This window comes from Dama dama, chromosome 21, assembly GCF_033118175.1.
Source record: "Dama dama isolate Ldn47 chromosome 21, ASM3311817v1, whole genome shotgun sequence".
NCBI classification, from domain to species: domain Eukaryota; kingdom Metazoa; phylum Chordata; class Mammalia; order Artiodactyla; family Cervidae; genus Dama; species Dama dama.
Genome location: NC_083701.1, coordinates 37,042,464 through 37,114,552, shown reverse-complemented (window position 1 = coordinate 37,114,552; position 72,089 = coordinate 37,042,464). Strand labels below are relative to the sequence as shown.

General features: G+C 42.9%; 1 protein-coding gene, 1 non-coding gene and 1 pseudogene across 2 annotated transcripts; 2 read left to right on the top strand and 1 right to left on the bottom strand.

Annotated features, from left to right (window-relative positions):
- Positions 1 to 15,071: 15,071 nt before the first annotated feature.
- LOC133042869 (chromobox protein homolog 1-like) lies at positions 15,072 to 15,576 on the top strand (annotated as a pseudogene).
- A 16,559-nt stretch (positions 15,577 to 32,135) lies between these two features.
- LOC133042868 (acyl-CoA 6-desaturase-like) lies at positions 32,136 to 65,818 on the bottom strand. The gene is given in 3 exon segments (XM_061123890.1): positions 32,136 to 32,802; positions 32,804 to 33,496; positions 65,760 to 65,818. Coding segments are annotated over 3 exon segments (1,419 nt in total).
- On the top strand, positions 43,029 to 43,132 carry LOC133042963 (U6 spliceosomal RNA). Its single transcript, XR_009689656.1, has one exon. It is a non-coding gene; the product is annotated as a U6 spliceosomal RNA (small nuclear RNA).
- Positions 65,819 to 72,089: the final 6,271 nt, after the last annotated feature.

Here is a 72,089-nt window from a genome sequence, read left to right as displayed (position 1 = left end):
CAGGGAAGCCTGGAGTGCTGCAGTCCATGGGGTCACAAATAGTTGGACAGGACTGAGCAACTAAATAGCAACCAACTAGGAAGACTTGTCCTGGTCTATGTCTTTGTGTTTTTTTTTTTCAACATGACCAACAGAAAAAAATAATATTTTAATAAGAATCTATATAAATATACCTACTAATAAGAAAAACATACTTTGCCAGACCATCTGTCCTGATTGTGTATTTTGAAAATCCTATCATATTATTTTGATTTATACAAACAGCATAAATTGAGCACCTATTACATGCAAAGAACTAAGCTAGATACAAGGGATGCAAGATTAAGAGAGCCACTACCCCAGACCTCATAACTTTACTAGCTAGACATATAACAAATAACTCATTATAACAGCTGCATTGAACAGATTGCTCGGCATTTGATGGGAACTCAGTGAGTATTTACTGAAAAAATAAATTTTAAATAGATGAATGATAGAGAATTATTTAAAAAAAGACAATGCCTGAACTTGATCAGGAGAGACACATCAGAGACAAGGAGATAAACGAACTTAGAATTTACAGATAATTTAAAATTCTCCAGGAGGGTGGGCAAGGGTGGAGGCAGCCTTCTTGAGAAAGCCACATTCGTGAAACTGCAGACATGCCAGCCTTGCCGCAAGGACTCAGGTTATGGAATTGGTTGCATATTGGTTGGAGGTGGTTAAAGACAAGGTTTGGAGTGTAGGTCAAATCCAGATCACAAAAAGCCGTCTGAGAAGTTTAGCACTTCTGCTGGAACAAATGAGAAGGTTACTGTGGTTGTGTATGGAAATAATCTCCTTAGCAGCCACCTGGAAAATGAAATTGAGTTCATCAGAGGTGGATAGAAGGGTGAAAGCCAAAATCAGTCATGGAAAAGAGGAGGTTTCCAGAAACACTTCAGAAGATGGAATGGGGAAGGAGGCCTGGGTGGAATCTGGGGAAAAAAGGAGAGAAGGGAAGACAATATTGGGTGACTGTGAAATACACAGAAAATGTGACTTCCCTGGTGGTCCAATGGGTGAGACTCCACGCTCCCAATGCAGGGGGGTCCAGGTTCAATCCCTGGTTGGCAAACTAGATCCCACATGCTAAAGCTAAAATTCCTGAGTGCCAAAACTAAGGCCCAGCACAGCCAAACAAACAAACACTTCAAAAGAAAGAAAGAAATACATGGAAGAGATTGGAGAGATGGTGAATGCAGAAAGCCAGGGGTTAGGGAGGTGATACAGGTCATAAGTTCTATTTGAGAACATTGACTTTCAGGTGAATTGGAATCAGATAGGAAAATCCAGTAGGCGAAGAGAATAGATTTTGAGGCCAGGAGACATGGCTGAGATTAAGACTTGAGGGTCACAGAGTCATCAACACCAGGAACTTTTAGGTAACCTGAAGGTAATAACTAGTATCATCAATACCATAAAAGCAAATAACATTGTTATTAATAACAATATGCCCTGCTTAGTGTTTTATTACAGATTACATGTAATTCTTATAACAAACTCTTTGAAGTAGATGTAATTATTATTCCCTTTTTTTTTTTTAGGATGAGTCAGCTGAAGCACAGAGAGATTGTCCTGTCCTAGGTCTCACAGCCAGCAAGTGCTGGAGCTGAGACATTTCCTTCTTTCTGGAGCAGAGAGGCTCTAGACAAGAGGACAAGTCCAGAATCTACCCCAAAATGTGTTTTGCTTGGCCAGCCCAGCACTTCCATGAATTAAATTTGACTTTGGCCATCACCTGCAGCCTGCTCCACAAGTTCACCACCCTCCCCAACATACCGCTTTGTCTTAATCTCACCTACATAATTGACGGACACTAAGATGAACTGTCCAGCTCCCCTCTCATGGAAGGACTTGTCTGTCACAAGCAACTGTCAGCTCCTTCAGGGTTAGCCTCAGTGGCAGGGAGCTACCTGTCCCTAGATCACACCTCTTCCTCTTCCAGGGCAGTTCCCATCCAAAGACTGATGGAGACAAGAAAGGGAGAAAGGTCAGGCCATCTTGGCCCAATACAGGATGGGTCTGATGGGTCATTCTCACCTCAGAACTGCCCTGAGTTTGGATGAGGCTCTCAGCATGCATCGTAACGCACCACCTTCTTTCCAGTTCTGCTTCCTTTCCTTCCCTCCCTCCCATGGGTGTTATTCTCCAGGTCACTTACCAATTAATGTTTTGCTCACTAAATTCCATCCTAGAATCTGCATCCAGAAGTACTCAGCCTGTGACATGTAACCTGCCCATTCCTTGAACACAGTGAGTTTTTACAGCTACAAAAGGCACAAGAATTGTCTTAAGAGTTTCTGAATCTTTAAGATTTAGTGTAGTGTATGAACAAAAGCAAGTACAACAGGGCCTCTGTCACCAGTTAAACAAAAGTTGACTCAGATTCCTTTCCAGGCCAGAAAATCTACTGTGAGCTCAGTTTGGGGGTTGCTCCAACTTTGGCTCCCATCTGCCTCCGCTACATCTTTATATTTAAACGCCTACTCTCCAAAGTCTCCAAGCCTATAATCTGACCTGTCTAACGCCCAGGCCTAAGCCAGTTCAACAGGGGATAAAGTCTCAGGCTGTTGACCAGACTCACTCCTGCCCCATGCATCAACTGAGTCAATGTCCAGAGAGGGGTTAACACATATCCCTGGCACTAACTTATTCCTTTGGCTGAGAACTTCAACTGCCTCCCTCAAGTTTTTCTGTTGAAATGCAAATAAGTCTTCAGTATTTATGAATTGATAAAAAGACGAGAAGGAATCACACCAAAACATAAACAATGGTTTTCTCTGGGTTGTAGAACTGTTGGTATTTCTTTTTTTTTATTTTTCTACAGGACTGATGCTGAAGCACCAATATTTTGGCCAACTGATGTGAAGAACCAACTCATTGGAAAATACCCTGATGCTAGGAAAGACTGAGGGCAGGAGAAGAAGGGGGCAATAGAGGATGAGATGGTTAGTCAGCATCACTGACTCAATGGACATTGAGTTTGAGCAAACTCCAGGAGATAGTGAAGGACAGGGAGGCCTGGAGTGCTGCAGTCCATGGGGTTGCAAAGTGTCAGACATGACTTAAGCAACTGAACAACAACAAATTTTCTAAAATGAATCTGGGCTATCTTTACAATAATGTTTAAAATGAGTTTTCAAAGACAAAAGGACTGTACCCTTCTCCTCTGCAGATAACCTTGGGAAAGGAAGCCCATTAAGCTATGTGTGCGAGAGGAAGCTATTAATACCTTGCTGTCAATGATTTGGAAAGTCAGCCAGTTGATATCAGAGCATCGAGGAAAATGAGATGTTGGAACAGTTTTATGTTAGATGAAGCTGGCCGCGGTGAAGGGCCATAGTTTTCTGAGTAAGGCATCTAAGGTCAACCAGAGGAGGAAGGCTTTGCAAAAATGGACACAGGAGACATTACACTAACCTTATTCCTCACCCTCCAGTCATCCATTCCTTTGCCCCTACCCCCACATCACTCAGGAGAAGGAGCCTAAGCCTAGATGCACTTTTCCCCCTTATGGCAGGGGTGCGCTTCTGCCTTCCCCCTTCCTCCTCTGATGATTTCTGAAGTCCCTTTTATCTCTCACCTGTGAATTTCAAGTCTAGGTCTTCCCTGGTGGCTCAGATCGTAAAGAATCTGCCTGCAATGCAGGAGACCTGGGTTCAATTCCTGGGCCAGGAAGATCCCCTGGAGAAGGAAATGGCAACCCACTCCAGTATTCTTGCCTGAAGAATTCCATGGACAGAGGAGACTGGCAGGCGAGAGTCCATGGGGTAGCAAAGAGTCAGACGTGACTGAACGACTAACACAGAACTAGGCCAAAGCACTTGATCCTTTTCTCACCTCCTCCAGGCTCGGCCCTGATGCATCTTACTGTCCAAGATGGGGAGAAGCCTACCAAACAGGAGCCCAAACTAGAACACCAAGAAGAAAGGGCACCAAGCCCTTCAGCTTGGCCTTGTCTATGCTCGGGGATGCCTTCCAGCAAAGCTCAATTTCACCTGCATTGCCGTGTGCTGGCCTTGTGACCTCGCAGCCCTCCCTGCTGCCTTGCTCCTGTGTTCACTGCAGTTCTCACTGGGACCCTGCTGTCCCCTAGGGTCTGCCGCCTCCCCACTGCCCCCGACACGGTGCTGTCCGCCTGTGTGTGGGAACATGCAGACATCTTCCGTGCTCTGTGGAAGACAGAGGAGACGCGGCTCTGTCCTGCATGGTTCCCTCATATCCAGTTACTAGAGGCACCCGCATTAAAGCTTGGCCCAGGGAGTGGGGAGTCAGGGAGAAAGTCAAGGCGCCCCAGCTCCTTTCCTTTTCTTCTCTGTGGTGGATGAGGTCAGCACTTTGTGCAGGTCCACTGGGGTCACCTTTATGCTTTAAGTCAGCTCCTTGGCTTTCACCTTCAACAGCCAGCACTGAAGGGGCTTCTCTGAAAGAGTTCCCAGAGTCTACTTCACCTACAAGCCTAGAAAGTAGACTTGTCTGTGAATGTGTGTCCCTAGTTCCTAACCCCCTTCCCCTTACTGGAGGGTTAGGAATAAGATTAATGTAACTCTCTCCCTGGGGTCGCAAAGACCCCAGGGACTGCAGCACACCAGGTTTACCTGTCCTTCACTATCTCCTGGCATTTGCTCAAACTCGTTTCCACTGAGTCAATGATGCCATTCAACCATCTCATCATTGGTTTCCCTCTTCTCCTTCTGCCTTCAATCTTTCCCAGCATCAGGGTCTTTTCAATGAGTTGGCTCTTCTAATCAGGTGGCCAGAGTACTGGAGCTTCAGCATCAGTCCCTCCAATGAGTATTCAGAGTTGATTTCCTTTAGGATTGACTGGATTGCTCTCCTTGCTGTCCAAGGAACTCTCAAGAGTCTTCTCCAGCACCACAGTTCGAAGGCATCAAGACTGTGGAGAAGACTCTTGAGACTTCCTTGGACAGTAAGCTTTCTTTATGGTCCAACTTTCACGTCCAAACATGACTATGGAAAAGCCATAAATTTGGTTATGCGGACCTTTGTCAGTAAAGTGATATCTCTGCTTTTAATAGGTCTGTCATAGCTTTTCTTCCAAGGAGCAAGTGCCTTTTAATTTCACGGCTGCAGTCATGGTCCTTAACGAATAACAAATTGGTCAGGAATATGAGAGCCTCAGCAGCCTTGCTGTGGGTTGAGACAAACCCTCAAGTTCCTCTGGAGGGTTGGGGGTGGAAAGGTATTCACCTTCCTCCTGAGGCCCCCCGCTTCCTTCCCCATCTCCCTGGCTACTGCCTTGAATGCATCACTTACTCACACATGAACCTTCTCTCTGGGTCTGCTTCCGGGGAACATGACTTAAGACTCTCTCCATCTCCCTCTCTTTTTTCTTCTTCCTAGAAGCAGTAAGCTCAAACCACCTCTATAGTCCACTTTCCTTCTACCACACTTTAGCAAACCTCACTTCTTAGAGTGGCAAGACCTCTATTATTTTTTTGAAAATGTCTTTCTAAAGAAATACCAAGACAAGTGATTCAACACAATCTTCTTTTAACAAGACAGATACACTCTGGAAAATGGAAACCCAGGAACCCTCTTGGACTTGGCAATAATGACAGCTGACAAGAGCCTTGGGCCATTTATCTCAGAATTTTAAACTTAGAATACCCTGATCCCATTACTGAATTTTATGTTAAACTTGTTCAATTATTTTCAACAAAATTGCAAGTTATCCTCCAGATGCTGAATTTGACCTGTTTTTTGAAAATAGGTTAGACATTCTGTGTGCTCCCTCTGAAATCTGACATTGTTCCATAACTAACATTAACATAAAAATCGGAGTGAGCCCTCTTTGCAATAAACTGTCAATAAAATGTGTTCTGCAGAGATTTGACTAAGTTTCTTCCAATTGGTTTTCAAAGTTTAATATGAAACAAGAAGCTCCTGATATTGGGCTAATTTCTTCTTCAAATCAATCCTGCTTATGTGGTGCACTACGAAGCACAATTAGGCTTGTGCATGGTATCACAAGGCCAAGCCTGAATTTCACTGACCATAAAATAAAAGATCAGCCATGATGTCAACCTGGAGACCTAGAGCCCCGGTTTCAGGGGGAGAAGATTTGATGCTTCTCTTCCCACCAGTCTTCTAGACTAACTTTAGATATATGATTTTAGAATCTCTAAGTGAAGATATTCCAAAGAATGCTCATGCTTGATGATATGAGTCGGTTTTATCAAGCTAATTTTTGTCCTTCTGTGAATTTCATCAAACTTTTTGCCAAACAGAACTACTAAGTGAAAAAAAAAAAAAGAACTACTAAGCGAAGAATTATTACCAAAGTTGTGGGTAATTTAGACATTCAGGACCACAATTAAATCTGAAATGAACATTGCTACTAAATTAACTAGCACACATCTACCATTACTCTCCTCCTTGTGGCCAAATTAACAATACCAGAAATAGCAAGCAACTCTTGAAAGCAGAAAATTACATTACATGTAGAAGAGAGGTTGTTGTTTAGTCACTCAGTCATGTCTGATTGTTTGCAACCCCATGGACTGCAGCACACCAGGCTTCCCTGTCCTTCACTATCTCCTGGAGTTTGCTCAAACTCATGTCCCCTGAGTCAGTGATGCTATCCAAACATCTCATCCTCTGTCGCCCTCTTCTCCTCCTGCTCTCAATCTTATGGTATGGAAGGGCTGAGCAAATAATATTCTCTGAGGGTTTTGAGTACTTTCCATGTGACAGATACTATCTTAAAAACTTTATCATATTAAACTACTTAATCCTCACAGCAACGAGGATTATCAGTGAGATAAGTACTATTATTATCCCCATTTTCCAGAAGAGAAAATGTAGTTACCAACAGCAAGGCATTTGTCCCTCATGTACAGTTTTAGGTGGTAAGGAATTAAACTCAGTTTTCCTCCAAAGCCTATACTCTCACCAACTATGGAATCAAGCTGCCTCTGACAGAAGACTGACTCAGTCAAAAAACAAACAAACAAACCCTCCTCCATAATCAACCAAGAAACCTAAACTTCTTTCTGTGGGACCAATTCCATGAAAAAGGGCAGGGCCTCAGAAGGCCTGTGTGAACTTGTAAACAAAAGAAGGCAACATCTAGTGCCCCCAGCACCACTGAGCGGTGTGGATGGGCACCATTCTCCAAGACCACAGTGTGAGTGGCTCCCCCTGGAGCTGGGCAATCCTGAAGCAGGAGGACAGTGATCAGGTCCGTGAAGCACTGGAGATGTTTTGGATTGGAGTGAGGTCCAAAAGAGAGGAGGAGGGAAGCCTGGGGGAAGGACTAGGCCAGCCAAGCAGACATGTGAGGCTGTGGGAATTTGATACAAAGCAAAAACATCACCAAAATGGGAGCTGGGAGGTGACTGAAGAAATCCCTGGCCTGCTCAGAATTTTGACAGATTGGATCTTCAATTAAATTTGCTCTGAATTCTTAATTGCCCATTGGCCTCCTCTCAAATCAGTCCCAACAGAATGTACTTTGGGCATCAATCACAGCATTGTCATGGGGAAGGCGCTTGTATAACTCAATGAAGCTTTGAGCCATGCTGCACAGGGCCACGCACTGATAGACGGGTCATAATGAAGAGTTCAGACAAACCATGGTCCATGGAGGAGGAAATGACAAAGCATCCCAGTATTCTTGCCCTGAAAACTCCATGAACAACATGAAAGGCAAAAATATATGACACCAGAAGATGAGCTCCCTCAGTTTGAAGGTGTCCAATATGCCCCTGGGGAGAGTGAAGGGCAATTAATAATAGCTCTAGGAAGAATGAAGCTGCTGGGTCAAAGGGAAACAATGCTTAGTTGTGGATATGTCTGGTAGTGAAAGGAAAGACTGATGATGCTGTAAAGAACAATATTGCATAGGAACCTGGAATGTTAGGTCCATGAATCAAGGCAAATTGGACATGGTCAAGCAGGAGATGGAAGACTGAACACTGGTATCTTAGGAATCAGTAGACTAAAATGGACAGGAATGGGTGAATTTAATTCAGATGACCATTATATCTACTACTTTGGGAAAGAATCCTTAAAAAAAAAAAAAAAAAGGAGTAGCCCTCATAGTCAACAGAAGAGTCCAAAATGTAGTACTGGGGTGCAACCTCAAAAATGACACAATGATCTCAGTTCATTGCCAAGGGAAGCCATTTAACCTCACAGTAATCCAAGTCTATGATCTAACCACTGATGCTGAAGAAGCTGAAGTTGAATGATTCTATGAAGACCTATAAGATCTTCTAGAACTAACACCAAAAAAAAGATATCCTTTTCATCATAGGGGATTGAAAATGCAAAAGGAGGAAGTCAAGAGATACCTGGAGTAACAGGCAAGTTTGGCCTTCAAGTACAAAATGAAGCAGGGTAAATGGTAAAAAGAGAACATGCTGGTCATGGCAAACACCCTTGCCAACAATCCAAGAGACAGCTCTATACATGAACATCAGCAGATGGTCAATACCAAAATCAGAATTATTTCTTCTTTGTAGCCAAAGATGGAGAAGCTCTATATAGTCAGCAAAAACAAGACTAGGAGCCGACAGTGGCTCAGATCATCGGCTCCTTATTGCAAAATTTAGGCTTAAGTTGAAGAAAGCAGGGAAAATTACTAGACCATTTAGGTATGACCTAAATCAAATCCCTTATTACTATATAATGGAAGTGAAGAATAGATTCAAGGGATTAGATCTGGTAGACGGAGTGCCTGAAGAACCATGGATGGAAGTTCATAATATTGTACAGGAGGCAGTGACCAAAACCATCCCCAAGAAAAAGAAATGCAGGAAGGTAAAGCGGTTGTCTGAGGAGGCTTTACAAATAGCTTAGGAAAGAAGAGAAGTGAAAGGCAAAGGAGAAAAGGAAAGATATACTCAACTGGATGCAGAGTTCTAGAGAACAGCAAGGAGAGATAAGGCTTTCATAAGTGAACAATGCAAAGAAATAGAGGAAAATAATAGAATGGGAAAGACTAGAGATCTCTTCAAGAAAATTGGAGATATCAAGGGAACATTTCATGCAAGGATGGGCACAGTAAAGGACAGAAGTGGTAAAGACCTAATAGAAGCAGAAGATATTAAGTAGAGGTGGCAATAACACATAGAAGAACTGTACAAAAAAATGTCTTAATGACCTTGATAACCATGATGGTGTGGTCACTCACCTAGAGTGAGAGATCCTGAAGTGTGAAGTCAAGTGGGCCTTAGGAAGCATTACTACAACAGAGTTAGTGGCAGAGATGGAATTTCAGTTGAGTGATTTACAATTCTAAAATCCTAAATAATCCTATTTAAAATCCTAAAAGATGTTGTTGTCAAAGTGCTGCACTCTATTTCAGCAAATTTGGAAAACTGAGCAGTGGCCACAGGACTAGAAAAGGTCAGATTTCATTCCAATCCCAAAGAAGGGCAATGCCAAAGAATGTTCAAACTATTGCACAATTGCACTCATTTCACATGCTAGCAAGTACGCTCAAAATCCTTCAAGCTAGGTTTCAGCAGTATGTGAACCAAGAACTTCAGATGTACAAGCTAGGCTTAGAAAAGGCAGAGGAAACAGAGATCAAATTGCCAAAATTTGCTGTGTCATAGAGAAAGCAAGGAAATTCCAGAAAACATCTACTTCTGCTTCATTGACTATGCAAAAGCCTTTGGCTGTGTGGATCACAACAAACTGTGGAAAATTCAAAAGATGGGAATACCAGATCATCTTACCTGCCTCCTGAGAAACCTGTATGCAGATCAAGAAGCAACAGTTAGAACCGGACATGGAAAAACGGACTGGCTCCAAATTGGGAAAGAAGTATGTCAAGGCTGTATGTTGTCACCCTGTTTATTTAGCTTGTATGCAGAGTACATCAGGCAAAATGCCAGGCAAGGTGAATCACAAGCTGGAATCAAGACTGCGTGGAGAAATATCAATAACCTCAGATATGCAGAGAATAACACTAATGACAGAAAGTGAAGGGAAACTAAAGAGCCCCTTGATGAGGGTGAAAGAGAAGAGTAAAAAAGCTGGCTTGAAACCCAACATTTAAAATAAATAAATAAATAAAAATCACAGCATCCAGTCCCATCACTTCATGGCAAATAGATGGGGAAACAATGGAAACAGTGACAGACTTTATTTTCTTGGGCTCCAAAATCACTGATGACAGTAACTACAGCCACAAAATTAAAAGACACTTGCTTCTCGGAAGAAAGCTATGACAAACCTAGACAGTATATTAAAAAGCAGAAACATCTGTAATTCCATCCTCCTACACTAGAGCTGCCCTTAACCACCATTACAGATTTATTGTAATTTCTTCTTAATTCAGAATATATCTCTGTTACAGTACTCTTTAAACAGGAATTTTCACCTACTTTTAAGTAACATATGGTGGACATATTTGAGAGTTTGTATAAAATATATGAAAGGAACATTTCTAAATACTTTTGAATAACACATTTCAAAACCAAACCAAATTTCTTTCCACAATATTGACTTGGGGAACCAATCCTCTCTTTTAGATGTTTGCTACCTATTATCATTTGTCAACATTCTCATATTTATAATTTCTTAAGGTCAGGCTACATCATTTTACTTTCCTTACTGGAGCAATCAACAGCCCTCAGCATTATCTATGTGTTTAATTAAGATCATGTTTACTCAGCCTTAAAGAAGTTGTTGCATAAGAATAGACCCTTGATACTTAATTATGAAGGTGGAATGTGGTATTATCAACTCATCTATCAAGAATCATTATTTGACCTATTAATAAATTCATAATCAAATCAGATCATGTGCTTATTTTTTAAAGAAATATTTTGTACACTGTATTTTATGTTAATTCAAATTAACATCTTTCATTTTAAAATAGGACTGTTAAATATATCAACTTGCTGAAGTTAATAAAAGAAATTGTAAATGAAAGATAAAAAAAATAAATAAAAAGCAGAGACATTAATTTGCCAACAAAGGTCTATAGAGTTAAAGCTATGGTTTTTCCAGCAGTCATGTATGTATGTGAGAGTTGGACCATGAAGAAGGCTGAGCACTGAAGAACTGATGCTTTTGAACTGTGGTGTTGGAGAAGACTCTTGAGAATCCCTTGGACAGCAAGGAGATCAAACCAGTCAATCCTAAAGGAAATCAACTCTGAATATTCATTGGCAGGACAGACGCTATAGCTGAAGCTCCAATACTCTGGCCACCTAATTAGAAGAGCCGACTCATTGGAAATGACCCTGATGCTGGGAAAGATTGAAGGCAAAAGAAGAGGGAAGCAGATGATTAGACGTTTAAATAGCATCACTGATTCAATGCACATGAATTTGAACAAACTCTAGGAGACAGTGGAGGACAGAGGAACCTGGTGTGCTGTAGTCCATGAAATTGCGAAGAGTTGGACATGATTGAATGACTGAACAATAACATAAAGAGTAAAAATGACCCTCTTCCCAGCCTCCTCCACGCACACCCCCAACTTGCTTCTCCTCCAATGACCCCCACACCCAGATGCACTTCAAGGGGCTGTACTTGTTTGCCTTTGCTTGGTTCTCTTAGACTTCTTACTCACCTGGGAAATGCCTGATTGTCTTTTAGGATAGTTACTATATCATCTGAGTAATGTGAAAGTGTTAGTCACTCAGTTATGTCTGACTCTTTCCAATGCCATAGACTATAGCCCATCAGGCTCCTCTGTCCATGGGATTCGCCAGACAAGAATACTGTAGTGGGTTTCCATTCCCTTCTCCAAGGAATCTTCCCAACCCAGGGATTGAACCTGGGTCTGCTGCTTTGCAGGCAGATTTTTTATCATCTCAGCTACCAGGGATGCCCCATATCATCTACAGTATAGACAGTATCTGGTCTGTTGTAAACAACCAGTCCTCATTAGCTGAACCAAATGGAATTCCTCAGGGCATTGGAGAGGCCACTGAAATTATAGGATGTTAGTCTCTCTCTATATACACACACACACACACACAAACACACACCATAGCTATAAATATAGATACAGATGCCTAGAGAGCAAACATGGTGTGTGTATGTATGTATGTGTGTGTGTGTGTGTATACGTAGAAAGAGAGAGAGTGTACATACATATTGTAATTTTAATGGCCTCTCCAGTGCCCTGAGGAATTCTATTTGGTTCACCTAATGAGGACTGGTTGTTTACAATAATAAAACAGATGCTGTGCTCAGAATTCAAAGGTAGTTGTAAAGGTGATCCCTTGTTAATCTCTCCCTCATATAAGCCTCCTAATACAGAACATTTTAACTCTCAGTATGTTTCAGACTCACGGGAGCACTTTATATTTCTGCCCAGGCTACATGCTATAGAAATTCTGATTTACTGTGTTTCATCCAATCTAAGATGTCACTGCCTATTTGAAGTGCATTTTATCTACAGCTAAGAAAGAAAAATGCTTCAAATTAAGTTATCTCATCAATTTTTAAGAAGCACAGGTTTCTGAAATGTAGGGGAAAATTACATCTAAGAATAGTAGTTGGCCTAGTTTGGGGACCCAGGCATTAATGTGTGGGGTTTTTTTTTAATATCTATTTATTTGGCCATGCTGGGTATTAGTTGCAGCATGCAGGATCTTAGTTGCAGCATATGAACTCTTAGATGCAGAATGTGGGATCTTAGTTCCCTGACCAAGGATCAAACCTGGGCCCCCTACATCAGGAGTGTGAACTCTTCATAACTAGACTATGTGTTTTAAATGAGACTTAGATGATTCTAATAAGAATCACTGCCCTGATACCTCTGCCATATGTCTTACTAGTCATCCATTCTTCATTCAAGAAGCATATTTTAAACACTTACTGAACTTCAGATGGTCTATAATGTGTAATATTACACACACATTATATATATATATATACACGTGATATATATATATATATATAATACATAGCAGACATTAATATGGCAAGTTTCCCACCCATAAGGAGCTTATACTCTAGTATAGAAGAGATAGGTAAATTAGTGAGTGCATTTTCTTTCTCCTTCACCAGACCATGAATGCAATAACTCTTCCCTAAGTAAAATGGCTCTATTCCTAATAGAATGGGGAGAGAATAGGCAAACCTTCTGTCCCATGGATGAAGAGCTTCACCTTTGTTATGCTCCAGTACCTTGACTCTCGGTACACCAGACCTCACACGTCAGAAAACTATGAACAGTATTGCTCTTTCCAGCTAAGAAGCAACTGGGCCTTGAACAGTAATAACAACAAAGAAGGAGAGGTACACTTGGCTAGAAATAGCTGGAAAGCTGAGCACACTGGCAACAGAGTCAGGAAGAAGAAAGATCAAAAAACTAAAGTAACAAGTGGAACAGAAGAAAAAGAATAGCAATCTGCAGGGGTGACAGATGGAAGATAGGACACTAGAGCTTGGAAGCAGCTAAGACCACAAAAATGACCAGAACCAAAAGTGCCAATGGAGAATAGATCTGGTAACAAAGCATCAGAGGAGGGAAAAAAAGACCAGAACATTAGCAGTTTGAGGGCAAATAGAAATGCATAGCCAGCATCAAGTGAGGAATTTGGAAAAGGAATGAGTCAAATCCTACCTGAAAGACACTTCATTACAAAGTAGAAGAGCAACTGACGTTAATAATCATTGAGATTAATGACTGTTTTCTATTATTAAAATTGCTGCCCAACCCCATTTAAAAGCTTTAAGAGGTTTACACAGTTAAGATTGAGTCACACAGAAGATTCCCTTTTGAGGAATTGCTGATAAAACCAGTAAAGCAGGCTCTCTATCCTTGCATTAGTGTGACAGCTTTGTTTCTAGAGGGACGTAATCTCACCTGGATGTTACTCATCCCTAGAAAAATAGAACTCCCCACTTGGACTTTACCTGGAAACTTTTTATTGACTTTGCCTTACAAGGGGGGTTCTCTGGTGGCTCAGATGGTGAAGAATCTGCCTGCAATGACGGAGACAGGGTTCAATCCCTGGGTAGAGGTCCCCTTGAGAAGGGAATCGCTACGCACTGCAGTATTCTTGCCTGGAGAGTTCCACAGACAGAGGAACCTGGCAGGCTACAGTAGTCCATGGGGTCACAGAGAGTCAGACACAACTGACTCTTTGGGCAACTAACAAGTATTTATATAATTACACTTAACATGTTTATGTCCTCAGTTCAGTTGCTTAGTCGTGTCCAACTCTGTGACCCCATGAACCGCAGCACACCAGGCCTCCCTGTCCATCACCAACTCCCAGAGTCCACCCAAACCCACGTCCATTGAGTCGGTGATGCCATCCAACCATCTCATCCTCTGTCATCCCCTTCTCCTCCTGCCCGCAATCTTTCCCAGCATCAGGGTCCTTTCCAATGAGTCAGCTCTTCACATCAGGTGGCCAAATTATTGGAGTTTCAGATTCAACATCAGTCCATCCAATGAACACCCAGGACTGATCTCCTTTAGGATGGACTGGTTGGATCTCCTTGCAGTCCAAGGGACTCTCAAGAGTCTTCTCCAATACCACAGTTTATGTCCTACCTCCACCCAAAATATGGAGCTTAAAATATGTTAATGATTAATCCAACAGAGAGTTCAGAGTAGGTTTCCATCTCTCAATTATGTTCTAATTCATGTATCTCTCATTCCTTTGAAAAAACAAATATGTATAACATATGATCTAGCATACGCTCAACCTAAGGGGATTCCCCATCATACCCAGAGCACATCAGCAAACAACTTTCTGAAATGTTCAGAATTCTATCCAAAAAGGAACCAGAGGATATGCAAGCCTGAAGGTGCCCAGGTTTTCATGTGACCAGTAGAAGTTCAATTTGCCTGGAGCAAAGGACTCATCATCAGAAAGTACAGAATACGAGGCATTTGCGGGTCGCTCTTCTGCCTGAGGAGACCGAGACAATGCTACGAGGGCTGGGTGGATGACTGGGAGATTGGGCTGGAGAGGAAACATAGTAAATTGGGAAGAGGACGGACGAGACAGCCTGGACGCTTGAACCAGCGTAGGGAGGGTTGATGACTGCAAGACCCGAGCAGCGTCATCCATTATACCAGAAAGCTGGCGGGTACTATGGGGAAAAAACAAAACAAGAAGAAAGTGGAGGAGGTGTTAGAAGAAGAGGAAGAAGAATATGTGGTGGAAAAAGTTTTAGACCATCGAGTGGTAAAGGGCAAAGTGGACTATCTCCTAAAGTGGAAGGGGTTCTCAGATGAGGATAACACATGGGAACCAGAAGAGAACCTGGATTGCCCTAACCTCAGTTTCTGAGTTTCTGCAGTCACAGAAAACAGCACACGAGACAGATAAATCAGAGGTAGGCAAGCACAAAGCTGATTCTGACTCGGAAGATAAGGGGGAGAAGAGCAAACCAAAGAGGAAGAAAGAAGAGTCAGAAAAGCCATGAGGCTTTGCCCGGGGTTTGGAACCAGAGCGGATCATTGGAGCTACAGACTCCAGTGGAGAACTCATGTTCCTGATGAAATGGAAGAACTCTGATGAGGCTGACCTGGTCCCTGACAAGGAAGCCAATGTCAAGTGCCCACAGGTTGTCATATCCTTCTATGAGGAAGGCTGATGTGGATGACGACAAAAAAGATGACAAGAATTAACTCTCTTGAATACCAGTCTCTGTCACATCTGACTGTGGGTTTCAAGTGGGGAAAGAAGGAGTTCTATTTGTTTTGACACCATAAAGGTGGCTTGAGAAGATGTCCTTTGAAGAGCCAGTATAGTTTCTGTGCCCTACAGCAGCCCAAGGGCTTTAAAGCCGTTCCATGCTGTATAGTTTGTACACCCATCCCGATGGAGGGGAAAGAGGGTCAGTGTTTCAAGGCAATCCGTTCTGAACTTTGCTAAGAAAAAAAAAGCAAAGGGCCTTCTATGAGGGACAAAACACAGAATGGGATGTGGGAGAGCAAGAGATTCTGTAGATCTTCAAAGAGCATCTCCACAACCCACACAGCCTTCTTCCCAATAGTGTTAACTCTGCATTTTTACAGCATAACATGTGTGTAGTTTTTGGCTATTACTGGTGTATTATTTGGGGTGGCTGGGATGGGGTGGGAAAGAAGAGAGATGGGTTAGGATCATTTTTGTTAAAATTTGGGGAAACAGTGAAATAAAGGAAAGAACGACTAATGATGATTGGGTTCTGTGTCCAGAATATTGTATCCTTTCAAAAAATGTCATTGGCAACTGAAAGGAGGACTGTGAGAGACTGTTTAAAAGCTGTGGGTGCCTGAAAATTAGAAGCCAAGGTATTCCCTGCCTGAACTTAATGCTGTTCCCAACAAAGGACTAAGAAGCTACCAAAGCTGCTATTTGGGGGATGGAAACTGGTTGAGGAGGAAAAGTACTCATTGGAGTACACAGGCAGATCGTTCTGTCTGAGAGGTGCTACTTATGAAACTGACAAAAAGACCCTTTCTTTTCCTATTGTGAAGTTACCAATATCAGCTTCTCCATCCAAGCCACTGGTGAGGTATTTAGGGAAGAGCAGTGTGGGATAGGAGATAGGCGAGTAGAGAAAGAAAGGGCCAGTGGAATACTCTTGGAGCCTCTGTTTCTTGAACTTTGAAATCCTTGGTGGCAGGGTTCAGTCACTGACAGCACAAGTTCAAGAGTGGAATGATTTCAAAAGTCCTGGTCTCAGGAGAAGATTTAGTTTTCATACTGGGGCAGTGGTTCACTTTATTATTTTTTTTCCATTTATTTTTATTAGCTGGAGGCTAATTACTTTACAATATTGTAGTGGTTTTTGCCATACATTGACATGAATCAGCCATGGATTTACATGTATTCCCCATCCCAATCCCCCCTCCCACCTCCCTCCCCACTCCATCCCTCTGGGTCTTCCCAGTGCACCAGCCCCGAGCACTTGTCTCATGCATCCAGCCTGGGATGGTGATCTGTTTCACCCTAGATAATATACACATTTCAATGCTATTCTCTCGAAACACCCCACCCTCGCCTTCTCCCACAGAGTCCAAAAGTCTGTTCTGTACATCTGTGTTTCTTTTTCTGTTTTCCATATAGGGTTATCATTACCATCTTTCTAAATTCTATATATATGCATTAGTATACTGTATTGGTCTTTATCTTTCTGACTTACTTTACTCTGTATAATGGGCTCCAGTTTCATCCATCTCATTAGAACTGATTCAAATGAATTCTTTTCAATGGCTGAGTAATATTCCATGGTGTATATGTACCACAGCTTCCTTATCTATTCGTCTGCTGATGATGCTTCCGTGTCCTGGCTGTTATAAACAGTGCTGTGATGAACACTGGGGTGCACATGTCTCTTTCACTTTAAAACAAAACAAATTTTTTAATCCTAAGAATTAACTAAAATACAAAATGCTATCTCAAATCATGAGATCCATCAGTTCTTGACATTGTCTAGACCCTGCATCTAGAACTCCGTTGTAATTTTTAGGCGTGTGTTAGGTTTCTGTGAAAACTTGTTTAAATGTAAACTTCATATCAACACTGTCAGTTTTTTGTCATAATAAAGCTATATAGATTTATTTTTTAAAAAGTACAGAACACGAAGCTGGAAAGCTAGGCAGGGAATGGGATTATTAATGACTTTGTGAGCTATGTCAAGAGGTCTGAATTTTTTTCTGGCAGTGGAAATGACCAAGGAGTTTTTAAGTAGGAGTGTGGCAGCTGTAAACATGATGGGCTTAAAGAGGTGAGTCTGATACAGATGGCCAACAGATGTATGAGAAGATGCTCACTATCACCAATTATTAGCAAAATGCACATCAAAAGTACAATGAGGTGTCACTTCACACCAGTCTGAATGGCCATCACCATAAAGTCTACAAATAATAAGTGCTGGAGAGAGTATGAAGAAAAGGGAGAATTCCTATACTATTGATGGGAATATAAATTGATACCGTCACTATGGAAAAACAGCATGAAGTTTCTTTAAAAAACTAAAAACAGAATTGCCATACAATCCAGCAATCCCAGCCCTCAGCATGTATCTGGAGAAAACGTTAATCCAAAAAGATACATGCATCACAATGCTCATAGCAGCATTATTCACAACAGGCAATGGAAGCAACCTAAATGTCCAACAACAGATGAATGGATAAAGATGTGGTACATATATACAATGGAATAAATACTCAGCCATAAAAATAAGGAAATATTACCATTTCCAGCAACATGGCTGAAACTAGATATTATCATACTGAATGAAGCAAGTCAGAAAGAGAAAGTCAAATATCATATGATATCACTTATATGTGAAATCTAAAAAAAAGAAAAAAAAGGATACTAATGAACTTATTCACAAAACAGAAACAGACTCACAGACATAGAAAACAAATTTATGGTTACAAAGGGGAAAAGGGAAGGGGGAAGGATAAACTAGGAGTTTGGGATAAACAGATACACACTATTACATGTAAAAAACAGAAAGTTCCTATTGTATCCTGTAATAAACTATAATGGAAAAGAATGTGAAAATATATATATACATATATAGATATGAATCACTTCACTGTATACCAGAAACTAACATAAACTTGTAATTCCACTATATTTCAATAAAAATAAATAAATAAAGCATTAAGCCTGGAGCCAGGGAGATCTGTTGGAAGAGTAATGGTCCCAGTGAATGATCACAAAGGTTTGAACCAAGCTAGTGGTGTCAGGGATGGAGAAAAGGATACCAAGACATATTTAGGAACAGAATTGAGAGAACTTGGGCTGAATGATGAGTTCCTAAAAGAAAGGGCAGAATCAAGAGTGGCTTAGGTAACTGCATAGATTTTTACAGAAATTAATTACAACAACAGGAGCGAGTTGGAGCAGGAAGGAGGGGCAGGTAACAGGTGTCGCTTCAGTCTCGTTAAAGTTAAGATGACTCTGGAGGCATCTAAGGTCAAATCTCTAGTAGCCACTAGGAGTACAGAAAAATAGTCGAGCCAGAGTTACCTGTTATATCTCCAAAAGCTGTAACTAAGGAGACAAGATAGGATGTACACATGGAGACAGTTAGTGAACAGAGAAGTGTGGAGCATTTAAGATGCTAAAATTCCTTAAGTGGGATAATCAGGGTTCGAAGAGGAGGGAGAACCATGGCAGCTAGCAGAGTAGGAGAAAGGAAGCTTGGCCATGAGGAATAGGAAGAATTTGGGAAAGCAGACGGAGGACACTTCAGTGGTCAGAACATGCACACACCAAGTCAGAAGGCGGAAGTGGAAACTTAGGCAGAAGTTAGGTTACAGAGTACAAGCATAATGACTAAAAAGCTAGGGAAGAGCAGGTTACCAGGGGTCCAAAAATCAGGAAGAATGAAGTCTCATCACAGTAGAGAACAAGAGGCTGTTACACGTTTTGAAGAGAAGAATGTCTTGATAGAAACATTTAACCACTCAATCAAATGTAGTCTAGGAGATTCATCCCATGCATATTCACATCTGTGCCCAACACAAAATTATCATCTCTCAGTAAAGCCTTTTGATCATCTACATTTATATAAGGAAATCTTAAAATGGAGAATTTCCCAAAGATATAGCAAGGTGAAGCAGCACAGTAACAGTGAAATTTCATGATGCCAAGTATTACAATAAATGACTCTGCCTAACAAACATGTCCACATTTTACAGATGGTCCATAATAACAGTGTTCTGTTGAGCAGCTTATAACATGCCTTCTGTCTGAGAGATCCTGTTTAACACATGTTTTCCTTTATCCTTGACCATGGGGGTCACTTGCTATGGTGACTGAAATATTCATGAGCTACCCCAAATCTTGGATCACAGATGAATGACAGGAACAGGAATTCCTTTTTTCTTAATTTAACAGTTGAGTCAAGAATCTAACAAGGGTTTTCCTGCTCCTCTGGGTAGGACAGTTAGCTTAGGAGTCATTTTGAATAGTAGGGACCCAACTTCTTCCACTCAGCTGCTCTGAGTTCAGCAGACTGACAAAATACCCCTACGAACCATCAAGGCCACTACCTCCATAGCATCACAGGTAGGCATGTATCTAGGGATGGTCACTGTGATTGGTTCAGGAATGGATACATAACCTGAATTAACCCAGTGAGACACAGGCAGATACTGCCAAGGACTGAAACAGCCTACCTCTTCTTCCTTGCAAATTAAATTCTGACTTTCAATTATTGGGTGACCTTAGCAATATCCAAGGGTTCATATCCAGCCCCTAGGGGATAAATGTCAATAAGCCTAAAACTACCAAGTAATTGTATTCCCTTTGAAAAGGATTGGTAAAGCACAAGTGTGCAAGGTAACTGTCCCACGAGACCTAGGAGAGGAATTCTGTAGAGTTTTTCTGCATTCTCAAAAGACACAAGCAGGGACTTACTCTTTATTACCTTTGGACATTGTCATATGAAGATGTGATATCAGGAGCTGCTCCAACCATCTGAGATTACGAGGAGGAGGCCCACAGAGAAGCTGACCAAATGCCCTCACATGACTGATCCCCTACATCAACTCATTTTGGAACTGCCTCTATCTCTGGGCTTTCTGCTGTATGAGAAAGCAAGCCCCTTTGACCCAGTTTTCTGTTACTTGTGGCCAAAGACATCCTGAGTGATTCAGGATGAAACCTGGCAGTTTTGCAGCCACTCTCAGAAAACGGAAGTTCTTCCACTGATGTGACTAATCAGGGGGGATGTGACCTTGATGCTCTCAACCTCTATCAGGGAGGCAGCAATCAGAAAAGAAAGTCAACAAGAGAAGCACTGTTTGGAGACAGACTGATGATATTATTTGAACATCTAGGTCCAGTTTTTTCCATATGAAAGTAAAAGTGAAAGTAAAGTCGCTCAGTCGTGTCCGACTCTGCGACCCCACGGACTGTAGCCTGCACCAGGCTTCTCCGTCCATGGGATTTTCCAGACAAGAGTACTGGAGTGGGTTGCCATTTCCTTCTCCAGGGGACCTTCCTGACCCAGGGATCGAACCCAGGTCTCAGGGATCGAACCCAGGTCTTCCACCTTGCAGGCAGACGCTTTACCCTCTGAGCCATTTTTTACCATGAAGTTACCTCCAAATTTTTCAGTTACGTGAATCAAAAACTTTCCTTTTCCCTTCTTCCTAGTTTATGTAGCTTCTCCTCCACTTGCAATTTGAAGACATCTACATATACACAGGTATGGAGGGAGAAAAAAACTAATTGAGATAACATGGAAAACCTCCAAAGAATGTCAGGTACGTCGTAGGCAACTGATAACAACAGTGGAACCTAAATCTATGCTTTCTGTACTTCTTTTATCCTTCAGTCAAATCACCACCACCAAGAATAACATCAAGTAAGTGCCAATACTCTCCCAACTTCCTCCACCTCCCCAATCCCAAATGTCCCACACGTTTGAAATAAGACCCAGCCAAGCATCCATACCAGCCCTGAAAACAAGGCAGGAAAAAAAGGAAGCAAGGTGGTCAATTATGTGACCTTTTCTTCCTTCCCTTCCTACTCTAAAGAAAGTTCTTTTCATGTATTAGATTCTTTCACTATAAATGATTCCCTGCTGTTTCATCCTCAACTGCTGCCAAATGGCTGAAAAAATTCTAGTATTTTATCAATCATATCATATTCACAGGTCACATCTGGTTCAGTCCTCTGTCACAGCACATTGGGTTTATATGCTAATGTTTATCTGTGCTACAAGATTTCAAGTCCCTCAAGACTAGCAAGAGTCTTCTCCACTGAACACTCAGTGCCTAATACAGTACCTTACACACTGAAGGCATCTAATAATACTTGCTGATTGAACAGGTGAATGAATTCCACCTCAAGCCTCCCTTAATTTATATGAGAAAGTAGGGGTGTTCTTTAAAGATGAGTCAGGCCAGGGAATACAGATACACCAGATTATTTACCTATCAAGAGCAGTTCTTAGCTGTAAGTAACAGAGGAAAACCCTGACTGATTAATTAGAAAAGAAATGTATTTAAGAGATATTGGGTAGCACATAAATTGTTAGGAGGTCTGGAGAACCAGTGCTAGGCTTACCTTTAAAAACAAAGCCCAATTGCACACCACAGAACTGGCCAGTTGAGGAAACCAGCACCGTCCAAGCCTTGGCAGAAATGCTCCCATGGCCACCGGTGTCACCAAAAATGGAAGCTCCATTCCCATCATGTTATCTTACATTCTTCACATGTGAATTGTAGACTCATCCAGGTGCATCTGATTGCAGTCTGGCTTCATGTCTGCATCCTCATGGCAAAAAGACTTGAAATTTACATCTATTTCTATATCGAGGAGGTAAAAATTCATTATAAAAGAGGTGTCTCTAAATATAGAAAGGCCACCCAAAAGATGATGAACAGTCATGAATGTAACACATGCTCACTACTTTGGAACTTAGAATTTTAGACACAAAGTCATCTGTATGTGTCCCACCCATATTTGGACCGAAGCCCTGAATGAGGTAATAACTGACTCCAAGTCCCTCAGAGACGGCTCTTCAGACTGTTCTCCAGCGGTCTGCTCTGCCATCAGCCACCTAGGCTGACCTTAAGGCAGCGAGGAAACCAGAAAGGAATGCAAGAAAAGTGTATGAGTTTAGTTTGAGAAATGTGTCTCAAACAACTGGTTGAAAGTAAATGATAAGGAATTTGCATCCACTAACTCACAATCTTGGGAGGGAGGATGAGAAGGCAAAAAGATATGATACCGGAAGAGAGCCCAAAAGGTTGGAAGGTGTCCAATATGCTACTGGGAAAGAGCAGAGGGCAAATACTAATAGCTCCAGTAAGAATGCTAGGCCAAAGTGGAAATGACACTCAGTTGTGGATGTGTCTGGTGGTGAAAGTAAAGTCCAATGCTATAAAGAACAACATTGCATAGGAACCTGGAATGAATGTTAGGTCCATGAGTCAAGGTAAATTGGACATGGTCAAGGAGGAGATGGCAAGAGCAAACATCTATATCTTAGGGATCAGTGAACTAAGATGGATGGGAATGGGCAAATTTAATTCAGATGGAAATCACCAAATGGTCAATACTGAAATCAGACTGATTATATTTCCTGAGGCCAAAGATGGAGAAGCTCTACACAGAGAGCAAAACAAGACCTAGAGTTGACTGTGGCTCAGATCATCAGCCTCTTATTGCAAAAATTCAGGTTTAAATTGAAGAAAGTAGGAAAAACCACTAGGCCATTCAGGTATGACCTAAATCAAATCCCTTATGATTATATGGCAAGGGTGGTGAATATTCAAGGGATTAGATCTGGTAGACAGAGTGCCTGAGAACTATGGACAGAGTTTCATAACACTTTACAGGAGGCAGTGACCTAAACCATCCCCAAGAAAAAGAAATGCAAGAAGGCAAAATGGTTGTCTGAGGAGGCTTTACAAATAGCTGAAGAAAGAAGAGAAGTGAAAAGCAAGGGAGAAAGGAAAAGATATACTCAACTGAATGCAGAGTTCCAGAGAACAGCAAGGAGAGATAAGAAGGCCTTCTTAAATGAACAAAGCAAAGAAATAGAGGAAAACAATAGAATGGGAAAGACTAACAATCTTTTCAAGAAAATTGGAGATACTAAGGGAATATTTCACTCAGAGATGGGCATGATAAAGGACAGGAGCAGTAGGACCTAACAGAGGCAGAAGAGATTTAGAAGAGGTGGCAAGGATAAACAGAAGTATACAGAAAAGGTCTTAATGGCCAAGATAACCACAATGGTCTGGTCACTAACCTAGAGCCAGACATCCTGAAGTGTGAAGTCAAGTGGGCCTTAGGAAACATTATTACAAAGTTAGCAGAAGTGATGGAATTCCAGCTGAGCCATTTAAAACCCTAAAATATGATGCTGTTAAAGTGCTGCATTCAATATGCCAGCAAATTTAGTAAACTAGCAGTAACCATAGGACTAGAAAAGGTCAGTTTTCATTCTAATCCAAAAGAAGGGCAATGCCAAAGAGTGTTTCAACTACCATACAGTTCAGTCACTCAGTCGTGTCCAACTCTTTGCAACCCCATGGACTGAAGCACACCAGGCTTCCTTGTCTATTACTAACTCCCAGAGCTTGCTCAAATTCATGTCCATCGAGTCGGTGATGCCATCCAACCATCTTATCCTCTGTCGTCCCCTTCTCTTCCTGCCTTCAATCTTTCCCAGCATCAGGATAACTACCGTACAAGGGCACTCATTTCACATGCAGGCAAGGTTATGCTCAAAATCCTTTAAGCTAGGCTTCAGCAGTACATGAACCAAGAACTTACAGATAGATGTACAAGCTGGATTTTAAAAAGGCGAAGAACCAGAGATCAAATTGCCAACATTTGTTGGATCACAGAGAAAACAAGGCAATTCCAGAAAAACATCTATTTCTGCTTCACTGACTATGCTAAAGCCTTTGACTGTATGGATCACATTAACAAACTGAGGAAATTCTTTAAGATATGGGAATACCACCTTACCTGTCTCCTGAGAAACCTGTATGTGGGTCACAAAGCAACAGTTAGAATCAGACATGGAACAACCGACCGGTTCAAAATTGGGAAAGGAGTACAACAAGGTTGTATTTTGTTATCCTGTTTATTTAACTTCTATGCAAAGTACATCATGTGCAATACCAGGCTGGATGAATCACAAGCTGGAATCAAGACTGCTGGAGAAATAACAATAACCTCATATATGCAGATGATACCACTCTAGTGGTAGAAAGTGCAAAGGAACTAAAGAGCATCTAGAAGCGAAAAAAGCTGGCTTATAACTCAACATTCAAAAATACTAAGATCATGGCATCTGGTCCCATCATTTCATGGCAAATAAATGGGAAAAAAGTGGAAGCAGTGACAGATCTTATTTTCTTGGGCTCCAAAATCACTGAGGATGGTGACTGGAGCCATGAAATTAAAAGAGGCTTGCTCCTTGGAAGCAAAGCTATGACAAATCTAGACAGCATATTAAAAAGCAGAAACATCACTTTACCAACAAAGGTCCATATACTCAAAGCTATGGTTTTTCCTGTAGTCATGTACATATGTCAGAGTTGGACTATAAAGAAGGCTGAGCATGAAAGAACTGATAGTTTCAATTTGTGGTGCTGTGGTGCTTGTCCCCCTTGGACAGAAAGATCAAACCAGTCAATCCTAAAGGAAATCAATCCTGAATTTTCATTGGAAGGACTGATGCTGAAGCTCTAATCTTTTGGCCACCTGACATGAAGAGCAGACTCATTGGAAAAGACCCGGATTCTGAGAAAGACTGAAAGCAGGAGGAGAAAGGGTTGACAGAAGATGAGATGGTTAGATTGCATCACTGACTCAATGGACCTGAATTTGAACAATCTTCAGGAGATAATAGATGACAGATGTGCTTCAATCCATGGGGTTGCAAAGATTCGGACATGATTTAGTGACTGAATAACAGCAACAACATATCAAGGAAATCAAACAGCAAAGAATGCTGTTCAACAGGGATGGAACACCATTGCTGACCCAGCTCCATACTTCCCCACCTTCTCTGATGGACCCCATTGCATTCTGACAACATTTTTAGTGTTAAGCCTACTGGCACTTGTGTATTTAAACCTTCTCAGCTAAAAACAAAGTATTTTTATTCCTGTATCTTTTCATTTTCCAAATGTTTATTATGACAGATTCTCCAAAAATGCTTCTTGAACAACACAACACAGACTTTACAAAAGCTTAAACTGTCTATAATCTCTGCCTTTATTGATCTGAACCCCATGTATCACAATTGCTCAGAAAGACTTGTTTCCTGTGAAATAACTTCAATAATTACAGCATGCCACATAATACATATAATGCTCTTTAACCAGCATAACTACATTTACCCTCACAGGCACTCGTTTTCTGTAATTACTGCTTATATGAAAATAAACCTCAGCTGAAAGCATGGAAAAAAATCAATGCAAAATAACACCTCTAACTTGCCAACCCTGCAGAGATGTTTACCAATATGCACACACCATTTCTGTGCGCTGCCCACTGAGATAGCACTAACAGTTCACAAATTCCTCTAAGAATAAATCTTATTGACAAAGGCAACGAAATGAAATTGAAAAGTGCTGTCAGCTCAGCGATTTGCTGACAAATTATCCACAATAATCAGTGACTCCTGACTTCAGGGTTTCTAGAAGAACCCACTCCAGTGAATGCTGTGTTTTTTTGGTATCCCATAGTGAGGACATTGTGCATTATCATTACCTTTTGTCTTTAATGGAAAGAAGTTGTTGTTACAGCAAGACATAGGCATGAATTCTGGTTCTGTCTCTGGCTATCTGTTGGACTTGGATAAATGACTTCACCCCTCTAAGCCTCTATTTTCCTATCTTCAGTTCAGTTGCTCAGTCGTGTCCAACACTTTGCAACCCCATGAATCGCAGCACACCAGGCCTCCCTGTCCATCACAAACTCCCGGAGTTTACTCAAACTCATGTCCATCGAATCAGTGATGCCATCCAGCCATCTCATCCTCTGTCGTCCCCTTCTCCTCCTGCCCCCAATCCCTCCCAGCATCAGGGTCTTTTCCAATGAGTCAACTCGTTGCATGAGGTGGCCAAAGTACTGGAGTTTCAGCTTCAGCATCAGTCCTTCTTCCAATGAACACCCAGGCCTGATCTCCTTTAGGATGGACTGGTTGGATCTCCTTGCAGTCCAAGGGACTCTCAAGAGTCTTCTCCAACACCACAGTTCAAAAGCATCAATTTTTCAGCACTCAGCTTTCTTCCCAGTCCAACTCTCACATCCATACATGACCACTGGAAAAATTAGAACTGATATATATCATGATTTTTTGAGAAGGCCAAAATAGGCATTCACAAACAGGAAAGTAATAAATGTTAATATATTTAACATAAACTCACAGTGTAAATTTCCAGTAGAATTTGGTCATAGGAATAAATATTACTTGCCAGATACACTGATGTACTTTCTTTAAACTGGGCTAGCCTGCTTTGTAATAGACCAGGAGGTAATCAGATCAAGATTGCAAACTAAGAACATCCTTCTCGCATCTCAAATCCCCACAAACAATAAGAAAATATTTTAAATTGAAAACAGCACAAGAAAAGAAGACTCGGTGCCCTCAATAGATCAGAAATTATAATAAAGTTCCTAAAATATTAAAGGCAGAGGAGTTTATATTGAAGGAAGAAATAATGGCCAAAACACACAAAAGAGATAGCTGATGAAGAGCGTGAGAGTATCTCAGCTTGGGCTTCAAGCTGAGAGAAAATAGATGAAAAGAGAGGATCCAGGGTCAACCAGCAGGATGACTAGCTGAGGCAGAGGCATCCAGGAAGGTCGAACCCTTGGACCTTCTCCTTGTGCCATGCAGGATCAGGAGAGATTTGTGTCCCTAGACAGAAGCGATGCACAACCAGGAAGATGTCCCCCTCCTGGTAGTCAGGGCTTGGGATAGAATTCACTGCCACCCAGAAGAAAAGGGAAGCCTCCATCACTGAGGAGGCCACATCGCTGCCTGGAATTCTAGAAACAAGCCAGGTAATCACACATCGCATGAGACAGACTAACCTAGGAGCCCAGATCCCATATAATCATGCAAACCCAGCAATTTTTTTTTCTTTTTTCTTTTTTGAACTACACCATGTGGCATGTGAGACCTTCCCCAAACAGGGATTGAACTGTGCCCCTTGCATTAAGGAGCATGAAGTCTTAACTGCTTGATTATCAGGAAAGTCCCCAAACCCAGCAAATATTTAAGGAAAAGTAATTCTTTAAAATCTTAGTGTGGCTCAATGGTAAGAATTCACCTGCCAATGCAGGAGATGCAGGATTCAATCCCTGAGGAGATTCAATCTCCCTGAGGAGATCCAGGTTCAATCCCTGGGTTGGGAAGACATCATCTTCTGAATGAAAGAGACCATAACCATCATATGGATAAACTAATATCCATAGAAACAAAGTTAAAAAATGAGATTTTTAAAAAAGTATGTATAGTACATATGGTATACCACATGGTACACCCAGGTGCAACAGTGATAAAGAATCTGCCTGCCAATGCTGGAGACGCCATAGACGAAGGTTTGATCCCTGGGTTGGAAAGATCCCCTTGAGTAAGAAATGGCAACCTGCTCCAGTATTCTTGCCTGAAAAATTTCATGGACAGAGGAGCCTGGTGGGCTTTAGTCCGTGGGGTCACAGAGAGTTGGACACGACTGAGCACATTGCTTATGATTAACATCCTAAGAGGAATAAGAAGATAATGTCTGTTTTAATAGAAACATACTACAAACAACTAGGGATCTTCGAAAGGAAGGTTGTAATTATTGAAAAAGTCTGAAAAACTCAGTAAATGTGCCGAGTAACAGAAAAGATATAACTAAGGGATGATTACTTAGCTAAAAGATACAACTAAAGATCCTCCTAGAACACAGCTCAGAAAGGACAGAAAGGTGAATATGTGTGGGAAAAAAATTCAAAGGTTTCAACATTTGCCTAATAGGAATTTCAAAAAGAGAATAGAGAGAAGAAATATTGATAGAAAGGAGAAAAAAAGATTTCCAGAAAAGATAAAAATCCTCAGAATAGATGGGTCGAACCAATATCCACAACTTGCAGATACAGAGGGCAAACTAATGGTCACCAATGGGGACAGGGAAGTGGGGAGAAGCAATAGAGGGACAGGGGATTAAGAGGCATAAACTATTAGGTATAAAATAAGCTCCAAAGATACATTGTAGGGGCTTCTCTGGTGGTTCAGCAGTGAAGAATCTGCCTGCAATTGGGAGACTAGGGTTCGATCCCTGGGTCAGGAAGATCCCTGGAGAAGGAGAGGATAACCTACTCCAGTAATCTTGCCTGGAGAATCCCATGGACAGAGGAGCCTGGTTGACTGCAGTCCACAGGGTCTCAAAAGAGTTGGACACGACTGAGTGACTAACACTTTCACTTTCAAGGATATATCATAGAAGACATGGAATACAGTCAATACTTTATCCTAACTATAAATGGAGTATAACCTTTAAACACTGTAAACAAATCATTATATTATACACCTGAAATTTATATAATATTGTGAGTCAACTATGCCTCAATAAAAATAAATAAATAAAAAGTTTCTCCACTTCTTTCTTACTGACAGACAATATTATCAACCCCCAGCCCTCCAGAGGCTGAACTCCAATGCTGCAGAATTGGAAGCCCTACTCAATAGCTGAGTGTCATCAGCATGTTTTCAGAACGCTTACTGAATGGAGTTCAGATCCTGATATACTGGCTAATGCTTCCTTCGCGAGCTTGATCTTTGCCTTCTGTCACCCAATGTTCTCTGCCTTCCTTTAGGACCAATTTTTGCCATGTTCCACAGTACAAAACTCATCCAGGCACGGAACAGTCTTTGAAATCAAAGGCACACCGTGCTCAGACCTACTCTAAATGCTGCATGAGTTTCTGATCCAGACTTTTGATCTGCCATTTGTTCCCTGTTCTCTCCCTCCTGGAGTCCTGGTCCAGATGGCACTTTTTCATTGGTGCTGTGCCCCCTTCCTGTCGCAGAACAACAAAGGTTTTAATTTCCAAATATGGAAGCAGTGTTTCGGGACTGACAGTATCTACCATGTAAGGTAATGTACTCCTCAAAATATTTCCAAGATTTGGATGCCTGTTACCACAACTGATCACTCTTCAAGTCTGTGTTTGTTGACTAAACTATAAATATTTTAGCAATGGATTCACTCATGTTTTAACGACACTATGCACTTATGAAAACACAAGGCTCATTACCCATAGAATATTTCATGTAGCTTAGGCAAAATACTTCTACATGTAGTAAGGGAATACAAAAAGGTTAACAAATGGGATGTATTTACATTAGTGTCTTACTCATAGAAGTGAGGAGGTGAAACCTTTTTTCTTTGGAAGTTACTTGGCAAAGAACTTGGCAAATAGATTAGAAATAATAATGCTGAGAATCCAGTAGCAGAATTAGAGCCAATTCCCATTTAAGTGCCCCCATGCAGTCTTATTTACATGAGGGGATGGAGGGCAGGGAGGCGGGGGAGAGACAGAGAGAGAAGCCTAAAGTAGAAAGAAAAAGTTGTGAACTTACTATAACAAGTGACACAATATGTAGAGACTTCCCTGTGGTCCAGTGGCTAAGACTCTGCACTTCCAATGCAAGGGGCCCAGGTTTGATCCCTGGTCAGGGATCTATATCCCACATGCCACAACTAAAGATTCTGCAAGGATCTTTTCATTGGTGCATGTCATAACTAAAACCCAGCATGTCCAAATAAATAAAATGAAAATAAATATTAAAAATAAGTGATACAATATGTGACTAACCATATTTTCAATTAAAATGCCAAGCCAAAACAATCTGCATGATAAATTATCAGAAGGGGCTGTCCAAGGAACCAGAAGAGATACAAAGAGTAGCCCATTTCCTAAAGATAGAAGAAAACTCCTCTGCTTTAAAGAATTCAATACCTTCCTCCACCAGGGTTCAGTGGGCCCCCATGACCCGGACACTGAGCACATTGCCTTCACCCCATAATCCAGGAATTCCAATGACATTTTTTTTTTTTTTTTTGAGAATAAAATCACTTCATTTATTTCCAAAAGTGTAGAGGTGGGAAAGCAACATGATAAAAATTAAGGTCAGTTCCCTATGGGTCCATTCTGCCTCAGGGGTGGGACAGTGGCTCTCAGTGGCCCTCAATGGGAGGGCTTCAGGCAGGCCGATTCTTGTTGCCATGGTAACCCGCGGGTCCATCACCAGCCAGAGCTGGTCCCTCCTGCCCCGCCCTTCCCTGGAGCTATCTATGGGTTAGTGGGTTAATTTCCAGATGCAGCAGTTCTGGATCCTCCCAGTGGCTGCCGGGTTCCCCACCCTCTCACTTTCCTGTCCCTTCAGCTGTCTGGCCTTCAGCCCCAACCCCTCCTTGTCCCATTGGGTATCCCCACCACCACCAAGTCCCCGGCTTCTCAGGGTAACCCTCCTCTGGGACTCCTTCCCTCTGTCTCCTGACAGTCGGGGCCATGGAGGCCTCAGTGAGAGAGCCCAGCTCAGCCCACTGTGGGGCCTGGGGAGGCTGTAGAGGGGGTGAGGGGTGGGAACAGGCAGATCGTCCCAAGGCCCAGTCCCACTGCTACTCCTGGCAAAACTCATCTTGTAGCAAAAGGTTAAAAAATGAGTAAAAGACACAAAAGCGTGATAGACGGGGAAAAGAGCATGTCCACGCGGGCAGCCCCAATGTGGGGAGGGGCTGAGATGAGCTTCTGGGCTCCAGTGCCCACTTGCAGCCTGTAGGGTCTAAGTCCACACCAGCCAAGTGGCCGGGGACTGGCTGGCACTGTCTGGCACTAACGGAGCACTCTGGGGGAGAGTCTGATTGTTCCAGAAATCTTGGGTCTCCCAACCAGAGCAAACATCTGAGCCTACAGGCCGGCTCACCCCTGACCTGGCCATTGTTTCTGCTGAGCTCATCTGTGGCCCTGCCCCCATGAACCCAAGGTCACAGGCTCTGGACTTGGGAGGTGGTGGGGTGGAACTGCTTGAGCCCTGGGTCAGAGGGCTCTGGTGGGGCCAGGACATTTCCCTGGGCTCGGAGGCCTGAGCTGGCTGCAACACAGGCGAAGGGAGACTGGCATCAGGGCCAGGGCCCTGGACATCTGAAGAGAAAGTGGGACCTGCAGGGGCGCCCCCAGTACCGACCCGGTAGTGGGAAGGAGACCCGGGGAATCAAGCATATCACCCCACAGAAGGGCAGAGGGTGGGCGGCTGTACAAGGGGATGGGGCCGGCCTGCAGGCTCACAGAGTCGTCCTACCTGCTGGCTGAGACCCAGCCCTGCAGACCTGAAGAGCAGGTGAGGGAGAAAAAGAGGGTGGTGTGTGGCCTGGAGGCCAGGCTGCAGGGGGCTCATAGGCCACACCTGTGCACGTCTGGTCTGGCAGATGCTTAAGGACAGAAGGTGGAGGTGGGGCTGAGTGGGCGGGACCCTGGAGGGAGGGTGTCAGAGGGAGGTGTGAAAGCCTTGAAACCAGACAGGAAGAGAGGAAAGACCAAGCCTGAAGTCTGTGAGCCGCGCACCACAGCCTCCTGACGCCCCTCTGAACAAAACCCCACCTTCCCCTTCGGCCGCCACCCCCACCTGCTCCCCCCACCACTGTCCCCGTGGGGTCCCTAAGGGCTGCAGCTTCATTTGTGGAGGTAGGCATCCAGCCACAGCTGCCCAGACTTCCTCAGGGACCCAATGATATCTTGCAGGGCCCGGAGCAGCGGCTTCTCCTGGTACTCAATGCCATGCTTGGCACACAGGGACCTCACCAGCGGGGCGATCTTGTGCAGGTTGTGCCAGGGCATGGTAAGGAAAAGGTGGTGCTCGATCTGGAAGTTGAGGTGCCCACTGAGCCAGTCACTGAAGAAGGACTGCACCACGTTGCAGGTGGCTGCCAGCCGGCTGCTGAACCAGTCGCAGTAGGGCTCTCGGTCAATCTCCATGACAATGCGATTCATCTGTGTGACCCACACAAACCAGTGGCTCTCCAGGAACCTGATGAAGTTGAGGAAAAGGATGGCTCCCAGGACACCACAGAAAGGGATGCAGGTGATGAAGAAACGGGTATAGTAGCTGATGGCCCAGGCCAAGTCCACCCAGTCCCTGCAAACGATCACGGTCATGATGGTCTGGTAGTGGAAGTACAAAGGGATGAGCAGCGGCGGCCCGATCAGGAAGAAGTACTCATGCTGGTGGCTGTAAGGCAGGCATTTCAGCGTCTTCTTGTTGTACGCAATGGGATGCCACTCGCCCAGGACAAACACATGCAGCATGTTCACATCCGGATCCTTGTGGAACACGTTTGGCGTGGTGATGGAAGTGGCGATGGTTCCACCAGTTGGCAGAGGCACCCTTTAAGTGACCGATGATGAACTTGTGTACGATATGGTTCCACATGGACTTCTTGTAAACAGAGAGGTGGCCGTAATCGTGTTGCAGCCATCCAGCCTGGGCCTGAGAGGTAGCAAGGAGGAAGGCCGTAATGATGGTTGGAATCCAGCTGTTGCCAAAGTAGAAGATAGTGAACCAGCCGATGCTCTCCATGGAGATAATGTGGGCCAGGTGGAGAAGGAAGAAGAACTGGTTACTCTTGAACAAGTTCATGTCCTCAGCGGTCTTCCTCAGGGCCCGGAAGTCGTCGGTGATCTGGAAATTCTTGCCGCGGTCCTGGCTTGGCTCCTCAGCGGCCAGCTCGCGAATTAACAGGGGCTTCATGAGCTTGCACACAAAATCAAGGTTGCCGTGGAAGGCCAGGAAGGCGTCCATAGCATCTTCCCCAGCGTAGTGCCCGATGACTCGCTGGCTTCCTGGGTGCTGGCTGGACCATTTGGTGACGTTGTAGACCTTGCGATCGATGACCAGCCACTTATCGGTGTGCAGGTTGTGCTTCTGAATCTCCTCCCAGCAGAAGGTAGGCATCAGCGCCTCAAGCTCGGTGGCCCCCCCTCGCCCTGGTTCTCCGTCTTCCCCATGCTGCCTGCTGACCGGGTGGCCCAGTGCACTGCGGTGAGTGTTGTCCAGGCCCTTTCGGCTTTTGTCTCCTCCTCCTCCTCCTCCCAGGACATCCCCTCCCCCAGCCTCCTCGCCTCGGTTCCGAGTATCCTAGCCTTTCCTTTCCGCTTCCAAGTGCCCCCAAGTGGTCCCCTCCCTCCGATCCCCTCCCCCACCTCGCAGTGGACTTTTGCCTCCAGAGAGAACTCCCGGGTAGCTCAGGGCCTCGAAGCCTCCTCTGCCCGCCCCTCCGGCTCCGCATCCTCCCTTGTTCCCCTCCGCCTGGGTTTCCACAGTGATCAGAGCGACTGCACCAATCCGGGCGGTTCCGGCTCCCGCCGGCGACCCGCGCTCCAGAGTGTGCACCTGATGCCCGCACAAAGAGGGCCGCGCGGCTCCGCGCACTTTGCGGTGGCGATATTCTTTTTTTATAACTCTAATAGATAGGTATTCGGAGAAGGCAACGGCACCCCACTCCAGTACACTTGCCTGGCAAATCCCATGGACGGAGGAGCCTGGTAGGCTGCAGTCCATGCGGTCGCTAAGAGTCGGACATGACTGAGCGGCTTCACTTTCACTTTTCACTTTCATGCAGTGGAGAAGGAAATGGCAACCCACTCCAGTGTTCTTGCCTGGAGAATCCCAGGGACGGAGGAGCCTGGTGGGCTGCCGTCTATGGGGTCGCACAGAGTCGGACATGACTGAAGCGACTTAGCAGCACCAGCAGCAGCAGATAGGTATTACAACATCTGTTGTTGTTTTTTTTTTAATATTTACTTATTTATTTGGCTGTGCTGGGTCTTAGTTGAGGCACACAGGATCTTCACTGCAGTGCAAGAGTTATCTAGTTGTGGCATGCAGGCTTAGTTGCCCTGGGGCATGTGAGATCTTAGTTCCCAGGCCAGGGATCAAACCTGCATCCCCTGCATTGGAAGACAAATTCTTAACCACTGGACCACCAGGGAAGTCCCCTACATTAATACTCTGTTATATCACTTTTGCTTATCTATGTACATGCTGTTCAACAGCTTGTCTACTCAACCAGTAAGTATTAAGTCATTCTTCAAAATCTGACTCAGCACCTCTCCTGTAAGAGAATTTGTGGGAGATACCTTCAGCTGGTACCACAAATGTGCCTTCAACAAACCATGCCCTGTTATCAATAATGACTCTTCATTTGAAAGGCAGCTCTTGGCTTATTCCCAAACTCTGGTAGAAGGTGAAAGCCTACACCATGTAGCATCAAGTGATGTTGCAATTTTGAACTATCATGAATTAGTTGTTTATCTGATCCACCAAATCACAAAGTTGACTATATACAGCAGCATTCCATCATAAATTAGAAATTGTAGGGACTTCCCTGGTGGTCCAGTGGCTAAGACTCCGGGCTCCCAATGCAGGGGGTCTGGTTTTTGCCCCAGGGAACTAGTCCCACAGGCTGCAACTAAGAGTTCACATGCCGCAAATAGAAAAGAACTCACGAGCTACAAATAAAACCCAGTACACAAATAAACCAACTAGAAATTCTACAATACAGATCAGACTCAGCATGTCTGGAAAGGACATCTCCCCCCCCAATCCCAAGGGGTCACTGGGGGTTTCTTGTGATCAGTTAAGAGAGGAGAAAAATGCCTGGTCACAAATAAATCTCTACTCTGTGCATGTCAGGCCACCCCTGCAAAACAGTGGTTATTGTAAACCCTCCCCACAAGGAAAGCTTTGGGTTGTTTGTGAGAAAGGAAAAGCCACTGAGGTCTAGTTCAACACTGACTCACAGGAAAGAGCTAATAGTGCTGGCGGGCTAGTCACAGACTTGCAATCAAAATTGGGAAATGGATGGTGAAGGTGAGCGGGGGAGAGATATGTGGGTGGACTCAGAATGCACATGAGGTATGAAGACATTCACCACAAGGATCACTTTGAAGGAGGCTCTCAATCAGGCAGACAAAATGACCTATTTAATTTCTGACAGTAGCCTCTTTCCTTAGCCTCCTCGGTGTTTGCTCAGTGGTCCATGCAAAGAGTGGCCATGGGGGACCTCCCTGGTGGTCCAGTGGTTAAGACTTTGCCTTCCAGTGGAAGGGGTGTGGGTTGGATCCCTGGTCAGGGAGCTAAGATCCTACATGCCTTTTGGCCAAAAAATCAAAGCATAAAACAGAAGTAATATTGTAACAAACTCAATAAAGACTTTAAAAATGATCCACATCAAAAAAGTCTTTAAAAAAAAATAGTGGTCACAGTAACAGGGATAAAGGCTAGGCATCGGCTTATCAAAGCTCATCCAGCTACCACACCTGCTGAGTGTCCAACATGTCAACAGTAGAAGCCAACACCAAACTCCTGATATAAAATGATTTTCCCCCCAAAATTAAACACATAAAATGACTTTCCCAGAGGTCCAGCCAGTCACCTGGACTTACACTGGCCTTCCTTCGTGATGGAAGGGGTAAAGATTTGTCTCCACACCTTAGACTCATATTCTGGGTATACATTTGTCTTCTCTGCCTGAAGTGCTTTTTCCAGCCCCTCCATGTGGACTTACAGAATGCTCTAACTATTGCCATTCATGTCCCACTCACATGCTCCATCCAGAGGAAATATTTTAAGGCAAAAAAAGAATAGTAATGGTCGTGCATATGTATAATTGATTGGTCTTTCCCTCCAAAGGTAACTGGCTTGACAAAATAAGAGAGTGGTCTGTTTAAATATTATCTACTGCACTAGCTAAGAGACCACCGGGAAATACTATGAGGGTGGGGTGCCACCGTATAAAATACAATATATGCCTTAAATCAGTTTCCACAACATGGTTCTATGTCCTCCAGAGCCAGAGTTCATGGGTTCAGGAACCAAAGGGAGAAGGTAAAAGTACTCCCTCTCACTATTATTATCTAGTGAATTTTTTCATCTTCCTCGCAACGGAAAGAAATTTTGTTCCCTATCAACGTGACTTTGAGCTCAGTGGATTTAGACATCTTAGTGCCCAAGAGAAACTCAATCACTATTCTGATGAATTCTGAGGCTGACCTCTGACCTTTCTGAAATTCTCATGCTGCTGAGTTGACAAAGGAAAAAGGTTTCTCTACTGGCCAGGGAAATTGATCCCAATTATCAGGAGGAAATTGGATTGCTGCTATATAACAGAGGTATGAAGGACTCTATGTGTGAAAGACTAGAGCACCTCCTAGAACTCTGGTCAATGGAAAACTGACCAATAACCCTGATCAATGAAAAATTGCAGCAACTCAATTAAGACAGACATCCAAGGATGCAAATCCCACGAGAATGAAGGTTTGGACCACCTCAATAGGTAAAGCACACTATCTGGGTGAGACGTTAACAGAGGAAGCATTGGCTTTTTGTTCAGGATTGGCTCCTGAACAAAATCAATAATGGCTACCAGTTAACTCTTGTGGCAATCTACAGAAGTATTAATATTAATAGAAAACATAGCAGCAATACTTTATATTATTTTTCCCTTTCTCCCCCACATCCTCATGATTTTACACGGAGAACGCTGGTGATTGCTAACATTTTCAGCTGAGAGTACAACCAAATAGATGACATACGTATCAATGATTAACCGATGGGACAATGCTCCCTCTGTTGGGACACACACACTTACCTGAGTGAAGGGCAAGAGTGGATACAGAGGGAGGTAGAGAAACGGACTATGCCCCCCAGATCTAGTCTCCCCTCTCCTCCACCCTGTTCTCTGCTTCCAGAGGTTTCTGCTGACCTCTAAGAACCACATCAGTGAACTTGCCTCCTGATATCTGGTTGAGGAATATCAGGAGATCAGAGGACAGAAGTAGAGTGAGATGAGATGTTTATTCTCTCTACCCATTTAGTCCCTACCTGTATCCACCCATCTAAGATTTCAGCTCCATCTAGGAACCCCGACTGTCTCTTTTTCTCTAGGTTCCAGTAACTGCTTCCTTCCACGGACCCTTCTGAAGCCCTGCACGCTCCCTTACGGGCGCCCTAACGCTGGCCTGTGAAGATCTCATTATTGTTGTTGCTGTCATTAGTCACTGAGTCGTGTCCGACTCTGTGCGACCCCATGGACTGCAGCCCACCAGGCTCCTCCGTCCTCGGGATTCTCTAGGCAAGAACACTGGAGCGGGTTGCCATTTCCGTCTCCAGGGGATCTTTCCGACCCTGGGATTGAACCTGTGTCTCCTGCATTGGCAGCTGGATTCTTTGCCACTATTGGATCCTCTTCAATTTACTCAATAGCTGTGCCTTCTGTTCGCTACTGTGACACAGACACAAGCCTCTGTCTCACCCACTAAAATATGAATTCCTTGAGGACAGGGGCTGAAACCCAGTCTACACAGAGTTGGCACAGAGCTGTGTGAAATGAAACTATCTCCTGCCATATTAACAAACAAGAAATGTCACAGCCATCGGCGATTTCTAGCCTCCAAATGTGAATGAGGGCTCCCAAAACTACAATTCAGGGGATGCTGCCAACCCCCAAGGTGATTGCTGAGGAGCTGGGGGAATGCAAGAAGCCGGGGTGAAGAAGGTGTCAGGCGAGTGTATGCGCCTCGGTTTTTGTCTCGTCACAACAAGGATTTGGAGTGACAGACATTAAAGCCCCCTCAGCGTGTCACAGCTCTCGGGTCTTGGACAGACCGTGTTATAGCTCTTAGATAAATCAGTGTTACAGCTCTATTTTATTTAGATAATAGCAGGAAAATCCATCTTCGAGGCGTGAGGGCACGTCGATCGAAAGACGCGAAGAGAAGAGAGCCCCAGCGTGCGGGACAGAGCGAGCTTTGGCTCCTCTTTTTATATGTTTTCCTCTCCCTGGGCCTGTCCTGTGTAAACTGGGCCAGCCAGGAGTGCTGTGTTTTACCTGAGGTCCTCACTCCGGTCCTCGGACCTTCCTTTGTTCTATTTTCATGGACTTTTCCCTTCCAGGTCTTTTAGCCACCGCCATTCTGGACTCCTTTTCCCTATTCTAACTACCTACCAATATCATATTTGTATCTCAGGTTTCAAAGCCCTACGCAGGGGAGGAAAGTCAGTTTGCTATTTTATGGGTCATTTTGTGGAATGAATGTCTTCTTTTACCTTCTCTTCTGCCTTTCCCCTCCACCTTGTATAAAGGAAACGACATTGTTTTAAGTCAGGCTGTTTGATTCAAATTCTATTAATAATATTCCCTTGATTTTAACTGTGTTTTTAATCCTAAGATGCTCAGTTTCCCCATTTATAAAATGGGGCTAAGAATAACTGTTTTACACAGTTGTTATCATGTATATCAAAAATGCATAGAAAGTATCTATTTCAATACCAGGTATTTAATAAGTGGAAGCAGCATCATTATCCATGTTGTTATTATCACAAGTACCCCATCAGAACTTCTAAGATACTAATTTGATTTTGAGAACCTGTAGTATTTAGGAAAGCAATTATTCAAAATTATTCAGGAAGGCAGGGTGAATCACTAGTAAGTCTGTTGTATTTTATTCATTGACATGTACCTAATGATGGTAAGACAGGCTTCTTCTCCAAGCCTTTCTACCATATAAAATGTCTGTATCCTAAGTAGAATTATTTTTGAACAGCAATCAGAGAGCCAGTGGAGGTGAAAATTTAGGTGAGGTTTGCAAAGTCTAAGATACTCCCAGAGCACTTAGAATTCAGAAATGAGTTTTTCACTTGTCAATGTTGGTCCAGATTTCAGCATCCTCTGTGAGCAATTAACAGCTTTTGCTATTGCCATTTTAATATAAAACCTCCATGAAGTGATTTTTGCCATTTTTCTTGCTATAATTATTGCCATTGTTCATTTAGCCAGCATCTCTCTCTCTTCTGTCCGATATATAAACAAAATGTTCAAATCACTTGACAGCTCAGATGACGGATGCATCTGTAAATCCTCAAGTTCCAGCCATATTATAGTATCAGTGTTGAAATTTTTCACCTAAAGAATTAGAAAACCTTTTACAATGGGATTAATACATCACATCATTTAACATCTACCTTTCTTCTTCACCTGACCCCGAGACCTTATCTAACAACAAATAACTTGCCCCATTCTTTCAAGGTGTCAAATGTCTTTTTTCTGTATTTGAATGATTTGATCTAAGAAAAGTAGCTTGGAAAAGCATTAGGAGTGTCAGGTTTTATAACAAACCATGTGGGTGGAGGGTTTTGTTGGGTTGATTTTTTTTTGGCTGACAGCAAACAAGTCTATCTGAAAACACATAAGCTCCAGCAGGTGCCCAGAGCTAATTTGGTTTGACACTATTTTTAAAAAGCACTAGCTAAGTTTTATAGCAAGTCATAGTGAATGGCTGTATTGTTTCTCTGTCTTCTGCAACCCAGGGACCAGTTTTAAAATAGGACCCTACGCAGAAGCCCATGAATCTAAAACACCCAGCTTCTTAAATCTTCTCCTAGATCCCTAGAAACAAAATGCTTAGAGGTTTACACTTGTCTTTGCACTTCACACCTTCCACCACGAAATTGAAATCGCTGCACTTCCTGTCAGCAGTTTTCATTTAAATCTAGTGAGTTTCAGCTCTGGCCAGCAAGGATGATGTGAAATGCTTGCTGGCAGCCAAATTCAAGATGGATTTGTCGATCCAACCACCTGCTGACAGCATGTGTTTGACTCCCAGCGTTCAAGGTGGATATTCATCGTGATATTCACTCTCCCTGTGGATTCTCACAGCAGACACATCAGTCGGCATCTCCTACTAATACTCCCAGCTTAAACGCCCACTTAGGTGCAGTGTTTGAAGAACCCTTCATTTTTGATCTCTCTGATACATGCGGTTAGCCTGACCTTTCCTCTCACAAACACAGAAGTCCTATTTGGATTAAGATACAAAGATCGGATTTGGAGAGTTGTTTTTTGTTTGTTCTGTCTTTGTCTATCCAAGCACAGAACTCACTAATTTACTGCTGAGGGTCAAAATATACATTTCTCCTATTGAGTTGGCAGGTGCAATGTTAAGAGTCAGTCAGACTTGGATTTGAATTCCAGCAAGTTCACCTGGCAGTGTGTCCTCTTAGGCAAGTGCGTCATCTCTGACAAGATAGAGATAACAGTACCTACCTCCGAAGATTGTTATGAAGATTAAATGTGATGATATGTGTAAAATGCCTAACATTAAGTCAGGTTTGTAATAAATGCTCAGTAAATTCTAGTGGCTAGAATTCCAGTTTTTAACTTTTATTTTATACTGGGGTATAGTCAATTAACAATGTTATAATAGTTTCAAGTGAATAGGGAAGGGACTCAGCCATACATACACATGTATCTATCTTCCCGCAACTTCCCCTCCCATCCAGCCTGCCACATAACATTAAGCAGAGTTCCAAGTGCTCTACAGTGGACTCCTGTTGGTTATCCATTTTAAATACAGCAGTGTGTACCTGTCCATCCCAAACTATCCTTTCCTCCAATTCTCACTCCTGGCAACCATAATTCTTTCTCTAAGTGTATGAGTCTGTTCCTGATTTGTAAATAAGTTCATTTGTATAATTTCTTTTTAGATTGACTTTTTAAAAAAAAAAACAGTGAAATAACCCATCTGACTCTCAGATAGCTCTGTAATAGGATAGGGGCAGCCAGCATTAGCCTCCTCTTGCCGACTGGAAAATGGCAGTGCAAAAAGGTGAAGGAATTCTCCCAAAGCCTTACAAGAGGGAAGTAAGAGAGCCCAAACTAGACCCCAGATCATCTAACCCTAAATCCAATTCTTTTTCTCCAATTTTATTATTTGCGGTTTGACTTTGTTCAACACCCTCTGAATTATTCAGTGGAAACCAACTCTTGATAGTCTCCATTCTTGGCAGACACAGTAAACAGAATTGCGAGTCTATGATGGGGACAATGACAAGCCATTCGAGTCATGTCCACCCTGGTCCTGCCAGTGCAGCCAAGGATCAAACTGGGGGAGGACATGGCTGCCTTCCATGCCATCAACTTCAAAAGACTGGGGTATTAGGGCCACAGAGGACCGGGCAGGGCAAGTGGTGGCCTCAAGCCAAGGTTAAGATGTGATGAGTTCAATGCTGACATTTTGAGGCTGAAGAGACAATAGGACTTGTTGCCTGGCCCACTCCACCCTCATTCAAAGGGCTGGCTCTGTAACACACAGTCCTCTTGGCAGCCCTGGGTGGTGCAGAACGGAGCTACCATGGTTGGCTGTCACCCCTGTACCCCAGACTCCCAGGTCTCAAAAAAGCTGCCCAGTGTCTCATAATTTAAAAAAAAAATTTTTTATAATACTCCAATTTTCCTATTTCCCTTGACTTTCACAATCATATTGGACTGTAGACAAATCAAGTATTTTGTAAGGAGCCTGAGGTTCAGACATGATAGCTGGTAAGAGAGGGCACTGAAGGGGGAGCCAGGCCATCTGATGCCTCATCCCGAATTCTTTGCACCACCTCCTGCCTCCTGTCGTAGCCATGGGAACCCAGCCACTCTGCCTCTTGGTCTCCCACTAGGAAGCATAAAGGGGATCCTATAAACATTTGCTGAATGGATGGTACAACAAAGGGATAATGAGGAGCTATGTGTTCCCATTGCTACACATTCTGCCTCTCTTTTATTGTGAATGAGATGCCCAGCAAACACAGCTGAAATAATCAACTCATTTTTGTCCTGTCACGCCAGTTTGTCATGTTACCACCAGCCAAAGCAGTAATGACCCGGGTCAACACACCCGAAACACTCCTGTGGAAGAGATTCTTAACAAGGGAAGGTTGCATAAAACATCCTGAAAGAACAAAGAAAAAACCCACAAAGCTAAAAGATCACAAAATTAATGTACTCCATCTTCGTTTAGCAGGTACTTCCAGTCTCTTTCTCTGCTGATGACCTATTGTTTTTGTTTTTCGGTTGCTAAGTCATATCCAACTCTTTTGCGACCCCATGGACTGCAGCCCACCAGGCTCCTCTGTCCATGGGATTTCCCAGGCAGGGATACTGGAGTTGGGTTGTCATTTCCTTCTCCAAGGGATCTTCCTGACCCAGGGATTGAACCCGCAGTAGAAGGCCCCTGAAGTGGAAGCACAGAGTCATAACCACTGGACCACCAGGGAAGTCCATGTAAATGTAATTATAGAGCACAAAGGTCATGAGACCATTTGGTCAGCTCAGTTAAAATGTCAGACTCATCAAGTTTGAAAAGCTGGAACATGAAAAAACCTAAGAAAGAAATTATGAGAGGTCTGAAAAAGCAAAAGAGAGACCAAGATGGAGAGAGAGAGAGAAAATGGGTCCAAGGACTATGCCAATGATAACCAATAGTGACAGAGCATGTTCCTGTTAGTATGTCTATCTAAACTTGAGTCAACAAAAACCCCTCAGATCAAACAGAATTGCGCTTAAGATTCCTTAGATTGCATTGTTTTTGTTTATAACAGATTCATTAATCAGGTGATCAAGGCCCTCTTTTGTCAAAACTTCCTTGATCACTCAGATTAGCAGCAGTCTCGTGCTCCACTACTGGACTGCTGGTCACCCAAGCACTTGTTTATAACATTTCCTGTTTCATTGTGATGAGACAGTGCTCGCTTCGGCAGCACATAAACTAAAATTGGAACGATACAGAGATTAGCATGGTCCCTGCGCAAGGATGACATGCAAACTCATGAAGCGTTTCATATTTTAAAAAAAACAAAAACAATATAACAAGACAGCCTTCCCAAACCAGACCTCCCTTTTATCTAATCACATTTCTGTTCCAGATTTCAATCCTCATTCAGGAACACTCGGTGGCAAAAACTTTTATAGTGTAGTTAAAGACACCTGCAAAATTCGATGGGGAAAAATGTGTGGAACATTTAGAGCCTCGGTGTGAGTTCTAGGAAATGTCTCCTGTCTTTCTGATCTAATTGAAGGGTATGTTAATCTCTGTATTCAACCCCACAAAGTGGTCAGTTGGGTAGGTCATGCTATTTGATATTGTTTTCCAAAACCTCAAATCAACATATTATGTATCTGTGGAAATAGAAAAGTCTCATGGGTCCCAAGACCTATAAGATGCAATAGAGAATTCTAAAGCAAACAGGTGAGGGATGACAAAATTACCACAGAATGCTAAGAGAAAAAAAACAATATATGGGCTGCTGCTTTATTTATTTTTTGATGGAGGGCAGCAATCTGTGCTTATGAGAAATCTTAAAACAGTGTTTCTCAACCAATGTCACCACCTCCAGGGGACATTTTGGACTCTTGTGGGGGTTATTTTATTGCCTCAATGATAAGAGGACCCCAAAGCCATCCAGTGGTTGCAGACCAGAGATGGCAGATGTCCTGAAGTGAACGGGCTGGTGCCATGGGGCAAAGCACTCTTCTCCACCCTATATGATATCATATATATCCAAGGCTCTTGCCCCACATTCATGTAGGTGAAACCCTATTTACAATCATCTAAATCCTATGCATATGTTTTAGATGCCACATCCAACTTCTTCAATGTGTCCTCTCGTGAAGAAGTACCAACACATTCACATGCTGAAATGCATATTATTTTTTAAATAAATCACTACTCTTCCATTTCTCTTACATTACAGTTGAAATTATGCGTCTGTAGGCTATATAAATCATCTATAAAATATACTGTAGGGCAGTAAAGTGAGCGTTGCATGTAATCTGTGATAAAATCTGTTTTAATTTTCTGTTTCCATCCTTTAATCTACATTCATTAATAACATGACGGAATTGGGAAATTATCTGCTAACATAAGTGGGTGCAAATTTACTATCAAAAAGGAGATTTATGCAGTTGTAAAGCATCTCCTCACAAACTGTTTAACTGCAAAGAGAAAAATAGTACCACAGTGGCAAAGCCTGGCAAACACCACCTTAATCAAATGATCAAGGTTTAGAAATATATATATAATATTTGTGTGTGTATATATATATATTTAGGGAGAGATATCAAGAAAGAGAAGCAGAGGGGAGTAAGAAGAGGAGGAAGGCGAAGACAGCAAGAAGAGGAAGCAAAATAAAAATGAAATGAAAGGTAAGAACTGAAGTAACAATTTTTAAATAGTTATGAGTCTGTGTGTTTATATAAATAATTAATGTTAATTTTCTATTTCATAGGTGTAGACAGACTCACAGAAAGATCTAAGAAGAGAACAGTGGGAGAAAGCAGTGTGAAAGAAGAAAAAGAACAGTACAAATGTAAAAAGGGTCACAATTTTTAAAGACAAATGGGGGTGTGGACATACATTAACATATGTAACTTTATCCTGATTTACAAAACTTTCATAAATTCAGTGTGAGATGTGAATATAAGAGAAGCTGATAGAATTTTATACCAAACAAACAAAAGCAAATCAAACACCTCACTCTAACCCTGTTCAGTCTACTGTACGGATCCTCCCAGCAGTCTCTGACTGCAGCTTTGCATGTGTCCCCAAACTGCAGCAGAGAGTTTTTTTCTGAGAAGCTAAGCAACAGAGTACGTTCTTTATGTGCCCATAATCATATGCTCCCAAGTACAAAATGTTACGTCAATGATTAACCTAACAAATCACATTTTTGGAAAGTTAGGCAGGCTTCAAAGATTTCAAAATCTTTCTTGTAACCCCTGATCTGGCCTACATCCTGGGAAGAGGGGTCCAGGATACAAGGAGGGGCATTTCCCTTTGTGGGAGCCCAGGAACCCCTGCACAGCCCAGCTGTCCACCCCCACCCCAGCCAGGATGGTCAGAGCCCAATGCAGTGAGCACGCAGGAAAGGGTTAGATCTCCTTTGCAAGCAGTTGTCTTTTTCCTGGCAAACAAGCTAGGTGCCAGAAACTTTACCCAGAAGGGGAGGAAAAGAGAGGAGAGGAAGCAGAAGGGGAGGGGGAGGGCCCGAAGGAAGAAAATAGAATCATCAGGGAAAAAAAAAATGAAAGATGAGGTCAAGATGGTTACAGTTTGAAACAACTTCAGAACAGTTACATATTTTTTCAAAGCATTTAAAGCCTCTCAAAGCTCTCAAAAGGTACAAGCCTGTAGGGAGGTGACTTCCCTCAGCCTTGAAATCTCACTCAGCTGCACAAAAACAGAAGAGAGATCTCAGACTCAGAAGTTACTGAAGTACATGTGCAAGCACTATTGCTGGTTGGGTTTCATTTGTCTAAACAGAAACTGTTCTTGCAAGTTTCATCCCCAGGGATGCCTTGCCAGTGTATTTCCCAGGGCTTACATCATCCCATGCTTTCATTACACCTGTTTCTTTCTATTTGTCACACATTCCTCTCCCTTTCACCTGCACAACGGAGATACCATTTCCAAGTTCCTTAATTAAATCTTATTTTATCTTGCAACTATCAGGGGAAAAAAAAACAAAGTCATCCAGGGTCATCTCTTCAAGGTTGAGAAGCCTGAGCCACCCACCTGCTCCTGCTCGTCAAAATTAAATCTGCCAAGTGCTGAGTTGCTTGAAAATGTCCTGTTAAGTCATTTAAAGACATAGCTCTTCATATATCTAGCAAGGCATATCCTTAATTTGAGACATACGCCTTGTCACGATCACAGAACCTCTCCACCAAATGTTTTCTTTAGAAAATACAGGAAGTTCCCATCTGAAAATGTTATTATCCATGTTTCATCTTCATATTTCTTATTTCCTTAACAACTAAAGCATTCTTGCACCTAATGAACCATGAAATCTTTCTTAACAGAAAAGGGTGGTTTTGAAGAATAACTGGCATAACATTGTCTAGTTTCAGGTGTACAACATAATGATTTAATATTTGTATATGTTATTATTTTTATAACAGCCATCCTGATCAGTGTGGGGTAGTGTCTCGAGGAGCTTACCACCTGTTTTCTTCCAGGAGTTTTATGGTTTAAGGTTTCACATCCAAGTCTTGAATCCATTTTGAGTTAATGTTTGTGTATGGTCTAAGATAGTGGTCCAGTCTTTCTACTACAATTTACTGAAGAGACTATCCTTTCTCCACAGCATATTCTTGGCTCCTTTGTTTTAAAGTAATTGATCACATAGGCATGGGGTTTTTTTCTGGGTTCTCTATTCTGTACCATTGATCTATGTGTCTGTGCTTTTGTTTTGTTGCCAATACCGTGCTGTTTTGATTACTGTAGCTTTATAATATAGCTTGAAATCAAGAAGCATGATATCACCAGTTTTGTTCTTTCTCGTGATTGTTTTGACTATTTGGGAGTCTTAGTGGTTCCATACAACTTTTAGGATTGTTTGTTCCATATCTACGAAAAACACAATTGAAAGTTTGATAGAGATTGCATTGAATCTGTAGGTTGCTTTGGGTAGTATGGACCATTTAACAATAATTATTCTTCCAATCCAAAGCATATATTTCCACTGATGTGTACCTTCAATTTCTTTCATCAGTGTCTTGTAGTTTTCCTACAATGAGATATCACTCACACAGGTCAGAATGGCCGTCATCAAAAGGGCTACAAACAATAAATACTGGAGAAGATGTGGAGAAAAGGGAACCCTCTTGCACCATTGGTGGAAATGTAAATTGATATAGCCACTATGGAAGACACTATGGAAATTCCTTAAAAAAAACTAGGAATAAAACCACCATATGACCCAGAAATCCCCCTCCTAGGCATGTACCCTGAGGAAACCAAAACTGAAAAAGGCTCATGAAGCCTAACATTCACTGCAGCACTATTTACAATAGCTAGAACATGGGGGCAACCTAGATGTCCACTGACAGATGAACGGATAAAGAAGCTGCAGTATGTATATACGATGGAATATTACTCAGCCATAAAAGTGAATGCATTTGAGTCAGTTCTAATGAGGTGGATGAACCTAGAACCTATTATACAGAGTGACGTAAGTCAGAGAGAGAAAGACAAATATTGTATACTAACACATATATATGGAATCTACAAAGATGGTACTGATGAAATTATATGCAGGGCAGCAGTGGAGACATAGACACTGAGAACAGACTTATGAACACACAATGGAGGGAAGGAAGGAGAGGCTGGGATGTATGGAGAGAGTAACTTGGAAACATACATTACCATATGTAAAATAGATAGCCAATGGGAATTTGCCATATGACTCAGGGGACTCAAACTGGAGCTCTGTAACAGCCTACGGTGGGAGGGGAGGGAGGTGGGAGAGAAGCTGAAGAGGGAGAGGACATGAGTACACCTATAGCTGATTCATGCTGATGTTTAGCAGAAACCAACACAGTACTGTAAAGCAAATATTCTTCCATTAAAAATAAATAAATTTTAAAAATATATCTTATAGTTTTCAGAAGACAAATCTTTTACCTCCTGGATTAAATTTATTCCTGGCTATCTTATCCTTTTGTTGTAGCTGTAAACAGAATTGTAAATTAATTTCTTTGATTGCTTATTATTAGCATATAGAAACCCAACAGATTTTTAAATTTAGTTTTGTACCCTGAAAATTCACTGAATTTATTAGTTCTAACAATTTTTTGATGGAATCTTTTGGGTTTTCTACATTTAATATCATGTCATCTGCAAAGAGTAAGAGTTTTACTTCTTCCTTTAGAATTTGGATGCCTTTTATATCTTTTTATTGCCTGATTGCTCTGGTTAGGGCTTCTAATAGTATATTGAATAAAAAATGGTGAGAGTGGACATCCTCGTCTTGGTCCTTAGAGGGAAAAGTTTCATCTTTTCACCATTAAGTACGATGTTAGCTATGGACTTATCATATATGACCTTTAATATGTTGCAGTACCTTCCCTCTAACTCATTTGTTGAGAGGTTTTTTTTTTTTTATCATAATGGATGTTAAATTTTTTCAAAAGCTTTTTCTATAGATGTTGAGATGATTTTTATGTTTCATTTTGTTAATGTATTGTGTCACATAAATTGATTTGCAGATGCTGAACCATCCTTGCATTCCTGGGATAAATCTCACTTAATGGTGGTGTATGATCTCTTGAATGTACTGTTGAATTCAGTTTGCTAATACTGTGTTGAGAATTTTTGCAGCTATGTTCATCAGGATATTGGTCTGTAATCTTTTCTTATGGCATCTTGTCTGATTTTGTTATCAGGGTTACACTGGCCTCATAAAATGGATTTTGAAGTGTTCTTTCCTCTTTTATAGTTTTATATATTTTGAATATTTGGGAGAATTTACCAGTGAAACCATCTGGTTCTGGACTTTTGTTTGTTGAGAGGTTTTGACTACTGATTCAATCTTCTTACTAGTCTTCAACCTATTCTGATTTTCACCTTATGATTCAGTCGTGGTAGGTTGTACATTTTTAGAAATTTATACATTTCTTCTATGTTTTCAACTTTGTTGGTGTATGATTATAATATTCTCTTATGATTGTATTTCTGTAGTATCTGTTATAACATTTCCTTTCATTTCTGATTTTGTGTCCTTTTTCTTGGTGAGTCTAGCTAAAAGTCTGCCAATTTTATCTTTTCAAAGAATCAGTTCTTAGTTGTATTAATCTTGTCTATTGTCTTTTTAGTTTCCGTTTCATTTACTTTTGCTCTGATCTTTATTTCCTTCCCACAGTAAAAGATATTTTAAAGTTAACAGATCACTTGCAACTGCAATGCCTTATAACAGGCTTCTATCCTTCCTTCCTCAGCAAGCATGTGGGATTACCAGAATTAGCATTTTAATCGTTTCAAGTTCAAGAACTAGGCTGTCAATCTCTCCATCACATCATTGACACAATCATTCATTTTCCTCTTTCGCTGAGAGCTGCTGACTTGTCAGTGTCTTCTCTGGGCATCTCCCTCTAATCCACTTGCCTTAAAAACCCACACCCCTGTCTGTCAAATAATCTAGGATATAATATTACCCTACAATCTAAGCCTCAAATAAATGCCATTGTAAACTGTGCCCTTACCAGACTATGATTGCTAAGATTTTTTTAATCACATTCTTCTTCAAAATGACTTCCAAAGAATCATTTTACAAAATAAGTTTAACATTATTTGTGTGTGCGTGTTAAGTTGCTTCACTAGTGTCTGACTCTGCAATCCCCAAGGACAGTAGCCCGCCAGGCTCCCCTGTCCATGGGATTTTCCAAGCAAGAATACTGGAGTGGGTTGCCATGCCCTCCTCCAGGGAATCTTCCCAACCCAGGGATGAAGCCCATGTCTCCTGCATTGGCAGGCAGATTCTTTACCACTAATGCCACCTGGGAAGCCCTTAACATTATCTACAAAGTTCTTACTGTGTTTCTGGAAACTGTACTGTTCTAATTATCCATTCTGCCAGGTGAACTCAGTTTGGTTACCTTCTGCAAAGGCAGAAGTTTTGCAGATTTCCTGCTCACTGTGGCCCTTTGTTCTGTAAACACAGTATCTCAGTTCAGTGAGGAAGGTCCCAAGCTCCCACTGTGAGTCCCCTTGATCCAAACCAGATGGATAAGTCAGTTTCTTCAGACATCAGTTTTCTCATGTGAAATTAGGGAATTCATTATGTGATCCCTTAATTTTTTTTATGAGTCTAACTCCTGCATCTCTAGGGGTCATATGACCATGACTCAACAAGGACACCTTGATAATGGTTAACCCGGCTCTCACTCTTAAAGGCTTTGTATCTTCCAGAGCTTTCTCTCATAATCTACCTCCCAGAATTTTAATAACACTCCCATGAGGCAGCACTGGCAATTCTTTCCTCACTTTGCTAATATTGACCCTGAGCCTCTGAGAGTGACTTGTCCAAGGCATAACACCCACAAATAAGCAGGATCTTGATTCAAACCCCAACTCAAAGTTTTAGATTCCCAGCCAGGTGCCCTTTCTACTACACAGTAATGTTCCTCATAAAGTTTCTATAAACCACCGCTAAATCAATTGTACAGAAGACTCTCATTCTCTACTATATCCTTCCAAGTAAATCAGTCTGGATACTATCACATGCAGGTGTCTTCATTCTGAGATTTTTGTCCTGTGCAGTTAATATTATTTCCCTTAGGAAATGTGACAGACCAGCATCATTTGTTTCTTGCTTTTTAAAAATTTTTAATTAAAGGATAAATCACTTTATAATATTATTATGGCTTCTGCCATACATCAATATGAATCAGCCACAGGTATACATATGTCCCCCTACTCTTGAACCTTTTCCCACCTTCCTCCTCATCTCATCCCTCTGGAGTTGTTCAGTTGTGTCCGACTCTTTGTGACCCCATGGACTGTAGCCCACCAGGCTCCTCCATCCATGGGATTTTCCAGGCAAGAGTACTGGAGTGGGTTGCCATTTCCTTCTCCAGGGGATCTTCCTGACCCAGGGATCGAACCCTGGTCTCCCGCATTGTAGACAGACGCTTTACCGTCTGAGCCACCAGGGCAGTCCCACCCCTCTAGGTTGTCACAAAGCACCAACTTTCAGTTTCCTGTGTCATACATCAAACTCCCACTGGCTATCTATTTTACACATGGTAATGTATGTTTCAATGTTATTCTCTCAAATCAATCCACCTCTCCTTATCCCACTGTGTCCAAAAGTCTCTTGTGTCTGCATCGCCTTTGCTGTCCTACAAGTAGGATCATTACTATCTTTCTAGATTTCATACATATGCATTAAGTGAAAGTGAAGTCGCTCATTGTGTCCGATTCTTTTCAACCCCATGGACTGTAGCCTACCAGGCTCCTCCATCCATGGGATTTTCCAGGCAAGAATACTGGAATGGGTTGCCATTTCCTTCTCTAGGAGATCTTCCCGACCCAGGGATTGAACCTGGGTTTCCCAAATTGTAGGCAGACACTTTACCGTCTGAGTCACTAGGGAAGTCCAGATATGCATTAATACGTGATATTTATCTTTCTCTTTCTAACTTACTTCGCTCTGTATAATACGCTTTAGGTTCATCCACCTCATTAGAACTGACTCAGATGTGTTCCTTTTTATGACTGAGTAATATTCCATATTATCTGATCTCCAGCAAGGAGATCAAACCAGTCAATCTTAATGGAGATCAACTCTGAATTTCACTGAACAACTGATGCTGAAGTTGAAGCTCCAGTATTTTGGTCATCTGATGCAAATAAACAACTCACTGAAAAAGTCCCTGATTCTGGGAAAAGATTGAGGACAGGAGAAGAAGGGGACAACAGAGGATGATATGGTTGGATGGTATCACTGACTCGATGGACATGATTTTGAGCAAGCTCTGGGAGTTGGTGATGGACAGGGAAACCTGGGGTGCTGCAGTCCGTGGGGTCTCAAAGAGTCAAACACAACAGAGTGACTGAACAAAAACTCTCTATGTACCTGATGTGGCCTATCTTCTATGTGTACAGAGAAAGCTCTCAGGTATCTCTTCCTCTTCTTATAAGGACATGAGTCCTAATGGATTAGGGCTCCACCCTTATGACCTCACTTAACCTTAATTACCTCCCAAAAGGTCCTACCTCCCTATACAGATGCATTAAGGGTTAGGGCTTTAAGATATGAATTTGAGGGAACACAATTCAGTACACAGCAAATAATCTTAGGCCAAACCAACATGAGTCAAGACTACCAACTAGCCCAAGAAGTTTGACCTCCATTTAGTCACTGGTAGAAAGATGCTGGAAATCTCAAAAGTGGTCATGGACATGTTTTCAAGAAAGGCACCATCCTTTTCATTTTTCTGGTCTATAAAATAAGAGCTATTTTCTAGGATCCCTTCCAAACTAGTAGACCATGATTACTGACTGCATTTTACAAGATTAATCTTTTAGAATTTGTTGCTCTGATATATAGCCTATGAAGCAATTATGTCACTGAAAGATAGATCATTTTAAGGGCCATTGTTTTTGTTCTAAAAGGGTTAGTGATTACTTAAGTAGAGAAGCTTCTACCAAAAGCACCCAAATCCTGCTGGTTCTTAGAGTGCTGTCAAACAAGACATTAAAACAGAGTAAGATGCACCTGGCAGATTTAGAAAAGACCAGTCCCTCTGGCATGGTTAGCTTGCACCACAAGAGTATTTGTGAACATTTCTCCAAGGCTGTACTCTTATCCAGTTTCCAAAAGAAATTCCAGTCTTTTAAAACTCCCTATCAGTAAAGAATCTGCCTGAAATGGAGGAGACCCAGGTTCGATTCCTGGGTTGGGAAGATCTGCTGGAAAAGGAAATGGCAACCCATTCCAGTGTTCTTGCCTGGAAAATCCCATGCTGAGAGGAGCCTGGCAGGCTACAGTCCATGGGGTCACAAGAGCCAGACACTACTTAGCAACTAAACCACCACCATTCAGTAAAATATGGGCAGAGGAGGAGCACCAAATCCCAGAAGGCCAGAGCTGGCAGGTTGCTTCTGAAATGACTCATTTCTGACTTTCACATCACACATGAGGACGCTGAACCCCAGAGATGTGCCATGAAGGGACTGGGATCCCACAGGTACTTATTAATACTAGAAAAGCTTGCTTGACACAGACAAGAAGTATGATTCTAACTGGTCCAAAAGCAGAATTGCTCCAAAAGAAAACCAGCATCAGGTAGTCTTTGGTTATGTCCCAGCCAGTGTTTGAAGTCACTGTTTCTGGGACAGTGGTGTGCACGGAAAGACCTGGGGAGCTAGTCAGAAAGCAGATTCGGATTGGGCGGGTCTGGGTGGGGTCTCGGAGTCTATTACTGACCAGCCCCCCAGGTATCACTGATCATGCTGGTCTGAAGATGACAGGGAACAGAAAGGTTCTAAGAGCAAACTCTCATTTCTCCAGAATAACCCTGTTTCTGTGACAGATCCAGGTGCTCTACAGGCACTGGTACTATTGCCATTTGACAGAGGAGGAAAGTAAGCATGAGTTCAGTGAATTGCCTCATGTCACACAGCTGGGAAGGGCTGGAGCCAGGATCACCCGGAGAACCAAATTCTAGCCAGTCCTCTTAACTGTTATCTAACCCTTAGGTTCTTAAAAGCAATCCAAAGAACTTCCCTGGTGGTCCAGTGGCTAAGACTCCATGCTCCTAATGCAGGGGGCCGAAGCTCAATCCCTAGTAGGGGTACTGGATTCCACACGCTGCAACTAAAGATCCCACATACTGCATGGAAGTCTGAAGATCCTGCATGCCATAACTAAGACCCCATGCAGCCACATAAATAAATATTTAGGGCTTCTCTGGTGGCTCAGTGGTTTGGAAAAAGAAAAAAAGAAAAACAATCCGTCTACCAATGCAGGAGACACATGTTCTATCCCTGATCCGGGAAGATACCACATACTGTGGAGCAATTAAGCCCTTCCTCCACAATTACTGAGCTCTAGAGTTCAAGAGCTGCAACTACTGAAGCCCTCGGGCTTGAGCTCCATAACAAGAGAAGCCACCACAATGCCTTTGCACCACAACTAGAGAGTAGCCGCCACTCCCCACAACTAGAGAAAAGCCCTCAAAACAATGAAGACCCAGCACAGCCAAAAGGAAATAAAAATAAAATTATTTTTAAAAATAATGAAAGCAAGAGACATTTTTGAAAATAAATATTTAAAACCAATCCAAGATCACCTCCATGCTTACACATGTCAGCTTTTAAGGCTGAGTCATTAGGACCATATTTTATATATGTAGCTATTAAAATATATTCATAAAAAGCAGAAGAGAAAAAGTGGGGCAAGTGCCCATGAGATAATATTAAGTAAAAACATTAAAAAAAAAAAAAAAAAAATCAGAACACAAATTACATCAGACCAGGCCAGGCCTGCTGATTACCTGGCTCCATCACTCAAGCTGATACAAGCCAACGCATTATGGCAATAGCAGGAAAGGCTTTCCCTTCTCTTTTTCCTCCTCCTCCCAGAAACCATCCCAAGGGAGACTTCACTCTAGCCCCAACTCCCACAACAAACACTTCAGAAAGTGGGGTCTTAAGGGGAAAAAGGCTCGACACAGAACAAGTCTCAGTACATGGGAGAAAGCCAGCCCACAGCTCCCAGCATCCACAATTTTCTCTTATTCATTCAGCACGTAGCTACTGAGAACTTTTGCCATCAGCCACACCAGACGTTAGGACACGAAACAGCCAAAAGCCCCTGTGCTCATGAAGATTGCATTCTAGTAGGAGAAGCTGACAATAAAAAATAGGGCTTTCTTGGTGACTCAGTGGTAAAGAATCCGCCTGCCAATGCAGGAGACACAGGTTGGATCCCTCATCCGGGAAGATCCCTCATGCTTCGGAGCAATTAAGCCTGTGCACCACAACGACTGAGTTTGTGCTCCAGAGCCCAGGAGCCTCAACTACGGAGCCCACACGCAGCAACTCCTGAAGCCCGAGTGTCCTACAATGAGAAGCCCACACCCTGCAACTAGAAAGCAGCCTGCCCAGCAGCGAAGACCCAGCAGAGCCAAAACGAAAGAATTGTTCTTAGAAACAAGCATAGGAAATAAGCATCCTATATAGGACGTTAATAGATGATGAGTATTATAGAAAAATAAGAGGGGCATAAGGAGTGCTGGGGTGGAACAGACTGCAGTAGTCATTAGGGTCATGAGGAAGAAGGTGACACTGGAGAAAGGGCTTGAAATGAAGGAGTTAATTGCACACATGTCTGGGGAAAAGACATTGCAGGCAGGTGGAACACCAGATGCAAAGGCCCTGAAATGGAAACAGATCACATCTGGAATGTGTAAGGAAAAGCAGAGGCCACTGTACCTGCAGTGAAGGATTTAATAGGAGAGGAAGCCAGGGAGGTAATGGGTGGGCAGAAATGTCAGATCTTACAGAGCCCCTCAGGTCTAGAGAAGGACTTTGGCCTTTAAGGGAAGCTGGGAGTCGCTGAGGGTTTGGAGCAGAGAAGTGATGTGATCTGACTGATGTACTGAGCCACCTCATGCCAGTCACTCTCTGAGCCAACTGAGAAGTGGGCAGAAGCCTGGAGACCAGTTAGAAGGCAGCTGCAATAACCCACGCAAGGGGCACTGGTGGGTCAGACTAGAAGGGTAACAGTGAGGTGGTGAGAAGTGTAATAAGACCTGGGTCTCATGATTTCTCGAAGGCTTAGAGGTGGAATGTGAGGGAAAGAGAGGAGTCAGGGATGCTTCCTGCACTTGGAAGAATGAAGTTGTCCTTATTTGATACAAATAACTCCAAGGGGAGCAGACTTGAAGGCCAGATCCAGAGTCTGCATTTAGACAGGCGATGATGGAAGTGTAGACACACAAAAGAGATGAGTGACTGCATGGGTCTGGAATTCAGGGATGTGGGCCAGAGACGTCCACATGGGAGCTGTGAGCACATGAGACCAGATGAGGTTTCCAGGGAAGGGAGTCAAGTTGAGAAGAACACGCGCTGTAGGGTCTGAGTCCTGGGCGCATCCACGAAGAGAAAATGAAGCAGCAAGCGTCTGGGAAAGAGTGACCAGTGAGTGAGGTCAGAGGGAAACCAAGGAGTATGTGAGGGCCTGGGAGTCAAGAGAAGAAAGTGTTTGCTAGATGAGAGTCATCAAGTACGTCGACTCTGCTGAAAGGTCAAGTTAAACCAAAGCAGAGAGTTGAGCTTTAGATTTAGCAAAGTGGAGGCCATGGGTAATGTTCGCAGCAGTTTCAGGGGAGAAAGGCGAGGAAGTTTTACCTACTGAAAGGATAGGAAAACATCAATGATAAAATGAGGCAAGGAGAGAGGGAAGAAGTGATGGCACCTTTGGCATTTAAGGCACAGACTTGTGTGTAAGCCAAGCAGAACTCTTCTGTGTGTGCACAAGCCTTTATTTTCTCATGACTCAATAGACTATGCTGCTAACTTACTCTTTGTTCTCTCTTCAACTCCATCCTGAATACAGCTTAATCTTTTAAGTGAAAGAAAAAATAATAATAAAAGGTCACCTACCAGCTAGTAAGCCATCCCTCATAGGAAACCAGGACTTAATTCATTACCTGAAAGCCATGCTTGCAACATTAACCTTCAACTTGAGGTATATTGTTTCAACAATACATTTTTGCTTTTGATATTGTTGCCACACCTTTGGAACAACAATATGGGGAAATGCACACTATTCTTTCTTGGTGTTAGGTCCAAAGAGGCCAGATTTCTACATTTAAGGCTAAGCACTCTCTTATCTCACACTGTCTCCCATAAAATCATCTATTGCCAGTATTCCTGCCAAGTTACCCATTTAGAACCATCCTGTTCTTTCTCACACAAAGCCATATGTGGAATGCAGAAGAGATGATCTACTTAATCTCATCAGAATAATTTATCTCAAAAATGGAAGGTCACCTCAAAAAAGTCCTGAATAGTACCAACTCATTAGCAATTACCAATTGCTTATTTTTCCAGTTGGACCAGAAGATGAAATATTTTCTAGGAAAGTACCTAAGACATGATTATTTATACTGCTTATCTTCTGCTTCGTTTCAACTTGATGGAAAGAACTATCATTAACTTCTATGGCTAAAAAATAGAAAAATTTCAGTAAAGCCTCCTTATTTCAGATCCAACTGCTTTGAAAATAACAGTGATTAACCATTGATTGAAGATTACTTTTGTAACATGTTTGAAAAGGGAGCACTGCAAAGAAAATTAATAACATAAACAGTGTTTAGGAAAGACATCTAACTCACTTAAAACATAACGTGTTTCAAATATAATCTATTTGTTAAAGGAGACCTATCTGTACACTAACAGTACAGAAAGGCAGTATATATGTTTACATATGACGGACGTGTATTCATGAGTTATGTCATTTCACCATTTTTCTAAATTTAAGAGGTTGTGTTGTAATTTCTGATCTATACACACACACACTCACTCACCTACAGTCATGTAAATATATACAAACAACTCACCAACCCACACACTTTATCTGCCAATGCACACACCCACGAGCAAGTAGGTTTCCCAGATAAAAAAAATAAAATCACCAATTTATTCTGGTGGGGGGGGATCCACAGCTCCCTCTATCCCTGAGTCTTAAATGGACTACTCCCCATACTGCTTTTTCACAATTATATAATTGCAATTTTAGCTGTGTGAAATTAAAAGAAAAAAAATGTTACTTCTTGGCTAAGAAGTAATCTATAAAAGAGATCTGCCTCTTCTATATGCCAGGTAGATTTCCTTACCAGGGCAGATATGATCAGAATCCATGCTTAATAAATCCAATACACAAAGATTTATTTACTCGACTTGAAATAAATAATAAGCTTTCTTAAAATATCACTTTTAGGTGGGTTGTATAAGCAACCTGCCGAAGATGAAAACCGAAGGCAGTCCCTCCCAAGATGTTAGGTTTGAGAAGCGTATATTAGGAATCTTCCCAGCCCAAGACCAGCAGATGATGAAACCTGACAGATTGGCTGGCATTCTCCCCCATTCTGGGTGCCTGTCTCATGCAATCTGCTCCCACGGGGCTGAACCATTGCCTTGTTCTAAAAACACCAACCACACACACACACCACCTCCAATCCTGGAAGCTGAAGAGCTCTCCACTGCAGTAAACACTTGTTCTCTAAAGTTTTCTTAACTGAACTTTTAGGATTCATACTGACCACACATGTACCAAATGCACAACATTCAGAAAACCTCCTCCACTGCTATCCCACAGGAGTTAAAAAACACTTGTTTGACAAACATCTTTGGAGCACCTGCTATGATGCCAAGCCCTGCAACAGCTATAAGATGTGAAGCTACATCACAGGCTGGTTCTCTCTTAAAGGAGATGGATGTGAAGGTGAAAAACAATGTCACAAATGTGATACCAACAGTATAAGAGGGGAAAAGGCATCTGCATGAAATGGTTTGAGAGGAACCACCCTGGAGAGGTTAATTTTGACCTGGGTCCATAGAACAAGGAGGAGGTCACTGAGGGAGAAAGGCAGGACAAGTGTTCCTAACAGCAAAGCCCTGAGATCTCTCTGGGAAACTGGAGACCTTGAATCAGGAGGGCAAGAACACTGAGCAAATGTGATTAAAGCGATGGGTTGGGCAGGATGTAATTCAAATGCCATGCTTCTGTATTATACTCAAACAATAAGGAACCATGAATGCCTTTTAGGCAAGGGCGAACAATCAAGTTACATAAAGATAACTGCGGCAGTTTGAAGGATGGACTGAAGTGGAGTGAGGAGATCAGGAATTGAAGGGGAACTCATGCTTCTGTTCGTGCTCAGTCATGTCCGACTCTGACACTAAGTACTGTAGCCCGCCAGGCTCCTCTGTCCTTGGGATTTCCCAGGCAAGAATACTGGAGTGGGTTGACATTTCCTACCCCAGGGGATGTTCAAAACCCAGGAATCGAACCCAAGTCTCCTGTGTCTCCTGCGCTGGCAGGCAGATTCTTTACTGCTGAGCCACCAGGGAAGCCCTGAAGGGGAACCAGGTCTATGCAAAGGGAAACGAGAAGCCGAGGTGAGAGTTATTCCCAAAACAAGCTGAACGGGACTCGGGGACCGTTGTGTGACCGAGGTTAAAGAGACACAGGAGCACAGGATGAATTCAGTGATTCCAATGACAAGTGACAGATGAGACAGACTCCCAAGACCCACACGTGGGTGTGCAGGAGGAAGAGGGCAAGCTTGCGTGAAGACGTCTGCCCAGCGCTGGCTCTCCTGTGGGTCACCTGAGAGCAGTAAGTAAGGGAGGAGCCAGGGGTGAACAGGTGATTGAGGTGAAGCAACTAACGCTAAGGCCAGGAGTCGCTGATGCTGCAGTTAGAGGCAGCGACAGAGACAGGAGGGAGATGGTGGCCCTAGAGCGAGCAGATGCGACGAAATGACATGGATTTTCACATGTTATGGCAGCTTGTGTGGAAGAACATGATCTAGCTGGAGAGAGTGGTCCCTGGGGCAGATGTTTGCAGTTGGCTAAGTCAGAAGCCCTAGTGGCTCAGAGGGTAAAGAATCTGTCCGCAATGCAGGAGACCCAGGTTCCATCCCTGGATCAGGAAGATCCCCTGGAGAAGGGCATGGCAACCCACTCCAGTATTCTTGCCCGGAGAATCCCATGCACAGAGGAGCCTGGCGGGATACAGTCCACGGGGTCACAAAGAGTCAGACACAACTGAAGCAACTTAGCAGGCACATAGATCACAATACATCATTCACCTTACTTCATCTTACTTACCATGTAGACATTTTATTCATCTCACATCATCACAAGAAGGGTGAATATAGTACAATGAGACATTTTGAGACACAGAGAAAGAGAGAGACCACATCACAAGTTTTATTACAGTATATTGTAATAACCACTCCATTTTATTATCCATTACTGCTACTAATCTCTGAAATATGCTTAATTTATAAATTAAACTTTATCATAGGTAGGTATATAGGCTTCCCCAGTAGTTCAGATGGTAAAGAATCTGCCTGTAATGCAGGAGACCTGGGTTTGATCCCTGGGTCAGGAAGATCCCCTGCAGAAGGGAATGACAACCCACTCCAGTATTCTTGCCTGGAGAATCCCATGGACAGAGAAGCCTGACAGGATACAGTCCAGGGGGTCACAAAGAGTCAGACATGACTGAGTGACTTTTACTTAAGTCAGGGGCCATTCCCAAACCTCTTCTTCCCAAAGCCGGATGCTCATTTTCCCAGTATTGCTTTTAGTTTGAAGTGGTGAAACAGTGATAGGGGGAGTCCACTGGGAGCCGATGGTAAAGCTCACTTCTCTGATGAAAGAAACAGACATAGCTGGAGCAGCGCCCACCCCACCCCACCCCCACCCCCTTGCCGTTTGCCTTGAATGAGGACATGAGGCCTAGAAGTTCTTAGAGCCAGCTTGTCACCCATGAGATGGCAAAAAGTATGTTAATGACGGGCTGGGGGATGAAAAGATAGGACGCTGTCTAGCCCTGGACTGTGGGAAACCCTTAGGCAAGAACCAAACACAAACCATACTAGAAGAGGAAAATCAGACTACAAATGAGTCCAGAGGAGGGACACATCAAGGCATATGCCTGGCGTATGGTAGGCTGTGAAGAACATGGTTCCATCCCTGGAGGTACACCACTCTACTAACACCTGGGGACTCTCCAGGGACACCAGCCATCTTGGAGGGGGATGCCTGACTCTGAGGAAAGCCATGGGTCCACTGGAATCTTTCATCATCTGACTCTTCAAGTCTAACAAGACAGGAACCTCAGAATGTCTAACTTCAGCCGGGTTTCATCTGGAATGACCAATTCCCATGGCAGGAAGGTGAGCACTGGATAAGAGGAACCAGTCAGCTTCACAGCTCCAGCGGAAGCAGTCTTACAAGATGGTATGGCCTCAGCAAGCTTTCCGGGTGGAGAAAGATGGCCCAGCAGCTTAGAAGGCCCACAGCTGGAGGAAACTTGCCATCTGAAAAGTGCTCATAGAATTTCACATGATACCCCACAGTTTCCTAAATTTTACAGCAGCCTCATCTTCCCCTGAATATCCCTTCTCTACACCATCCCCTTCTGTACTTCCACCTCCCTGCACAAATTCAAAATGGAAAATAAATCTAATGATACTTTATATGGTCTTAACAAATAACAGCCCCCTCAAAAAAATATATACATGTGGCTTCCCAGGTGGCAACAGTGTGAAGAACCCACCTGCCAGTGAAGGAGACGTGAGAGATGGAGATTCCACCCCTGGGTTAGAAAGATCCCCTAGAGGAGGGCATGGCAACCCACTCCAGTATTCTTGCTTGGAGAATCCCATGGACAGAGGAGCCTGGCAGGCTACTGTCCATAGGGTCGCAAACAGTCAGACACGACTGAGGTGACTTAGCATGCCCAGGTATATGAAATACATACATATACCAGAATCACATGGGAAAAGACTTAAAGTTAAATTGCCATCAAGCAGTGAAGGTCTCTGTAGCATGTGAGCACTGCTGTATTTCCAACATTGAGATGAATTTTCGATCCTTTATATAATATCTAAGTATTCCATTAAGGAAGAATGACATTTTCAAATGTTAGTCTTGTACATATAATTTCAAGAGAGTCTTACTAAATTGTTGGAGAAGCTAATCTAATTGTCTATAGACCAAGTATAAAGTTCAGTTAAAATTGCATTTAACACTCAGCCTTATTACCAGAGAGGAAGGGTGAAGAGAGAGATAGTTAGGGAGTTTGGAATCCACATGTACACACTGTTATATTTAAAATGAATAACTAACAAGGTCCTACTGTAGACCACAGGGAACTCCACTTAATGTTATGTGGCAGCCTGGATGAGGAGGGAATCTGGGGGAGAATGAATACATGAACATGTATGGGTGAGTCCCTTCACCGTTCACCTGAAACTAACACAACATTGTTCATCAAGTATGCTCCAATGTAAAATAAAAAAGTGTTTAAAGAAAGAACAGAGAATTAAAAAGAGCTCTTACAAAAACAAAACACTCTACCTTGGTGGCCTCGCACCCATGACCTGGTGGAGAGGAAGCCCTAACAAGACACAGTGTCACCTACAGACCACACACTAAAAATAGTCTTACTGTCAATTTTAAAAGCATGTTCAGGCAGACGGGCTATCTCGCCTTGAGACATGTAATTTATTTCATCTGAACTGACCTTTAACATTTTTGAAGATTTCACTGAAGCACAGTGGGGATAAAAAAATTCTAAAACACTGGCAAGGCATCCTGCCTCTTTCCTTTCTTTAAATATATCTTACATCTCTATTATAAGAAACTGTGTTAAATTGTATTCACTCAACTCATTAAATATATATTTGTTGGGCACCTATATGGGCCAGACCATCTGTCTGGCAATAGGATTGACGTGATGAACAAGTCCAACCCGGCCCCTTGTCCTTTTAAGATTACAGTGTTTCTAGAATCTGGCCATTTTTCATCACCTCCACCAGGAGCAGCTTGGTCAGAGCCACCTGGGTTATCACTGCAAGAACCTCCACACTGGTCACTCTCACTCTTCCGTCCCCACAATCTCTTCTCAGTGGAGTACAGAGGGAGCCCTTTAACCCAGCAGCCCCCAGCCTTTTCAGCACCAGGGACTGATTTTCATGGAAGAAACCAGTGCACCAAGAGGCAGGCAGGAGATTTATTATGCACTCTATTTCTATTATTATTACATCAGCTCCACCTCAGATCATCAGGCATCAGATCCTGGAGGCCGGGGACCCCTGATTTAACCTAAGTCAGATGATGACCCAGCTTTGCTCTAAACACCCAAAGCTTCCGTCTGATCCAGAGTAAAATCCAGAGTCATTAGTGCACCTCCCTTTTCCAACTGCACAGCCTCCAAACCCCCCTCAGCCATACCAGCCATGCTGCCCTCTTGTTCCTCCTCAAATCTGACGGGCCTTGGGGCCTCTGCACTTGCCAGACCCTCTGCCTGAATGCTCCCCTTCTCAAGTACCTGCATGACTCACTCTCTCCGGGCCTTTACTCAAATAGCCCCTCTCGACCACCTCTCATAAAATTGCAAGACACCATCCCTTCACATTGATACCCATCCTCCCCCCTTGCCCTGTTTTACTTCTCTCCAAGGTACTTGTCACTATCCAACGCTCTACATGCAGGTGTTTGCCTGTTTGTTGACTGCTGTCCTCCCCAATTAGATTTCAAGCCCCATGAGGACAAGGACTCGTTTACTGCAGAATCTCCAGAGCCTAAAACAGTGTATGTCTGCTATTTGTGGAGTAAACTCTCACACACTTTCCCCCTTACTCTCCAGGACCCTGCTTCCTGGGGACAGGAGAGAAGTCAGATGTGGGATGCCCTCACACAGATCCCCTGGGTCAGGACAATGAAGAGCTTTTCCTTCGTATGTTTGGAGCAGAGATGACATCATGGGTATGTGACCTGCAGGCTAGTCACAGAGGGCTCCATACTCAGAGGGGCCTTGTGCTTGGTTCAGTGCTCTGTGATCACTGATTTGAAGTTCTTAATCATCTTTGAACAAGGGGACCTACATTTTTATCTTGCACAAGACTCCACAAATTATGTAGCTGGTCCTGAAAGACAGACAATTCTCAGAATGCACAACCCTTGGGGCAGGTCATGGTCACCAGCTAGCTATCCCGTCACTACTAACGCAAGGACCGGAGCTTGGTCCCTGAGGCACATGGGATCTTCGCTCTCTTCAGATTAGGACAGTGAAGCCCTTTGGCAGGTCACGGGATTGTTCCAGCAGTTCTCTCCTCTGCACCTTTCTCACCCCCAGGTCTTCCTCCCTGCAGGCCACAAGCTGGAATTCCCCACCACTAATGTCAATGTCAGTGAATGGCAAGAGAGAAGCCATAGCACACTCCCTTGAATAAAACTGTAAGATTAGCGACTATAGAACTTCACATTTAAAATAGAACAGCCCCATTCCAGCGGGAGAGAGATGGTTTATGGTGTTGGCTTCGGTGCTGATGGGAAAGGGTACTGAACTCAGGAAAGGGTGAACGCTTAGGGATATGTGGTACAAAGTGGAGGGCAGGGCCAAAAGGTGGAAGGCACGTAAAACATCTCTGAAGACTTAGCAAGGGCTTTGTCTCAGCTCGGGGAACCAACAAGTGCCTCCTTGTGCTGTCCTGGTCTTGGCAAGAGACGTGACCGGAGCAGACAGTGTTCCGGCTGACCCCTGCTGGCTCTTGAAGGAAACGTCCATGCACACAGGGCTGGCAAGGCCTCCAAGAGTTTTCCAGAATGATGGATGCACACACAGCAAGCCAGACTCCCGGGGGTGTGTGTCGAGCGGGGGCGGGGCGGGGCGGTGGCGCGGGGGTGCTGAGATAAGGGTATGGAACGTCTGGAACACTTTCCAGCCTATTTCTCTTACCAGAGTAATGACGTGGTAATCCATATAGACACAGGAGAACAGAGCAGCTCATGTTTTAGAGAGGGACTAGAATCTATTATCATCTCTTTGAGACCCTTCAGTAGTGACTAGAAAGCTACAGTTTGCAACGTGGAACAGAAAAGCATCAAGCTTTTAGGATGCTAGCTTTGCTTCTCAAGTTTCCTTCTCTCCTGCTTCCCTGAGTGAAGGCAGTCACAAGAAATTGCCACACAAAATGGCACATTTTGCATCCAAAGTAGTTACCAGCAACACAACATTGCAAATCAACTATACTCCAATCAAAATTAAATTTTAAAAAAATGTAGTTACGAGTAAATTCTCTCTCTAGTCAGTCCAGCAACATGAAACACAGGGTGAAATTTAGATCTCATATTCATTAGAGCCAAAGAAACGTATCTGGACAGATTTTTTTTTGCAGAAAACCATTTAAACCTTTTTAGAATGGAACAAGAAAATTTATATAACCTTATCTATGACACAGAAACTCATTTTCAATTTCTTTCTAAAGTTTTCTGAAAAGCCCTGCTTCATTTACATCTGAAAAGCACCATTTCATAAACACAAATTTGGCACTGCCTCACTACTAAACTTGAGGAAATAAAGGCATAAAGATTCATGCTCCTAGATAAGATCTGCTTTTTAAACATATTAGGCAGACTAATAAGTCTACATCTGCCAAAAATCCATTCTCTAAATATTTATCAATATAAACCAGAAATTTTTTAATGTTTCCTCTTGAACTTTGCTCCCTCGAGCTGGGGCGATTATACTGAACCCACCTGCATCCAATGCAATCGTTCTGCAATTTTCACCTAAGGACCCAATCAACCTGCCCTCAGGTGTTTACCAAGCACTCAAAAGTAGCTTCAGACTCTGTGTTCAAATTGATTCCACAGGAGAACACAATTAAGTACTAAAGACTATAGCACATCTATTTTGGGAATTCAAGGCAGGAGAAAGGCCTGTGGTAGAGGGGACTTAAGTGGATGAAGACAAATTTGTTCCTGAAAAATGAGGATCCAGACGACCAGGGGGAAAAAAGAGAAATTAGTGGTAGGGGTAAAATCTTTCAGAGAAAGACCCATAGAAGAATGGACACAGGAGAGAGATGTCTGAGGCCAACTATTATTTTGAATATTAAACAATGTTTACATCAAGGTGAAGATAAACTATGCCTTTTCTCCGGTAACAATATAGAGGCAGCATCTAAAAAAGCAAAGGAGGTTCTTGACCAGGAGAAGCCTCTAGCCATGTTTGGAGATATAGCTGTGGTTGGTCAGGAAGCCTCACTTTAGTAATCCCCCTACATAAGAACGAGTTCCACTCCGAGAGCACGTTTGTCAGCTCAATTTGCTCTGAAGGCCAACGAGGTTAGACTTGGCACCCACGTAACACAATCGGCTATGTAGCGCTGTGCTGTACTCCATACAGTGTACTTTATAAAGTACACAAGAGCACCACTGCTTCTAGAGGAGTCACACTCGTGACAGTGGATGCCAGACACATGAACTGCCCTTTAAAGCTCACAACTTGAAGGTTCACATGTGCAGGACTAACTGTAGAAAGCAAGCAGGCCAGAAACAAAAACCACAGCGTCAAACAGCAATGTGACTGAGGCAACTTACCTCAGGTTCCTCAGGATAAGCAGGCTGCGGTGAAGTACAATCTCACTTCTTAACGACATGTGTGAGCTTCAGTCACGTCCAACTCTATGTGACTCCACGGACTGTAGCCCGCCGGGCTCTTCTGTCCATAGGATTCTCCAGGCAAGAATACTGGAGTGGGTTGCCATGCCCTCTTCCAGGGGATCTTCCTGACCCAGGGATGGAACCAGAGTCTCTCACATCTCCTGCGTTGGCAGGTGGGTTCTTTACCACTAGCGCCACCGGTTCTTGAACTTAATGGCAAGTAGGCTACACCTGAGCACTTGTCAAAATGTAGCCTGCAGGCCCCACCCCCCAACACATTGATTCAGCAGCTCTGATTGTGGTTTAGTTATCAACATTTAAAAACCTTCTCCCGCTCCATCCCACCAGGTGACTGATCAGATGAAGCTAGGACTATACTTTGTACTGCCCTGTGAACTGTCTCCCAAGCCATTGGTTAACTCTGAGCAAACTCATTCATTTCCAATTTAGTGTTGTAGACCATCAAGAGCTTTCACCAACCAACTTTGGAAGAATGTCTGAGATGCTTCCATCTATCATAGTCTTCTTTCACCAAGAAGCACTCAAGGTTTCCATCAAAAAGAATCTGAGAGATGCTATTATGAACTGAATGTTTATGTCCCTGCAACGTTCATACACTGAAGTCCTAACACCCAATATGACAGTATCTGGAGGTGAGATCTCGGAGAGGTAAAAAGCTTTAGTTGAGGTCATGAGTGTGGGACCCCCATGATGGGGTTTCTTACCTTATAAGAAGACTCCAGAGCTCCTTCTCTCTGCTCTATGAGGACACCATAGGAAGACAGCTCACACCAGAACTGAATTTGCTGGAACCTTGATCTTGGATTTCTAGCCTCCAGAATTATGAGAAACAAATGTCTGTTATTTAAGCCACCAGTCGAGGTATTTTGTTATAGCAACCCCAGCTGACTAAGATAGATGCCACATTTCAAAACTGAAGAGTGAGATGGCTGTGCTATAAAACGTGGCCTAAAAACATGTTCCCCCACCTCTGTCCTTTTCCCAGAACAATCTATGTCAGAGGAAACAGACTAGCTCGAGCAAACAGGTTTCAATTAAAATATGAATCATCTTGGACCTCAGCCTAATTCATAACTAAATAAATCTGGCTGTTTGCGTTAAGCTATGGTTTTAAATACAAAGGCAGAAACCTTTGACTTTCTAGATGGAAGAGTAGATTATAACAGCTGCAGCAGTTCTGGTGATTAATTGGAACCAGTGGTGATGGATTTGGGCTAGGGAGGCCTCCACGTAGGAGGCAATGAGCAAAGGATGCCTGAACTGACTCATTTGTTCAACAAAGGCTTTCTGAGTGCCTACCACATGATGGGCTCCAGAGTCCCAGTCATGGACAAAACTGGCCATGTTTTCCCTACATTCTGGAAGCCAAAGAGGGAAGGTACTTTTCATTGGTAATAAGAGCTGGAAAAGACTCTGAGAACTGGGAAAGACAGAGTGATTGGGGGGGTAGGGAGTGGCTTCTTTAGAGAGGATGGTCAGGGAAAGTGTCTCTGCAAGACTGACATTCAAGCTACGACTAAACATCAAGAAGAAAGATCCAGGGAAAGAACAGTAGATGTGAGACAGGCTGGGACCTGGCACTCTTTGCTGCAGTGCTTGCACCTGGACACCTCTCTTCTCCAGCAACAAAATACAGAGAAACTATATGGGACTAAAACTAACCAGCAGTTGGGGTAAATTCTGGACCCAAAAGATACAAAGAGACCAAAAAACCCAACTGCCACTTTTGAAGAGTTTGTAGCAAAAAAAAACTGTGCTGGAAACAAAAGCAGGGGACTAAACATGCCCCCTGCACACAACAGCACTTAAGGGGTGGGCAAAACACCCAAGCCGCCCTTCCAGCCCGACCCCTGGACACAATCTGACCCTCTCCCCATGAAAGGAACAAGCTTGTCCCCCCTCGGAGACAGCATACAAAAGCAAGGCCATCCGTTGTTTGTTCCCACTCCCCACTGCTGCAGCAGGGGTCCCAACAAAGCCTTGCCTGAATTTCCTGTCGTGCCTCTGATGAATTTTGATTGATTAAGGAGGGCAAGAGCCCTGGTCCATAACAAGTAAATCCCAGAGACCGAAAGGAGCCTGGCATGCTTGAGGAACAGGAAAAGGGCCTCTGGGGCTGGACCAAGTGAACAAGATGGAGGAGAAGCTGAAAGAGTAAACAGCATCCTTGGGAAGTGGGGCAGGCGTCATTACTACTGCTGCAAAGGCAGAGAAACAACCCCACGTTAACATTCCTGAGGGGAGAAATCTTTGGTGTTGTGGGTGACTGCCAGGCCCTGCCTTACACATTGACACAGTGAGTAACTTGGGTCCTTCATATTGCTGATTTCGATCTTGAGAAGCCCTTGTCTCCCTTAACCCCCCTCTTTCCCCCTGTACAATTTCATGCCTGAAATGGCACTGAAAAGGCAGGGTCAGTACTCTGGCTTTGCAGCCTCACAGCCCAGGTTTTATTTTCAGCTCTGCTGCTTTTCAGCTGAGGCTAAACAACCTGAGCCTTGTTATTTACATCTGTAAGATGGGGAGGGGACATGAACACCTTACAACATACGTAAGTATTTACCAGAGCAGCAGATACAATATTTAGTGCATACAAATGCTATTCTTATCCAATAAGCGTCATTTAAGACACTGATACAAGTTCAATAGAAAAACCTCTCTGAAATAGTTATACTAAGTTATTGGTCATTTGTACCTTAGTGTGAATAAGTCTGCAGTTCTTTCCCAAATCCCTTCAAAGTTGGATGAAAAAGGAATTATGAAGAAGAGAAATTTTCTAGACGTCAGAGGAACCAAAGGAAGGAGGAAAAAATTAGATGAGTGAGGAGGGCCATTCCTCTCTCTTTGAGGATTTATCTATTTTCACAGCGTTTAAATTCTTTAAAAATTATTAATAAAAGAATCAAGCCTTGATTTTCCCATACATTTCAGGGTAACCAAATGTTGATGAGAGAAGTTTCTCTTTTCAATGAAAAGTATTCCAGTTAAGCCATAAGAAGAGATGATAGAACTAAAATATTACCACTCAGCAACCTCTTCCCAGGTGGCTCAGCAGTAAAGAATCTGCCTGCCAATGCAGGAGATGCAGGTTCAATCCCTGGGTTGGGAAGATCCCCTAGAGAAGGAAATGGCTACCCACTCCAGTATTCTTGCCTGGGAAATCCCATGGACAGAGAAGCCTGGCGGGCTACAGTCCATGGGGTCACAGAGCCGGATACAACTTAGCAACTAAACCACAACAAGCTAATGGTCGCGGTAATGACCCTGAAGGGCAGCTCGCATCACAAACAGAGAGAAGTATTTTGTGCCTCCTGACAGAAGTGTCCATGCCACCACTTATGAGGCATTTCTGCCCTAAACTCGAGCCTAAAATGTTTAGCTCTAACTATCAGTTTTCAGGAACTATACAGAATAGAAGAATATGTTAAAAATCAAGGGGAAGCAAAATCCAAGCTATCAAAAACCCTCTTGGGAGAGGAACCCAGTTTCTTCAACAAATAAATTGTGAGGAAAAATAAAGAACACGAAGGGAAACCTACATATTAAAAAATAGATTTAATTCTAACACCATACACAAAAATAAACTCAAAATGGATTAAAGATCTAAGTGTAAGACCAGAAACTATAAAACTCCTAGAGGAGAACATAGGCAAAACACGCTCCGACATAAATCAAAGCAGGATCCTCCATGACCCACCTCCCAGAATATTGGAAATAAAAGAAAAAATAAACAAATGGGACCTAATGAAACTTAAACGCTTTTGCACAACAAAGGAAACTATAAGCAAGGTGATAAGACAGCCCTCAGATTGGGAGAAAATAATAGCAAACGAAGCAACAGACAAAGGATTAATCTCAAAAATATACAAGCAACTCCTACAGCTCAATTCCAGAAAAATAAATGACCCAATCAAAAAATGGGGCAAAGAACTAAACAGACATTTCTCCAAAGAAGACATACAGATGGCTAACAAACACATGAAAAGATGCTCAACATCACTCATTATCAGAGAAATGCAAATCAAAACCACAATGAGGTACCATTACACGCCAGTCAGGATGGCTGCTATCCAAAAGTCTACAAGCAATAAATGCTGGAGAGGGTGTGGAGAAAAGGGAACCCTCTTACACTGTTGGTGGGAATGCAAACTAGTACAGCCACTATGGAGAACAGTGTGGAGATTTCTTAAAAACCTGGAAATAGAACTGCCATATGACCCAGCAATCCCACTTCTGGGCATACACACTGAGGAAACCAGATCTGAAAGAGACACGTGCACCCCAATGTTCATCACAGCACTGTTTATAATAGCCAGGACATGGAAGCAACCTAGATGCCCATCAGCAGACGAATGGATAAGGAAGCTGTGGTACATATACACCATGGAATATTACTCAGCCATTAAAAAGAATTCATTTGAATCAGTTCTAATGAGGTGGATGAAACTGGAGCCCATCATACAGAGTGAAGTAAGCCAGAAAGATAAAGACCATTACAGTATACTAACACATATATATGGAATTTAGAAAGATGGTAACAATAACCCTATATGCAAAATGGAAAAAGAGACACAGATGTACAGAACAGACTTTTGGACTCTGTGGGAGAAGGCGAGGGTGGGAGGTTTCGAGAGAACAGCATCGAAACATGTATATTATCTATGGTGAAACAGATCACCAGCCCAGGTTGGATGCATGAGACAAGTGCTCGGGCCTGGTGCACTGGGAAGACCCAGAGGGATCGGGTAGAGAGGGAGGTGGGAGTGGGGATCGGGATGGGGAATACATGTAAATCCATGGCTGATTCATGTCAATGTATGACAAAAACCACTACAATATTGTAAAGTAATTAGCCTCCACCTAATAAAAATAAATGGAAAAAAAATTTAAAAAAAGATTTAAGAGGTACCTCAACATAAGGGCTTATCAAAAGATCCTGATTCAGAGACACCAACTGTAAAATTAAAAGCTGATGATAAAATGAGAGAAATTTGACTGGATATTTGACAATATTAAGAAATTATTTTTAAAAAAAAGAAATTATTGCTCATTTTTAGGTGTGATAATGGTATTGAGGTTACTTTTTAAAGAGTCTTCATCTTTCAGATATAATGATTTATATATCTACATTTATATTTACAAACATATTTTGTGTGAAATACATTTTAGAATATCTAAGATTTGCTTCAAATTAATCCGGTAGGGGGGCTGTTTTTTTTACTAATAACTAAAATAAGAAAAACTAAAATCAGAAATATCTGCTTCTGCTGCAACTTTATCATTTTCCTTAAGGTTCCTGTTCCCTACACACATTTTACTGGTAACCAAGGGCTCTGGGAGTTAGAGGCATTAAAGCTTTTGACGCGGGGCATGATAAGAGTAATAATGACGATGACTAACATTTCTTAATAATCCATACATTTGACTAAAACCAGTCCAGGAACATGCTAGGCCAAAAAACTGATGCAATCTCCCTGGGAGAAGGGGAGGAGGGCCCCCTGAGGACCAGAAAGAAGGTAAGGAAGGAGTCACTCACCATGAGCTGCTCACATTTCTGTTTCCCCCAGATTGCTGTGAGCTGCTGAAACCAGGGAACCGCGTTTTATTCATCTTCCCCTTCCCCGGTCCAATTACCACATCTGGCAAGTGTAGCATCACTAATTGAGGAGGAAGGTAAAACCCAGAGATACAGAGTAAGGGAGGGATTCTGATATCTAAAACCGGGTGGGAGAGGGAAGCTAACACCAGTCGGTTTTGACTTGCCACAGAACAGCAAAGGGACACGACTCCCCTCAATCTACTTGAAGAAAACCACAAACCAAAAATGTACGAAAGTCCATAAGCAGAGGAGGCGGTCTGTGACCTGAAACAGGTTTCGTCTTGCTTCTGCTCATCCCCTGGTGAGCCTGGGCAGTAAAGGACTGTGATGGAAACGAAACCTGCACCCACAGGAGGCAGCACAGAGCTAACATTCTAAGAGATGCGAAACCCAGATCAGTAAGGTAGGGCCTCAGCACTTCCTGCTGGGAACTTCCAGCCTTGGCTTCAGGGTTTACCTCTCACGGGACAACAAAAAGTGCCTAAGTAGCTTTTTGGAAGAATATGAGGAAGCAGTAAATCAGTAGCAATGTGGGAGGGATAAGCTCTGCTGTGATGAAGTGATAACGGATACAGTGGAGTATCCCGAGTGGAAAGTTTTTCATATAAACATCCTGAAAACTTACACTTAGCTAAACCTCATGCCAA